This window comes from Bufo bufo, chromosome 1, assembly GCF_905171765.1.
Source record: "Bufo bufo chromosome 1, aBufBuf1.1, whole genome shotgun sequence".
In the NCBI taxonomy this organism is placed as follows: Eukaryota; Metazoa; Chordata; class Amphibia; order Anura; family Bufonidae; genus Bufo; species Bufo bufo.
Window position 1 is genome coordinate 532932617 of NC_053389.1, and position 72089 is coordinate 533004705.

General features: G+C 42.5%; 1 protein-coding gene across 1 annotated transcript; it reads right to left on the reverse strand.

Annotated features, from left to right (window-relative positions):
- Positions 1–2758: 2758 nt before the first annotated feature.
- Positions 2759–42983, reverse strand: PANX2 (pannexin 2). The gene is made up of 3 exons (XM_040415736.1): positions 42716–42983; positions 5184–6635; positions 2759–3129 (listed from the first exon to the last, which is right to left on the reverse strand). Exons 1-3 carry the CDS (start codon positions 42939–42941, stop codon positions 2759–2761), a joined length of 2049 nt encoding a protein of 682 aa, XP_040271670.1. The 5' UTR covers positions 42942–42983.
- Between the last annotated feature and the right edge of the window lie 29106 nt (positions 42984–72089).

Sequence of the window (72089 nt, forward strand, 5' to 3'; positions counted from 1 at the left end):
ATATGATTACTCTTGCCTCTTGCAGCATCCTCTGTGGACCCCTGGCAGTCACTAGCACAGTACTTTAAAGTTTTTTTTTCTGAGACTTTTATACTGATGATATACTCAGGGTAGGTCATCAGTATCTGCAACAATATGCAGCACCAGGGACCCCCGCCGATCAGTTGTTTGTCAAGGCACTGCTGCTAACCTTCTCTCAGTTCACCAATAGTGATGAGCGGCAGGGGTCATATTCGAATTTGTGATATTTCGCAAATATTTTGTAGAATATTCGTCATATATTCGCGAATTCGTATATTCGTTATATTCTACATTCTTTTTTTTTATGCGAAAATCGGCTTGGTAATGATCACGTAATATGCGAATATTACTCGCTTAATACAGGCGTGGGTCAAAAACGAATATATAGCACTATAGAATATAGTGCTATATATTCGTTTTTAAGAATATTCGTCATTTTTTCCATCTGAGTCATTGGCCCACAAGCAACTTAAGCAGGGAGGAATCATGACTTCAGATGGAAAAAAAATTACGAATATTCTAAAAAACAAATATATAGCCCTATATTGAATGACGTCATTGGCCCACAAGCAAGAAGCAGGGAGGAATCATGTGTTCAGATGGAAAAAATGATGAATATTCAATATAACGAATATATAGCACTATATTCTAAATATTAGCGAATTCTCGAAGTGCCGATATTCGCGATTAAAATTCGTTATTCAAATATTCGCGCTCAACACTACTCACCAAGCACCGTGCTGTACATTGTACAGCGGCTGTGCTTGGTATCGCTCTAAACCCCATTCACTTCGATGGGGCTGAGCTGCGCATAGGCCATGTGACCAATGAAGATGACGTCACATGACTTAGGCTAAGCATTGAGAAGGCCGCTGTGCTACTGAGAGCACTGGTGCCTTCTCAAACAGCTAATTGACGGGGGTCCCAAGTGTCGGACCTACACCGATCAGATACTGATGACCTATCCAAAAGATAGCTTATCAGTATAAAAGTCTTGGAAAAACCCTTTATAAAGAGCATCTACTATTTGCTGACAGCAACTTTCATCAGGAAGCTCTGCCATTGTCAGGCACTTGCACGTCCTGACATTTGACAAGAGACACTTCTAAATATTACATTAGCTGACACTGTTGCAGAAGAATAGGTGTGGAGTAGACCAAATGGTAAGTTTCTTTATTTAACAAAGTAGTGACTCGGGATAAAATCTCAGAACAGCTTTTAATTCATTAATTTTGCAAATCCTATTAGCGTTTGTCCACAATGTTCCCTACACATATATTATGTAAAGAGGAGTAATTGGAAGCTTCTGGGTTACAATGCCCCCTCCATGTCTGGCTTATAATACTGGTGTCTTCTTATGTGGCACAGAGGCCTTCGGCCCCGTCAGACACCAGGGATCTAGTACGGCTGCTACCTCTACATCCTCTATAGCTACATCTCTGGTTATGTATCACAGGGATAGCTAGTCATCTATATAGTATGAGAACGCTGCCAGTCAGCTTCCTAGACCTCTATCTCTGATTTTGTGGGCAGTCAACCGCGTTCACTAAGTCATTTTAAAATGATGAACTGTCACTTCTGAATGAAAATTACAATTTACCATTACATTTTTGAGTATGTAAAAGTTATACTATAGTTGTGTGAATATTATACATCGAACTACGCAACAAAAAAGTCCCCCACTCTAATAAGAGAATAATCCGTTTCATTATACAGATCAGTAATATCGCTGTAATTGTACTCAGGTTATAGAATTCCCCAACAAAAGTGATTTGATGAAAGATTTAGGAAATGGATATTGGCTCTCTATGAATGGGATCAGCAGGTACTGTTAAAATTCCAAAAAGAGAAAAAACATGGATCTCACATCTACAAGCTCTGCATTGATCGGTTGCTCCTCAGCACAACTTACATTGATTTTCAGCCTAATTACTATCATACAACACCATAGTCCACTTAATGTACACAAGGCCATTTGTATAGATTTTGATCCACATCAAGGTTGCCTCTTTTGAGTGGGACCTACTCTAATTTGGCACGAACTCTAATTTTTTTCTATTTTTGGAATTTTATCCGCAAGTACTTGTGTTGGCAGTTTTGCTTGGCATCAGTACAGGTTAGAAAATTTCACACTGAATTGTAATAACAATATTATTTTATAGTATAATATTGATCACCTGGAACTCTCGATATTTGTAGAATATATATAAAAAATGAACGAAAATATCTTCCCCTCACTTTTGTACTTATATTTATTGTAAAATATATATTGCTATTTCATTTAATTCCAACAATGTCTCTTCATATTCATATCGTAGAAAGTACTGTAAGAAATTGGCTTCCCAGTCTAATAGCAATGGTTATTACACTTCAAAGGTCCCTTAATAAATACAATTTTGACGTGTGAATCACAGTAAAATACCTTTACATGTTCCCCTTTTTTGTAAAGTAAACCCAACCAAGTAGCACACGTTTTGTCCATTTTGGGCATATATCCTGCCCAGTTTGAATTTAGCTCACTGTTTTTATACTGCCTGAGTGTCATGCTGCATTATCTAATATAATTAAATTGTGCTTGCTTTATACTGCTGACTACATGGAAGAATGTTTAGATCCCCAACAGTGGTGACTAAGATGTGTATGAAAGTTGCTGGTTGCATATTTAGAAGATAGCTCATTTGTATTTTCCATGCTCATGCAGTGAGTTTGCATGGTGGTGTAATGCAACCTGTCAAATCTAATAGTCCACCGAACTTATTATGGCCCTTGGCTCTTCATAAGGGGCTAACAAGACTTGCTTTGGTGGTATGACTGAAATGATATCTGCTGAGTCAGGAGAGGAGTGGTCCTTGTTTATCAAAGTAGTAACCTGGTCCTCGCTATCCTCATATAAAGTGCTTACATGGAGCAAAGGATGAGTTGGGTTACGGTTAAATACGCTCATTGGCTCAGGTTTCAACTGACTGAGGGTAACACTTGATACGGAAACTGCGGTGCTCACCATGTGACCGCCACAAGTAAGAAATGTCCCAGATACTGAAACATCTGTACAGCTTTCAGATAATGGCTGGTTTTCTTTCTCAATAATTTTAGTAGCCTTCGATGCATCTGTTGAAAAGGAAGAAATACACATATTTTAGAATGTCAGAATGCTCGCAATGGTTTCAACAACAATTAGAAAATATCTCTTCTGTTCCGATAAGTTCCTGTGGTACACGTGTTCAAAGCCCAATGAGGAAGTCACAGACAACATACAGTTTACTATCTACTGAATAAATAAATTGTTCTGTGTCATTTCATTCAACATTCAAGGCACTTCGACACAAACCAAGGAGACCAGTCTGCATAAGAGAGAGAGGAGCATGGGGAGCAGTCAATGTGAGAGAGGGTTGACATGGAAAGCAGTGTATGTGAAAGAGGTGGTTACTGGAAGCAGTGTGTGTGAGAAAGAGGCATAGGGAGTAGTGGGCGCAAGAAAAAAAAAAAGGCATTGGGGTAGCCTTTGAGGAATGTGGAGATGAGGGGGCATTGGGAGTAAAATGTGTGATAAAGAGGCGGCATATGTGAAAAAGAGGTAGCATTTGGAGAGGAAGGCTTAGGGAGTCGTCCATTTTAAGAAAGAGGGGGCATAGGGAGCAGACAGTCTGGAAAAGAGGAGAAATTAGGAGTTGTCTATGTGAGAAAGAGTGGCAGTATATATAAGAGGGGGGCATAGGGAGCCGTGTGTTTAATAAACAGAGGGAATGGAGAGTGATCTTTGTGAGAAAAAAATTGAAATGCCATCCATGTGTGAAAAAGAGGCAGGCATGAGAAATAGTCAGTGCGATGAAGAGAAAGCCTGGGGAGCATTTTGTGTGAGAAAAAGAGGCACGGGGAGTAGTTTGTATGAGAAATAGAGGACATGGGAGAAGCCTTTAAAAGAAAGAAGACAGCCTGGAGAACATTCTGTGTCAGATAGGGAGCAGTGGTGGCCAATTCAAGAGCAGGTTGGGGAATGCCTCAAATGACTGAAACACAGTGTGCAGAGAGTAGTCTGAGGTGGTCATTGTAGATAAATGCAGAGGGGACTGGGAAATGGTGGACTTACGGCCACCAGACATTAGCAGATGAGCTTTGGAGGGAAAGCCTACATAAGTGTTCTGTAAATAAGGATCCAAGAGAGCACTGTGAATAATTTTTTTCCCCCCACTAGATAAGTAACTTTAGCAAAAGAATAATTATGTTATATAGGAATTATTTCTTCTGAAATTTAGTAACATGATTTAAAATCAGTAGGCAAGTCATTTAAATTATAGGAATCACTTGTTGCATTTTAATATCTTGCACAAATATGCAAGATATTTATATAAAATGAAGAGTTAAAATGTAACTAGTGATTCCCGTGCATTGTGTATATACTGTATTGACTAGAGATTGACCTCTTGGATATTGCTTTTTCTTTAAAAAGATATTAAAATAGTTATGAGTGTAGCCTTCAAAATACCTTGTGTATCTTCTTGTTTACCATGATACTGGCAGTCAGACTACAGGCACAGTCTAAGAGGAGCCAAGACACAAGATGTACATGAATAGTTTTTATCATTATAATATACTTGTGTTGTCATTGGTATTTTGCACTGCAGTATAGCATATATGGTGTGAAGCCTGGTGCCAATACATGAAACTAATATAACATCTGTAGCAATGCCACTATCTTACATGTTAGATTTACATAGTATATTGAGTATTATTAATGCCACTAGGGTTACTTTTGTTGTAGTTATAAATGTGCAGTAAGTATTCTGAGGGTTTTACCACCATGCACACCAAACAAATACCCATGGCCTCGAAAAACAAGGGGCGCCCTGCTGGCTGAAAACAAACAACTAAACCTGGGACGGACATATCACCTGTGGGGTAAGTTCATCTGCACAGGAGCCCAGAGCGAGGAGGGCCTTTCCAGCTTTAGAACAGCAGCATAAGTGCCAAGGCTGCACTGCGATGATGAGAGTGGGGCTTATCGGGCTGATAGGGTGAAGCTGAACAGATATAATTTTGCTTGCAGCCCCAGAAATGTCAAATCAACCCCTATAGCAGTGTTTAATGGTGTATGTAGTTAGTGAAAATTAATTTACTGGACGTATTCCGCAAGCAATCAATATATATGACTATATAAGTCTTACCTTTGATAGAGGCTGACACCGGTGCCATCACACCTTCATTTTGGCTTAAGAAAATGTAATCTTGGCTTTCAGATGTCGCAATAGGAGCCATTTCCCGTGTCTCTGGTTTGGCCTTTTTATTGCTAAGAACATATGGTTGAACATCTAAGGAGAATTGGCGAGAATGTTTCTTTTCACTGAAGATGCTTGACATGGTGCTGGTATCACTCTTTTGACATGAAGGCTGGGGAGAAGATTTGGAAGAAGCTTCTATAAGTGGAGCAATTAAGGTATCTGTAGTAGTTTTCCTCCGCATTGGCTTTGGCTTTTCCGGCTTACTATTTTCAACCTTCATTATGGCTAATTGTTCCTTGAAGGGTTGGGGTAAAGGGTTGCTACTTGGGATCCACTTCATTTTCTTTCTAGGTCGCTTTATAACAAGCTGTTCATTGACATCAATATCTGCTGGGTCCAGACTGGGGTCTACAGTTTGCATCCCAGAATCTCGCATTGTTGGTGTAGTGTCATAATTAGACTGAGCTAATGCTGCAAGTAGTTGGCGAACCACATTGTCATACATAAGATCACTTTCATTGGTTATGAAATCAAGGCGATTTAAAGATTTTATATGGTCACGGTTTTCATTACAAAACAAGGCTAGAATATTTATATCACAAAATTGGGATTTTTGCCATTGCTTCTTAGTCTTTATGCCAACTTTATTTAATTTGTCAAAAATAAAATTGGACTTTCTTACAATGAAGAGGTGTATTAAATTTATAAGGATTATTAAGTTCATCAAACTAAGAAGAAAAATATCCACTGCAGAAATAATTCTTTGAAGCTGAACAGATGGCAACTTGCAGTTTACCCTTGTATGCAATTTTGAGTTACTGGTTTTTAGATGGGGCTCTCCTAGTACACATGTAAACTCATTCTGCTTCTGAGTAGCATAATAAATACTTAAGTAAGTAAGTGGCATGATGCTTAAAAATATAATGAGCAAATGTCTTGCTAGGTAAAGCTTAGCTAAAAAGTTACTTCGACCTCGTCTTTCTAGATATTTTTCAAATAGGTTTTGTTCAGGGCTTTTCTCCTTCTCTGCATTTTCTATAATCTCACGCTTCTCTCTTTCTGTAATACCTGGACCCTTTGATTGAATTTGTTTTTCAATTTTAGGTGCTCTTCCTTCTGCCGCTCGGTGGTAGCAATTGTCAATTTCTTGAAGTAGAAAGTTCAATTCTGAAGTCAATCTTGTAGAGGCAAGGAACTCCCATCCTAGGGCAGGAATATACATGATTCCAGCAAAGGCCAGAAGAGCATATGGCAGGAACTTGTGTTCAAACAATGAAGGCCATTGGCTGGCATTCACACCTGGAAGTGCATCTTTAAGTTCTGTCCAGCAATATCCCCTGGCATATAATGCTTGGTCACGGGTGAAGTTGTGAGGTGTATAGCAATATATAGGTTCCTCTGTATAACACAGAAAAAAGAGTCACTGTTGTAATTACCAAAAGAACCTCTGAAAAATAAATACATGTACATTGATAGAATGCGATACTCTATGTGAATAGTATGTATAGGTGACCATGAACTGAAGCATGAAAGCGCTTTTCTAGGAATTAAAGGTGTCTAGCATTAAAGAGTAGATGGAGGGTACTATCTCTCCTCGGGGAGAGAGCCTTAATCGGTGTGAGAAGACTAATAGGCCATACATGCTCCTCTGGAATTCTGGAAAGAAAAGGATGCAAATGAGCTCTTAACAAGCTCTGCCTCTAATGCCAACAGATGTAAGGCAGCTATCCTAGAAGTCAATGTTTGACTCTTTAAATAGGCCCTGAGACATGACTTGGGTATTAAATAAGCCAGCACCTCATCTGCAGACAACTGTTTCAGGGTGATTGCCCCTCATCAGTGCAGAGCAGAGAGTACTGGCTTAATTGGGTAAGAGGTCTAAGTCAGGATTTGGGGGTACTATCTCTCCTTGGGGACAGAATGCCTTTCTGGGAATGGATGCAAATGAGCTTTTAACAAGCTCTGCCTCTAATGCCACGAAATGTAAGGCGGCTATATATCCTATAAATCAATAGATGGAAATAACCTTTTAAAGGGGTTGTCTCGCTTCAGCAAGTGGCATTTATCATGTAGACAAAGTGAATACAAGACACTTACTAATGTATTGTGATTGTCCATATTGCCTCCTTTGCTGGCTGGATTAATTTTTCCATCACATTATACACTGCTCATTTCCAGGAGTTATGACCACCCTGCAATCCAGCAGCGGTGGCCATGCTTGAAGGAAAAAGTGCCGATGTGCATAGGTTGGCGCTTTTTCCTATAGTGTGCAAGCACGACCACTGCTGATGGATTGCAGGGTGGTCATAGCCATGGAAACGAGCAATGTATAAAATGGACAATCACAGTACATTAGTAAGTGGCTTGTATTAACTTTGTCTACATGATAAATGCCATTCGCTGACGTGAGAGAACGCCTTCAAGCTTGACACTTTTAAGGTTTCTTATATCACTGAAATATGAATAGTATAAAATTATCTAATGCTTGTCATCATACTAGAAATACTGTAGCTATTATTATTATTATTTATTAGTAAAGCACAATTCATTCCATGGCACTGTACATATGATAAGTGGAATACATACATAATAAAATAACAAGTACCATAAGCCTAAACAAGACAAGTTACAAACTAGTACAGAAGGAGAGAGGACCCTGACCGCAATCTAGCTGGTTACTTTTGTGTTATTATAATACACTACTAAAATCTGGATGACTAGTTCACACATGAACAGTATTTTTGCAATGTATTAAAGCATTTAATATGTGCACTACATTATGATAAAATTTTCGATGTCACCAGTGTCCAAATACCACCTTAGAGAGTCCATATGGCTTAAAACAAATGCCGTCATACTGTGCAAAACTATTACCATTGTACTAATCTAAAATAACGCTACCATGTGGTGTCCAAATAATATCTTAGAAAGCCCATTTAATATTACCTTATAGCACTCCAATAATTGTGTCATACAGGACATAAATATTATTGTCGTACATAGCCAAAATATTACTACCATGCAGTGCCCACACAACAGGTCATAAATAATACATATGAAAACAGAATTTCATGATCAGGTTTAGACAGTGTCATAATTATTACTGTACTAATAATAATTCTTACTAATACTACTAATAATAATAATGGATAATTTTATAATCATAATATTATTGTCGTACATAGCCAAAATATTACTACCATGCAGTGTCCACACAATAGGTCCTTAATAATACATATGAAAACAGAATGTCATTATCAGGTTTAGACCGTGTCATAATTATTACTAATACTAATAATAATCGCAAATTTTATAATCATGGTGTCTTACATTTTTAATTTTTATTTATTTATTTCCCTTTTTCTTCACCTAATACCACCCACTCCCAGTTCTTGACTCCCTCCTTGTGACATGATCTTACTGGCGATCACAGACAAAAAAAAGAAAAAAAAAGGGAAGAGGGGTTAAACCCCTTACCTTTCCTTCTTCCTATATTTCAGATTTATCCTAAATCTCTTAGGGTACTTGTACACGGGTGTGGGTTTAGAAACAGAATATCCGCACAGATTTTCGAGTGGATTTCTCTGCATTTTGGCACCAAAAATTGTCTTGAGTTTTTTTGTAAGGTTTCCAACTTTTTTCGTACTGTCAAAGCTTATTAGTTTTAATATACCACCATTTTTCTATTTTCCTGACTTTGTTAACAGAATAAAGCCATTCGTCCATGTGAGGTGCTCTTTCTGTGGGTTGGTGGAACCCAGTGTGACAGCAGGGGTGCTGTTGAACTGCTGGGTTACACCACGTACTGGAGCGGTGCTGTGGCAGTGCTGGCCTCCACATGGTGCTGCTCCAAATTAGAGTAGGTCCACACTCGTAGAGGCAACCTTGACATGGTAAGTGGGCTTATGCATTTTGATCAAAACATATACAAATGCCTTGTGTACAGTATGTAGATTATGGTGCTGCACACTATTAATTATGCTGAGGAGCAATGTGAACTGTGCTGAGAAGCAATAATAGGTGAATGCAGGGTAATGTGGATGTGCGACCCACAAATAGCCAGAAGACCAAGAAACCACAGTTTATATATTAATTATTTGTTCACATTTGGTCTAGTTATATCAACTACGGTACCCAAAATACATGTACATTAAATTTGAGATTTGTAAATGTCCCCATTATATGTACAGTATATATGGGAACAAATACATCTTCCGGATAAAACAGATCAAGTTGACATCAATTGATTTGTGGTTCTCAGATCTTTGAACAGGTATTACAATGAATACATATTTTTAGAGCTTCATGTATAAGCAGAGTCAGTAGTATGACCATTTTTACTCTGTACTAATCTAAGTAGATCTCTAATGTAATACAGTTATGAGGGTTGTCAACGGTGTTTCTCGGCAATATATATGTGTTATTTGGGGAGGTACTCTTACTCATTATGGAGTGCGCAGAGTATGCGTAGTACATGTGTGGAGTATTGTAGGTCAGGAAATGCCCCTCTGGGTTTCTGGGAAAGATATTCAAATGAACTTTCCTAAGAATACCTGATCCCAGCAAATGTAAGATGTGCTAATTTTCATAGATTTTTCCCATAAATCCAGAGGAACATTGCCTAGCCTACAATAATGTGCACGTATATTAACTAGTCTCTCACTTTCTCCCTATTTTTTGAAAAATTTGGCGAACCTGAAACCAACCGAATCTTAAAAGGTTTAGCTCATCTCTATGTTTTACTACTTCAATTGTAGTGTTATACAAATGTATGCATAGATAATAGATAGACATACTAGTATTTAAAGTCTTCTCCCTATAAATATGTAGTATGGCCAAAATGTAATTATAACTAGACACAGATGGTAGAGAATTCATTTGTCAAACTGTACATGACAAAGTCACAAAGGGATATGTATTTTCAACAAATAATATACACGCAATGAGAAGTATGCCATCTGTTCTACTAATGAAGGCTATTCTAGTGGAAATCAAAAGTATTTATGTCATGAAATATTATAGAATTTTCAGATGCTTTTTGAACAGACAATATATTTTAATTGCTTTTTAAATTGATGCTTATTTTTGCGAAATTTGGGGAGCCTTGCCACTTTTAGAAGTTGAGTGAAAAGTAGGTCAGGATTTCAGATTAGAACACCTTTAAATCTGAATTATGATGTGCGACTTTTAAAAAAAGTCACAAAAAAGTTGCATCTCCATGCCAGGCAACCCGCTGGTGTACTTTTACAGACACAGGCATACAACACATTGTTCTCAATAAATCCAGATAGGATACTCCCTAGAAAGTTCACTGGTGCTCAGCCTGCTATAACCACCTAGCTTTAATATAATATAACATACAAATGGCCGGCTCACACACAGTACATAAAAATACACCATTTATTTAACTATAAATATATCACTAAATTGAAAATATATAAAAGAAACAAATTAATAAATCATTTACTGTCACAGTCCCAATTATATGTGCTTGCGGAGCTCACGCAAACAAAGATTAAAAAACAATAAACAGGTTACTTTCTCAAATGCAGTAAAAATGCAGTATATGTCCAGTTCACTAATGGTGCATATTCAATTGATAATCCAGGAGTGCAAACAGAATTGCACGGAACAAGATCAGTTGAAAATTGAAGCACAGTCAATGAAAGCTCAATTTCTAAATAAAAAAAATCTAAAGAGAATAGATAGATATCTTAGAAGAGTCGAAATGTCCAAACTAGTCTTGCCATTTAACGCAGACTATAAAAAGTGTCAGCTCTTATTCATAAATACTGGCACTTACTACAGGAGTACAAACTCCTAAGGATCAATCTCCCAAAGAAACCACCCCTTGTGTATACTAGAGCACCGAGTCTGGGTCTACAGGTGGGACCCACAATTAGACGAACAAAAGAAAGGTCCTTGATAACCCAGTGGAAAACATTAAAAGGCTTTTATAGATGTGGATTATGCTGTAACTGTAGACTGACTAAATACCTCTAGTCTACAGTAATCTCAACTGTCAATGGATTCAAATGGGAAATAAATAAAAAAACTCTGTCCTGTAATAGCGAGGCAGTAATCTATCTATTAGAATGCCCATGTGCTAAACAATATATAGGCCGTACATCTAGACCCCTGAAGGTTAGAGTGGCAGAACACAGAAACAATATACTTAAAGGATATGGGAAACATACACTCTCGAATCATTTCAGAATATGTCACGCCAGTGATCCAACAGGGTTGAAATACAGGTGAAACTCGAAAAATTTGAATATCGTGCAAAAGTCCATTTATTTCAGTAATGCAAATTAAAAAGAATTGCATTAATGCAGCTTAAAATTAGAATTTTGTGAAAAGGTTCACTATTCTAGGCTCAAAGTGTCACACTCTAGTCAGCTAATTAATCCATACTCCCTGAGCAAAGGGTACCTGAGATTGTGACTTTGGGGTTTCATAAGCTATAAGCCATAATCATCCGAATTATAACAAATAAAGGCTTAAAATATCTCACTTTGCATGTAATGAGTCTATCTCATATGTTAGTTTCACCTTTTAAGTTGCATTACTGAAATAAATGAACTTTGCACGATATTCTAATTTTTCGAGTTTCACCTGTATATGGCACTACAAACAGTGAAAAAAGATTGGAGTGGGGGTGATTTCATATCTAGGATGTCAAGAAGCGAATCTAAGAAGATCTTTGAGTTTGGATCCTTGGCAGTTGGCACCTTCAGGTCTTAACACAGAACTATACATTTTTGGGTTTCCATGAATGGGTGTATGGTAGGGTCGCACAACGATTCGAGGCCAGGCTGTTAACCAGCGCCCTGACACTGTCTGCGCCCCCTCTTACTAACCCCTTTTCATTGGAAGTTTAAAGTTTCTAAGTTTCTTTTTTTGTCGTTATAATTTTTATATTGAGTGCCTTGTCTCCATCTGTATTGCTATAGGAGTGTTATAATCTCTTTACGACATAGTCTATATTTGATATTAATGCTGTTAGATCTTTTAAAAAAAACGCAGGGTCTGTGTGACCGTTAATATGCACACATGATTTTACAGTCCGATCCAGGTTTTTAAGATAGCAGAATAGCTCTATAGACTGTATAAGAGCGATCAGTCCCTTATTTCCACTACCACTGAGGAAGAAACTGTATGTTTCAAAATGCATCTGGTGAATGGTGAACTAGAGGTATTCATCTATATGGTGCAAAGTGCAATATCATCTCATTGGAAAAGAATTAAAATTGCCTTCATACCATCCCACTCACAGAATAGGTACGAGTCGGCGTTCCCGTGTTTCTACTGCGCAGACGTAAGTAAGTGTGCCAGCACACAGGAGAATAGCGAGACCGTACGCAACTGCGGGAACAGAAGTGAGCGTAAGCAACACTGTTATAACCTCTGCATGTTGAAGACAAATTACATGGGAGAACGAAACAGTGGGAGCCGCTGAGAGCCGATGTCTTCTGAGAACATAGGTAGCATATATGAATTGGACATTTATCGCAATATTGGCTACTAACATCGGCATCTAGGTTAAGGACAGTACGACGGTGGATTACAATCATCGAACATTGTGTAACACAAATTATCCTTTAGAACATATGGAAGAAAAGCGCTAATCCTACCACAATATTACTAATAACATCTAGTCACTAATAGTATAAGAACTGGCAAATGAATGTGTGATTGCACTCCTGGATTATCAATTGAAAATGCACCCTTAGGCCTCATGCACACGACAGTGTTTTTTCACTGTCAGTGATTTGGCTTCAGTGGTCCGTGTCCGATTTTTCTTCAGTTGTGTTTCCTTGTGTCTTCCTTTTTTTTGTCTGACAGGGGAAAAAAAAAGGAAGGTTAATGAAAAGTGTAATTTTATTGCACCAAGGTCTTGTAGAAAAAAACGGACACGGCCGTGGACACGGATGACATACCAGTTGTGCATCCGTTTTTTTTGACGGACCCGTTGACTTGAATGGGTCCGTCCTCCGTTTTCCACTGACAAGAATAGGACAGGTTATATTTTTTTGACGGATTGGAATCACTGATCACGGACAAAAAACAGAGAACTATCAGTTTTTTTTCACAGCTCCATAGAAATGAATGGGACCTCCTCTAAACTGTGAAAAATGACGGAACGGACGCGGATGCACACAACGGTCGTGTGCATGAGGCCTTAGTGAACTGGACATATACTGCATTTCTACTGCAATTCTGAGAAAATAACCTTATTAATATTTTTTAATCTTTGTTTGCGTGAGCTCCGCAAGCACATATAATTGAGACTGACAGTGAATGATTTATTAATTTGTTTGTTTCACGGTATATATTTTCAATTTATTTATATATTTCTAGTGAAATAAATGGTGTATTTTTATGTACTGTGAGCCGGCCATTTGTATGTTATATACAACACATTGTACATGCACCAAATATATTATTACTGTGCACCATTTCTTACATTTGGTGCAACTTCACACAGCACAGATTGACACCAAAACCACTGCAAATGACTAATCCCCCCTCTATGACTCTATTTATTACATAATTACAAATGTAGCATTTAGCATTATAAGGCTACTTTCGCACTAGCATTAATATCTTCCGATATTGAGATCTGTCATAGGGTCTCAATACCGGAAAAAATCGCTTCCGTTTTGTCCCCGTTCATTGTCAATGGGGACAAAACTGAACTGAACAGAACGGAGTGCTCCAAAATGCATTCCGTTCCGTTCTCATACCGGAGAGCAAACCACAGCATGCGGCGGTTTGCTTTCCGTCCTGGGATGCGGAGCAAGACGGATCTGTTATGACCCCCAATGCAAGTCAATGGGGAAGAATCCGTTTTCTCTGACACAATCGAAAACGGATCTGTCCCCCATTGACTTTCAATGGAGTTTATGACAGATGTTGAAGATAATACAACCGGATCCGTTTATAACGGATGCAGATGCATGTATTATCAGTAACGGAAGAGTTTTTGCTAAGCCCCGCCGGATCCAGCAAATACGCTAGTTTGAAAGTAACCTAACATCCATTTGATCAGTTAGTTTGCATGAGATTACTGTTTGTATCCCACTGTGTTTGATCAAAGTAGCTATTGATATCCACAAAAACTACATCCATTGGTTATGTTTGAAATGTGTATTTAGATGTTCAGTGTAAGGACATACTTTTGTAATGGTGAAAAGTGTTAGATGAAGGCCCTACCCTTCTATTTACTGCAAGGCTATTGAAATATGAGTGCATTTACTGAACACTTCAATACAATAACACCTATTATAATATAAAATATTCAACTGAAATGTAATTAACAAAAATAATCTGTATATGCTGAAAAATTGGTACGTGGTTGGTTGGTTAAATGAACACTATCATAGCACGTGAGTGATGGACCTTTTTAGATGAGTGGTGCTGGAGATGTCTGTCAGCTGCTCACCCCTTCTCTATTCATAGAAATAATGTACCACAGTAAATGGCAAATTTTATTCAAAACACATATGAAAACAGTGATGGAGCCCAAATGACCGCCACACAATATCTGCTGATTGGGGCTACTGCCCTGTTGGCCCCACTCAGCTGATCATCTGTGGTGCCAGATGCATCAACCAGTACCCAGTCTGCTTCCTTAGGTAGCCTTTGTTCGCCCAGCTCAATCTTCATGACTACTCAGGCCCAACCGTTCTGAGGACCAGCCGCACAGCCGCTACTGACAAGCAAACCTGCTGTTAACTCTCTGGTATGCAGGAGCCGTTTGGGATTTCAAGCTGCTCTGTTCATACAGCATTAAACTGTTAACAGGTTCCTTTTAAGGCCCCATTCACACAACCGTATTTTTGGTCTGCATCTGATCCACAATTTTCTGCGCATAGGATACGGACCCATTCATTTTTCAATGTGTCCGCACAATATGCAGACAGCACACAGTGTACTGCCGCATCCGTATATCAGCTCCGTAGCCCCACGACAGAACATGTCCTATTCTTGTCCGTTTTGCGGACAAGGATAGGCATTATTACAACGGATCCGCAAAAAAACAGAGGCAACACGGAGGTTACACAGACATCATCCGTATTTATTGCGGACCGCAAAGTACATACGGTGTGTGAATGCACCCTAAGGCTAAAATCAGGTTAACCTCAGGAAGTTCCAATAAGCAATAACTTTCCCTCTGGCATAAATCTGCTATTTATTACATTTAAATGCTACAATTGATAAATAAATATAATACGTAATTTTATTTGAACACATTTAAAAATACATGTTTACCTGAAATAGCAGAAGGAGCTTTAAAATGGGAATGTCATAAACACCAGCTGCATATGACTGAGTATGTCATCCAGTCTTATTCTGATATGTGACTATGAGATCTGACCATGTCCTAAAATGAACACTGTACATATGCTCTCTTTACTGATTTTATTCACATGCAGGAGCACAGCTTTGCTTCCTCTCCCTTCTCTGTGTTTGCAAAACCGTTCCCACACAGTGTAAGGCCTCTTTCACACTGGCGTGTGCGCCCCATTGCCGTATTGCGGACCACATTTGCGGATCTACAATACACGGGTGCCGTACCGTGGGCATTCCGCATCACGGATGCGGACCCATTTACTTGAATGGGTCCGCAAATCCGGAGATGCGGAATGGTGCGGAACGGAAACATGGAACGGAACCCTACGGAAGCACTACCAACATGTCCTATCTTTTTGTGGAACGGCCTGATCGCGGACTGATTCAAGTGAATGGGTCCGCGATCCGCTGCGGCTGCCCCACGGACTGTGGTCGTGCATTGCGGCCCGCAATACGGCAACGGGTATGTGAAAGAGTGTGAAAGAGGCCTAACACAGCATAACCTCCCTGAACAGCTACTCAGCATCTGCCCTCATACTGGCTGTGCTGGAAGCTGCCTGTGAATTGATAGCAGAATATACCTGTTTTTCATCATTGTTCATAATGCCTGGCAGTGCCACCAGTAGATATAATGCACCAAGGTAGTGCCCCCAGTATATATTATAAAACTTCTGTTTAGAGAGGCAAGCTGTGAGTACTTGCTACAAACTCATTATTCCCAGAAAACCCCTTTAAACCCCGTTTTAACTTTCACTAGCAGTCTTTTGTACCACCTGCTCCCCACCACTCTATTCTGGCTCCCGTCAGCAGTCTTCTGGTTCTCATCCTGTAAACTTCAGTATGGACATGGTCTTAAGCGCTGTGCTGCAAATCACTGGTGACATGTCCCAAAGTGGCACATGGGCCAAGAGTGACTAGCCACTTTGGAAAATGTCAGCGCTGATGCCAGTCATTTACTTGTAGTGGCGCAGGTGACACTGTCCATCTGGCAGTTTTCAGGACAGGAACCAGAAGACCTCAGAAGGGAGCCAGAAGCATGGTACAGGAGAGTATGATTTTTTTTTTAAAACAGATACAAGTTAAAAAAAAGTAGTAAAAGCCGCAGAACCCATTTAAATTTATATCTGCAATAAATTAGAATTTTTGCAGCCACTTTATCCCTGCATCTAAAGGGACCAACTCTAATAAAAAGTGTCTCATATTCATTCAGTAGACTAGTTTAGTACACAGTTCACAGCGTGAACCAACAGGTCAACAAAGTATCCATCAAGAATCATTGTCTGCATTACATACAAAGGATATTATTAATATATAAAACCGTCCATATACAATGCAGACAATATAATGCTTGAGGGATATTTTCTTGTAGTGGCTGAAATGTCTTACAGTAAAAAGTGCTGTGTTAGCTAAGGGCTTTTCAAATCTTGTGAAGGCTAAAAATGCATACTCAGTAAATTATACTGAGTACACTGCCCTTCTTCCCGCTCCCCAACCAAGCCATGCACTGCGACTGTTCTTTTTAGGGTGCCTTCACACCAGTGGCGTATCCAGAGGGGGGGGGGCAACGGGATAATTGCCCCCCCCCCCCGAGCAGGTGGCGGCGGAGCACAGGGAGATGAGCGCTTCCATTGTGGAAGTGTTCATCTCCATAGTCATCTGTATCGTTGTCCTCAGGACAGCGATACAGATGACTGTGATGAGGCAGGGGGGGAGAGGCGTTTCCCTTTCCCTTCCTCTGATAGGCTGCAGGCACTAGCCTATCAGAGGCCGGCGCAGGCGGCGCGATGACGTCATCGCGCCGCCTGAGCCATACAGCGCGGGACACAGGCCGGAAGAGGCATGCATCGCATCGCTAACATGGAGGTAAGTATGTGTTTTTTGTTTTTTTTTATATATATACAATGCTGTTAATACTGGCACAGAGGGGCTGTTATTACTGGCACAGGGGGGGGCTATTATTACTGGCACAGAGGGGGGGCTGTTATTACTGGCACAGGGGGCTGTTATTACTGGCACAGGGGGGGGGCTGTTATTGCTGGCACAGGGGGGCTTTTATTACTGGCACAGGGGGGGCTGTTATTACTGGCACAGGGGGGCTGTTATTACTGGCACAGGGGGGCTGGGCTATGATTTCTGCAAACCCCATTAAGGTGAATGGAACAGATTTCTAGTTGCAGAATTTTCTGCCACAAAATATGCCGCCTGTGAAGACACCCTTAGGCCCCTTTCACACGAGCGTGGGTGCAATGCGTGATGCAAACGCATTGCGCTTGCCTGGAATTCCGGACCTATTCATTTCAATGGGGCGGTGTACATGTGTGTTGGTTTTCACGCATCACTTGTGCATTGCGTGAAAATCGCAGCATGTTCTATATTCTGCGATTTTCACGCAACGCTGGCCCCATAAAAGTGAATGGAGCTGCGTGAAAATACTTTTAACAGGGGTGTGTAGACTTTTTATATCCACTGTTATAGTCTACAATACTTGAATTTTGGTTATCTAGGTTATAATGTTTATAGCGAACAGGCTTTCCATCTAAATATTTCTTTTTAGAACACTAATTTAAAAGGATTTGCACCCAAAAGGGCCCGTTCACATGGCGGAATTGGCCCATGGAATGTTGGTGCTGACCCTGCGTCAAAATGCTGGGGGCAGCTTTATTGTGTCTATCTTACATTGTTTTCAGAGGGAGGCAGTGCTGCAGTGTGCAGGCTGGTGGCTTAAAGCCACCACGTCCCTTCTTGGTGCAGTGTGCAAACAGCCACCGCTTGGAGTCACAGCGGGTATCCACTCGCAGTTTAGCTCCAAATGGGCCTGAGCATCCAAAGTGAACAACCATGGCAGTTTCTGATGTGGTATACACAGCAGATTTTAACAGCGTCAAAATCCGCCATGTGAACGGGCTCAAAATGTGAAAACGACCATATATTTGTAAATGTATGTTTTATAAATCAGTATTATGTTATATTTACATACAGAAAAAAATGCCAAAACTAAGTTGGGACAGACATTTTGGCAAAACTAACTACAGGGAGTGCAGCCATATTGGCTGTTAGCTTTATATAGGCCTCTTTGAAACCGATGATCAGTCATTTTGTCAGCAGGTTCCATCCATAATAAACTGACAATTTTTAAGATTTTAAAATCCACATTGCTATCCGCCACTCATTGGGGGCATCAATCAACAGCAAAGGGGTTGCCCAAAACTGAGAACCCATAAAGTGACAACGCTGCACAATATAATCACTGTGACTTTGTTAACCCCTTCCCGATCAGCACTGTATATGTACAGTACTGGACGGGACTTTACAGATGGTGCCCGCTTGTGAGTGTAGCGGGCACTATAGCTGCCGGGTAACGTTGATTGCATACTTTTAAACCCTCCGATGGTGTGGTTAAATGTGATCATGGCATCTGGGAGCACAAAAACTGGATACATGCGCTTCCCGGTGTGTACTGGCTCCCCCTAGCAAAGATCGAGGGAGCTGGAGTGTGTGTGCGGCAGCCTCTGTATTCTTGAATGATACGAGGCTGCTGCACATTAGTTCCTATGGAGTTCCTGTCTGTGGCTGGGCTCCATAGTAACAGTATAATCTTCATAGACTCCAATGCTAATTCATTAGAGTCTGTGAGAAAAGCAATCTGATGATTGCTTGTTATAGTTCCCCATGTGAAGTGAAAAGAAAATGATACATGGTTTTAAGAATTTTTAATAAATAAAAATTTGAAAAGTGTGGCATGCATTTGTATTCAGCCCCTTGTACTCCGATACCGCTATATAAACACCAATGTCATCAGTTGCCTTTAGAATTTACCTAATTAGTAAATAGAATTCACCTGTATGGAATTTATTCTTAGTATAATTACAGCTGTTCTGTGAAGGCCTCAGATGTTTGTTAGAGAACATTAATGATCAAACAGCATCATGAAAACCAAGGAACACAACAGACAGGTCAGGGATAAAGCTATGGAGAAGTGTGACGCAGGGTTAGGTTATTAAAAAAAATATACCAATCTCTGAACATCTCCCGGAGCACTGTTCAATCCATCATCCGAAAATGGAAGGAGTATGGCACAACTACAAACCTACCAAGATACGCCTGTCCACCTAAACTGCCAACCCAGGCAAGGAGAGCACTAATTAGAAAAGCAGCCAAGAGGCCCATAGTCACTCTGGAGGAGATCCACAGCTCAGGTGAGAGAATCTGTCCACAGGACAACTATTAGTTGTGGAATCCAAATATCTGGCATTCATGGAAGAGTGGCAAGAAGAAAGCCATTTTTGAAAGCAAGCCATAAGAAGTCCAGTTTGCAGTTTGCCACAAGCCATGTAGGAGACATAGCAAACATGTGGCAGAAGGTGCGTTGGCCAGATGAGTCCAAAGTTGAACTTTCTGGTCTAAATGCAAAACTCTTTGCATTTCGGAAAACTAACACTGTACATCACCCTGAACACACCATCTGTACCACGAAACATGGTGGTGGCCACATCATGCTGTGGGATGCTTTGCTTCAGTGGGGAAAGGGAAGTTGGTCAGAGTTGATAGAAAGATGTATGGAGCTAAATACAGGGCAATCCTGGAAGAAAGCCTGGTAGAGGCTGCAAAAGACTTGAGCCAGAGCTACAATGGAATGGTTTAGATCAAAGCATATTCATGTGTTAGAATGGTCCAGTCAAATTGCTGTTTACAGACGCTCTCCATCCAATCTGACTCAGCTTGAGCTATTTTGCGAAGAAGAATGGGCAATTTCAGCCTCTAGACATGCCACACTTTCCAGATTTGTATTTATTACAATTTTTGAAAACCATGTCTTATTTTCTTTTCACTTCACACATACTTACTACTTTGTGCTAGTCTATCGCATAAAATCTAATAAAATACATTTAAAAGGGTTGTCCCACAATAATATTCTACAGTTTTAAAACTAGATCCTCGATGGGAATACTTTTGTAATTACATTTAATTAGAAATTTAGCATAACCACTGAGTTATTCAATATAATGTATTTGTATAGTACTACCTACCCTTTGTACCTATTTCTTTGTCCTTCTCACTGAGATGGCCGCACATGCTCAGTTTCACCCTTCAGCTGCCTCCTGAACTGTGATAGGGAGAGCATGGACACGCCCCCTTAGCTGCAGCAGAAAAGACACTCCCCTTGAGCTTTCAGCTTGATATAAGTCTAGCAGAGCAATGAATGGAGATATCTCTGGATCCACAGGGCTAGTTCTAGCTTTGTTAGAAAGAGGGTATCATGTACTATATGATGTCTGATTTTCATTTTTATGCATTATTCATGTGATAACCCCTTTAAGTTTGTGAGCGTAGTGTGAAAAAATGTGGAAAAGTTCAAGGGGTATGAATACTTTTTCAAAGCATTGTAACTGCAAAAAAGTTATAGGGGTCAAAATATGGCGATGAAAAGAAAAAAAAATCTTTTTTTCAAGGTTTTTATTTTTTTTCAGCATTATAATGCAAGAAAAAGTATACATATGTAGTATCGCCATAATCTTACTGACCTGAAGAAACAAAGTAACAGGTCAGTTTTACCACATAGTAAACAAAACAAAAGAAACAGTTGTAGAATTGCATTTCACCCCATTTAGATTTTTTTTCCAGCTCCCCACTACATGCAATATTAAATGGTTGAATTAGAAAATGCAACTTGTCCTGCAAAAAACAAGCGCTCATGCAGCTACGTGAACAGAATAAATGATCTGTACTGTCAAAAACCTAGTAAATAATATTAATTTTTTTCAAAGCCATTAAGAGTCTGTATTAACTATCCAAATGTTCCCGTTCCCTTTCAGTGGCTTACTAAGAATGAGTGCTAATCTTTAAAAGCTAAAAAACAATAACGATCGTGATAATAATAATTATAATAATAGTAATAACCTTTTCAGGGCACTCTAAATAAATATTCTTAGCTTGTCTCTTCATCTTGACTCTCTATTTCTCCATATGCTAAAAGTAGATTTACACACAACAGTATTTGCCATTCTTTTTAAAGCCATATGCTAGTAAATGAAAACTATGGTAATTGTTGCTACACGCAACATCTATATTCATTTCTGCTGCCGATAATGATAGTTTTCACAGTCTTACTCTTTATTGTTGATGTGTCTCTACATGCACATTGGCCAATAATTGTTAAAATAGCTTAGAAACAAGTGGATTTTAACGATAATTGTCTAGTGTAAGCAGGCCTTAACTAATGTAGGCTGCTGATTCTCCTTCTTCCTGGGTGACAGATGACATTCTTATAACCGAAACATTGATAAGAAAAAGATGCTGTTAGTATAGTTGACCACATGTTGAAATTTTAGAATACATATATTATGTTACCCTGTGATACTCAAACTGGGCGTACTACCCCTAACTGAATAGCTGATAAATACTGTACACATATATATAAAAAAAATAATAATCATGATATTATAATAGAAAATGATTATTCACTGGAATAACAATAACTTCGTCACTCCCTAATAATCCTTTAGAAAATCCACATTGTAAGGCTACATGCACACGAGTCACGACCGTTGTTTTGGTCCGCATCCGAGCCACAGTTTTTGCGGCTTGGATGCGGACCCATTCACTTCAATGGGGCCGCAAAAGATGCGGACAGCACTTCGTGTTCTGTCCGCATCCGTTGCTCCGTAAAAAAAAATATAACCTGTCCTATTCTTGTCCGTTTTGCGGACAAGAATAGGCAGTTATATTAATGGCTGTCCGTGCCGTTCTGCAAATTGCGGAACGCACATGGATGCCATCCGTGTTTTGCGGATCCGCAATTTGTGGACCGCAAAACACACAACGGTCGTGTGCATGTAGCCTAAGAAGAATACATTTTTTTGTGTAACATAATTCTTGGTAATTGGCAAATAAATACTGAGTCTGCCAACAGGTGAGAAAATGGGTTAAAAATAAAGAAGAAGCATTAAACACCTCCCCCCCATGCCATTCCTTTGTAGTCCAGTCCCCACTAACCTCTTCTAAGTTCTTCCCTTGAGACACAGGAAATGCTAGCAGTGACCCGCCCCACTGATTGGTTGAGCAGGCATCTCCAGTAATTTTTTCATCAATACATTTTGAAAGCCATAACTTTTTTTTATTGTGGAAAAAGACTTTTTGTTTTCTTGCAGGACAAGTTACATACAAGTTGCAAAAAAAAGTATGTGAACCCTTTGGAATGATATGGATTTCTGCACAAATTGGTCATAAAATGTGATCTGAACTTCATCTGAGTCACAACAATAGACAATCACAGTCTGCTTAAACTAATAACACAAAATAATTTAATGTTACCATGTTTTTATTGAACACACCATGTAAACATTCACAGTGCAGGTGAAAAAAGTATGTGAACCCCTAGACTAATGACATCTCCAAGAGCTAATTGGAGTGAGGTGTCAGCCAACTGGAGTCCAATCAATGAGATGAGATTGGAGGTGTTGATTACAGCTGCCCTGCCCTATAAAAACACACACCAGTTCTGGGTTTGCATTTCACAAGAAGCATTGCCTGATGTGAATGATGCCTCTCACAAAAGAGCTCTCAGAAGACCTACGATTAAGAATTGTTGACTTGCATAAAGCTGGAAAGGGTTATAAAAGTATCTCCAAAAGTCTTGCTGTTCATCAGTCCACGGTAAGACAAATTGTCTATAAATGGAGAAAGTTCAGCACTGCTGCTACTCTCCCTAGGAGTGGCCGTCCTGTAAAGATGACTGCAAGAGCACAGCGCAGACTGCTCAATGAGGTGAAGAAGAATCCTAGAGTGTCAGCTAAAGACTTACAAAAGTCTCTGGCATATGCTAACACCCTGAAATGATAAGCTCAGAGTCCTGTCTACAAATGCTCGCAGTTTAGGTAAAAAAATCAATGAACTTGGGTCAATAATGGCATCTGAGAATGTAGATTTAGTGGCTGTTACGGAGACATGGTTTAATGAAAGAAATGACTGGGACATAACCATACCAGGGTACTCTTTATACAGAAGAGACAGAGAAGGCAAGAAAGGAGGAGGAGTGGCCCTGTATGTGAAAGATAGCATTAAATCTAACCTAATACAAGTTGGTGAGGCCAACATAGAGTCAGTTTGGGTTACGTTGCAGTTTGCTAACCATGCAGTAACTCGTGTAGGTGTGATATATAGACCACCTGGTCAAGTTAAAGAACTAGATGATCTACTAGTTGAAGAAATAGCTAAAATGACAATGAAAGGAGAAGTTATCATTATGGGAGATTTCAATCTTCCAGATATAAACTGGAAAACCAAAATAGCAAGTTCTACCAGGAGTACAGATATTCTAAATTCCCTACTGGGGTTATCTCTACAACAAGTGGTTGAGGAGCCAACCCGGAGGGAGGCCATTTTGGATTTGGTATTCACAAACGGGGATTCGGTATATGATGTCATTGTAGGCGAAACCTTGGGATCTAGTGATCACCAGTCAGTGTGGTTTAATATAAGAACTGTGAAAGAGTCCCACCACACAAAAACAAAAGTTTTAGATTTTAGAAAAACAGACTTTTCAAAAATGAAATTAGTCATAAATGAGTCCTTATCAGACTGGAACGGATTACATGGAGTCCAGGAGAAATGGGACTACTTAAAAGGTGCATTATTGAAGGCAACAGAAAATTGCATTAGACTCGTCAGTAAAAGCAAAAAAAGGAGGAGACCAATGTGGTACTCAGCAGAAGTGGCCCAAATCATTAAAAATAAAAAGCTAGCATTTTGTAATTATAAAAAAACCCAGAGCAATGAAGATAAGGAAATCTACAAGATTAGGCAGAGAGAGGCCAAGCAAGTTATAAGAACTTCTAAAGCGCAGGCAGAAGAAAAACTAGCTCAGTCTATGAAAAAAGGGGATAAGACATTCTTCAGATATATAAATGAAAAAAGGAAATTAAAACAAGGAATAAATAAATTAAAAACAAAGGACGGAAGGTATGTAGAAGAGAATAAAGGGCTAGCCGACTGCCTTAATGAATACTTCTGTTCAGTTTTTACAAAAGAAAAAGGAGAAGGACCTCCACTAGAAAGAATGACTATTAAATCGTTTGATGCATGTATCTTTACAGAGGAAGATGTTCTAAGTTTGCTGTCTAAGGTGAAGACAGATAAGTCACAGGGGCCTGATGAGATACACCCAAAATTATTAAAAGAGCTTAGTGGTGAGCTGGCAAAACCGTTAACAGATTTATTTAACCAATCATTAGTAACAGGAGTCGTCCCGGAAGATTGGAAATTGGCAAATGTCGTGCCCATTCACAAGAAAGGTAGTAGGGAGGAATCGAGCAACTATAGACCAGTGAGTCTGACATCAATAGTAGGCAAATTAATGGAAACCCTATTAAAGGATAGGATTGTGGAACATCTAAAATCCCATGGATTGCAAGATGAAAAACAACATGGGTTTACTTCAGGGAGATCATGTCAAACAAATCTTATAGATTTTTTTGACTGGGTGAATAAAATAATAGACGGTGGAGGTGCAGTAGACATCGCATATCTAGATTTTAGTAAGGCTTTTGACACTGTCCCACATAGAAGACTTATCAATAAACTGCAGTCATTGAGCATGGACTCCCATATTGTTGAGTGGATTAGGCAGTGGCTGAGTGACAGACAACAGAGGGTTGTAGTCAATGGAGAACATTCAAAACAAGGTAATGTTACCAGTGGGGTTCCACAGGGATCTGTACTGGGACCGATTTTGTTTAATATCTTCATAAGTGATATTGCAAAAGGCCTCGCTGGTAAGGTTTGTCTTTTTGCTGATGACACAAAGATATGTAACAGGGTTGATGTTCCTGGAGGGAAACGCCAAATGGAAAAGGATTTAGGAAAACTAGAAGAATGGTCAGAACTCTGGAAACTGAAATTTAATGTGGATAAGTGCAAGATAATGCACCTGGGGCGTAAAAACCCAAGGGCAGAATATAGAATATTTGGCACAGTCCTGACCTCAGTATCTGAGGAAAGGGATTTAGGAGTAATTATTTCAGAAGACTTAAAGGTGGGAAGACAATGTAATAGAGCAGCACGAAATGCCAGCAGAATGCTTGGATGTATAGGGAGAGGTATAAGCAGTAGAAAGAGTGAAGTGCTTATGCCGCTGTACAGAACACTGGTGAGACCTCACTTGGAGTATTGTGCGCAGTACTGGAGGCCATATCTCCAGAAGGATATAGATACTCTAGAGAGAGTTCAGAGAAGAGCTACTAAACTAGTACATGGATTGCAGGATAAAACTTACCAGGAAAGGTTAAAGGACCTTAATATGTATAGCTTGGAAGAAAGAAGAGACAGAGGGGATATGATAGAAACTTTTAAATACATAAAGGGAATCAACTCGGTAAAGGAAGAGAGCATATTTAAAAGAAGAAAAACTACCACAAGAGGACACAGTTTTAAATTAGAGGGGCAAAGGTTTAAAAGTAATATAAGGAAGTATTACTTTACTGAGAGAGTAGTGGATGCATGGAATAGCCTTCCTGCAGAAGTGGTAGCTGCAAATACAGTGAAGGGGTTTAAGCATGCATGGGATAGGCATAAGGCCATCCTTCATATAAGATAGGGCCGGGGGCTATCCATAGTATTCAGTATATTGGGCAGACTAGATGGGCCAAATGGTTCTTATCTGCCGACACATTCTATGTTCTATGTTTCTATGTTTCTATGATAGCGAATCTACGATACGTAAAACACTAAACAAGAATGGATTTCATGGGAGGATACCACAGAGGAAGCCACTGCTGTCCAAAAAAAACATTGCTGCACGTTTACAGTTTGCACAAGAGCACCTGGATGTTCCACAGCAGTACTGGCAAAATATTCTGTTGACAGATAAAACCAAAGTTGAGGACTTCCGGTTCCGGCGCTGGAATGCAGGATGCGGAGTGAGTGAGCTCCGGCGCTTGTCCCTCCAATATCTACTGCGCTCCGTTCACAGCGGCATTAAGGGACTCTGAAAATAATCTGAGAGATCCCACACAGCGGCGGTGTCCGTTACTTGTTACGGAGCGGCAGACGGCAAGTTACAAGCGGGGCAAGCCAGACCGCAAATACCATGCAGGGCAAGATGGAGGATTCCCGCCCTGCTTCCCCGATTAACACCATGGGAGTAGATAAAGCGGCGGTTGATGGCCGTAAGCCGAGTGAAGATCTACTCAAGATTGATTATAAAACCCTAGCCATTGAAGTGGCCAAATACTTGGCTCCAGACATTAAGGAGACGCTCGCTAAAACCCTCACACAGTCTTTGCATGAACTGCATGACACGGTAGCGAGACATGAGGGGAGCATAGAGGAGCTGGAGCAAAGGGTTGCGGCAATGGAGGAAGATGTCTCCAGATGTACCCGCGATAACCAAGATCTGTTTAAACAGAATATTGTGCTTAAGGATCGCCTGGAAGACCAAGAGAACAGGTCTAGGCGGAATAACTTGCGGATAGTGGGCTTACCAGAATCTATAAAGCAGACAGCCCTGAGAGAAATATGTGAGATGGAGATTCCACAAGCCCTGAATCTAAGTGGGAGACACAAGGTGGAGAGGGTTCTCCGTGTGGGGCCCGCCATGGACTCTCAGTCGCAAAGTAACAACAACTCTCAAAGTATGTCATTAAAACCGCGTCAAATCATCATGCGATTTCTGGACTATACTGACAAGGAGTCCATTTTGAGGGCCTTTAGAGCTCGCAAAGGGCCGCTGAAAGTGAGAGGACATATGTTACTGATGTTCACGGATTATTCAGCTATGGTGGCAAAGAGACTACGTGAATTTAGTACTGTCTGCTCGGAGCTGTACAGACAACAAGTGAGATTCCAGCTATTGTACCCGGCGATTTTAAAAGTCACCTTATCTGAGGGTGAAGTGAAAACCTTCCAAGACCCGGATGTTGCAGCGAACTTCCTTCATGTGAATATCCGAAAGGGAGAGCAGAGACAAAGAGGCAGATCCCCGGGACAACATCAGCAGGACAAAGAAAGAGCAAAGAGTCCGGAATGGAGGCGCTCACCACCTACTGACAGGCGGAGACGGGATTGGGAGCTGGTTCCGGTAGACAAGCGGACCCCTCGCTCCAGAAGAAGGGACTCATGGTCGCGGTGAAGCGGTCACTGCAGGTGGTTGCGTTAAAATTTAGTGCAGGACTCACGTGGCCTGTATAATGTTGGCGTTCTGGGAAATGTTGTTGAGCAGACCTTTATAGGCCCAGAGTTGTGCGGGGGTTAAAACATATAGAGTCGTCATTATGATTGTCTTAACAATGTTTATGCTTGGTATGCGGTTTGCAATATTATGAGGGGGGGGGGGATAGGCAGTCAGTCTTGGCAGTCCAGAAAAAAGAGAAGTCATGAGGAATTGTGAGGGGGTACTGCATAGATTGATGTGTTACAGCAGGAATTCAGTGCTGGGAGATGATTCTAGTAATCGGGGGGGGGGAGGGGGGGGGGGAGAGGGGGAACGTTTTATTTTTATTTTTACTTTTGCTGTGTTGTAAAAAATGTTCTCTATGTTCATGCATCAGCCGACACTCGCATCCAGAAACATATGATCAGGGGTTATGTACGCCCAGTTGCAATCCTAGCCATTGGAATGTCAGATATTGAAAATTGGGGGGAGTATGAAAATAGTTAGCTGGAATGTGAAGGGCTTACGCTCACCGCAAAAGAGGTGGATGATCCTACGCCACCTTAAGAAGATGAAACCTGACATAGCTCTGCTTCATGAAACTCATCTGTTAGCTAGAGATTTTGGGAGAATGAAAAAATTGTGGGTCGGAGAAGTGATTGGATCAGCTTCCTCTGAGCGAAGAGCAGGAGTCCTGATATTGTTTAACAAAGCTTTCAATTTTGTCCTGTTAGGTTCGGTAGCAGATGATGAAGGGAGGTGGGTCAAAGTATTGATACAAGTCCAAAATGTACAGTACACTATCAGGGCCGGCCTTAGGTGTTCAGGCGCCCTGTGCGAGCTAACCTTGTGGCCCCCCCCCCCCCCAAAAAAAACAAAAAACACTGCTTGTTGCTGGCATCATAGCATAGGCTGGCTGACTATCCAACCAAGTAGTTACCAGCCCACACACCCCAAAGGCCGGTGTAATGTTATACTTCCCTACTTCGTGAGATTTTCCTACCCTCGTCACTTCCGGTCGCACCGGACATGACGTGAGGAGGTGTGCAGCGCAGCGCAGGCACACAACGACAGGTTAGGGAAATTTCACAGCAGAGTGCGCATGCGCCAGGAGCCTCGCCGGCGGTTAGGGTAGGGAAAAACTATGGGCGCAGTGATCGGATGGATGTTCTCAGCTGGACACCGCCGACACTGCGCATGCACCGGGAGTGCCAGCAATGTGCGGTCCGCACATTACCGCTGTTCCGTGTTTTGTGGATCCACAAAACACACATGGATGTGTGAATGGACCCTAAATGTGAGGTAAATTAGTTTCCAATGTAGTATTAATAACTAAACAATTAAATAATAAACATATTGCATTGTCTACTTACCACCAGGACAATAAGATGATCTGGACTCTGGCTGCAGTCTGGCTCTGGGGACTCCATTGTCACTCTCTTCTCCTCCCCCCCTCCTTCCCTTGTCACTCTCTTCCCCCCCCCCCTTTCCCTTGTCGCTCTCATTATTCCCCCCCTCTCCCTTGTCACTCTCATTATTCCACCTTCCCTCCCTTGTCACTCTCATTATTCCCCCCCTCTCCCTTGTCACTCTCATTATTCCCCCCCTCTCCCTTGTCACTCTCATTATTTCCCCCCCTCCCTCCCCCTTGTCACTCTCATTATTTCCCCCCCTCCCTCCCCCTTGTCACTCTCATTATTTCCCCCCCTCCCTCCCCCTTGTCACTCTCATTATTTCCCCCCCTCCCTCCCCCTTGTCACTCTCATTATTTCCCCCCTCCCTCCCCCTTGTCACTCTCATTATTTCCCCCCTCCCTCCCCCCTTATCACTCTCATTATTTCCCCCCCTCCCTCCCCCCTTATCACTCTCATTATTTCCCCCCCTCCCTCCCCCCTTGTCACTCTCATTATTTCCCCCCCTCCCTCCCCCCTTGTCACTCTCATTATTTCCCCCCCTCCCTCCCCCCTTGTCACTCTCATTATTTCCCCCCCTCCCTCCCCCCTTGTCACTCTCATTATTTCCCCCCCTCCCTCCCCCCTTGTCACTCTCATTATTTCCCCCCCTCCCTCCACCCTTGTCACTCTCATTATTTCCCCCCCTCCCTCCCCCCTTGTCACTCTCATTATTGCCCCCCCTCCCTCCCCCCTTGTCACTCTCATTATTTCCCCCCCCCTTGTCACTCTCATTATTTCCCCTCCCCCCTCTCATTATTCCCCCCCTCCCCCCTTGTCACTCTCATTATTTCCTCCCCCCTCCCCCCTTTTCACTCTCATTATTTCCTCCCCCCTCCCCCCTTGTCACTCTCATTCTACTCCCACCTCCACCTCTAATGTAGCGTGGCCGAGCTCTGTTCGATCCGCGGTACAGGAGCATTTGTTTCCTGTACCCGGCCGGACTGACAGGAAGTGCACACTAAATGAGCACTTCCTGTCAGTCCGGCCGGGTACAGGAAACAAAAGCTCCTGTACCGCGGATCGAACAGAGCTCGGCCACGCTACATTAACAGCACACAGCAGGCGCAGGCAGGATTCTTTAGCCGCTCAGGCTGCGCAGCATGAGGGTTGCCGCCGGCTGCCCGAACTTATATAAGCAACTTTTCTTCTTTTTTTTTTTAACCGCAACGGGCGCCCCCTGCTAAAAACAGGGGAGGGGGAGATGGAGGGGGCGGGGGGTCCACCCCGAGGGAGAACACAAGTGCCGCCTCGCCTGCCGCATATTACATTGCAAGCTGTCGGCCGCCCGGCGCCCCTGTTGCTATGGCGCCCTGTGCGGCCGCACAGCCCGCACACCCCAAAGGCCGGCCCTGTACACTATCTATAATGTTTATGGTCCAAACTCCAATAACACCCAATTTTTGAGGGCACTGGAAGGTAATCTACTCACAGATAAGACCTCTAATCTAATAGTGGGGGGTGATTTCAACTCCGTAGTAGTGGAGAAGGAGGATAGGAGAACCAAATCAACGGAAGTTAGAACTAACATGGCTCAGGACGCAGTTTTGGGGCCTATGATGGAATCGGTAGGACTGGTAGATCCTTGGCGGCAATATCATCCAGATGATAGGGAGTTCACGTTTTACTCTCACGCCAGAGACTCATGGTCACGTATCGATTGTATATTCAGGTCACCTTATCTGGCTTGGTGGAACATGCTGATATAGGGGATATAGTTATATCGGATCATGCTCCAGTAACCCTGGTTATGAGGGACACGTTCTTGAAGGGGACAGATTATTTGTGGAGGTTCCCCTCAAGCTTAATAGATAATGAGGATTTTAAAAATAAGCTAGTAGGTTGGTGGGAAGAGTATAAGGAAGATAATCAGGCTCATTTAGATGAGCCGGAACTTTTCTGGCACACGTCTAAGGCGGTATTGAGAGGGCGCATTATGGGATATATATTTAACAGAAAGAAAGCGTGTCAGCAGGCGTTAGAACAAGCGAGTATTAGAGTCAGACAAACATACAGACAGTTTACGAATGCCCCCACTGCAGAAAATAAGGCTAAGTGGGTAGAGGCACGCCAGGCCTTTGAAATGAGCGAAAGGGAAAGAGAGGCTTTCAGACAAACACAATTTGAGACCAAACTGTACAGATATGGTAACAAAGCAGGTCGCATGTTAGCAAACTTGGCTAAAGGTCAGAGAACGCACCAATTTATATCCAGCATCAAAGATAACAAGGGGAAGGTGGTTATTGACCCAGCGGGTATAAATGAGATTATAGGTCAGTATTATAAGGCTTTGTATGAGGATAACTCCTCATCTCCAATAATTGATACCTTGTTAGAAAGGGTAGAATTACCCACTGTAAAAGCTGACCAACTCCAGAAACTAAATGCTGACGGAACTCCAAACGGTCATCAAAGGCCTAAAAAATGCTAAAGCCCCCGGTCCCGATGGGTTTTCGGGGGAATACTACAAAATACTAATCTCACAAATATCCCCAGTAATGCAGAAATTATACAATGACGTGCTGAAGGTCAAAATAGACCCGGACAAAGAAAATATATCCTACATCAAGCTTTTGCCCAAACCAGGGAAGGACCCCCTATTGCCCGGTTTTTACAGGCATATATCCCTAATAAATGTGGATACCAAAATCCTATCCAAAATTATAGCCGACAGGTTTGCTTCCTTTCTACCATCCCTGATTGGGTCTGAGCAAGTGGGGTTTGTTCAAGGCCGCTCGGCAGTTATGAATATCAGGACGGTTCTAGCGGTTTTGGATAGGGTACGCCATAATCCTAAAGAAGAAGAGACTCCAGCCATGCTCACCTTGGACGCTGAGAAAGCTTTTGACAATGTAAGGTGGGCATGGCTGGAGGCAGTGCTAGATAAATTAGGATTCGAGGGGGCTTTCAGAACATTTGTAGCAAATTTATATAAATACCCTAAGGCAAGGGTGTATACTCAGGGCTTTCTATCGAAACTTTTTGATTTAAAGAAAGGCACGAGGCAGGGGTGTCCGCTCTCTCCACTGCTGTTCAACCTGGCATTGGAACCTCTTGCGCGGCTTTTATGTTCATCGGATCTGTATGAGGGAATAGAGGTGGGCATGTCACAAGTGAAAGCAGCACTTTTTGCTGATGATGTGGTTTTATTTCTGGCCAAGCCGGAGAAACATATTCCAATTATCTTTCAAGCTTTGGAGGCCTTTGGAAATTACTCTGGATATAAGGTAAATATATCTAAATGTGAATACCTACCTCTATTACCCATGCGTGAGGCCCTAAAGAACAAATTAATTAGCTCGCTAGGAATTACGATGACTAAATCATATATAAGGTACCTGGGGGTAAAAATTGGGAAAGACCCTCATTCCTTATATCAACTTAATTTTCCACCATTAATATCCCGAATCAAGGCGGATTTAGATAAATGGCAGGGATTACCCCTTTCTTTAATGGGGCGGTGCTGCTTGGTGAAAATGATGGGGGTTGCAAAACTGTTATACCCCATGCAAACAATCCCACTCTTGATACGTCATGCAGATGTGGCACTATTGGAGAGTAGGTTTATTCAGTTTATATGGCAGGGCAAAAAATCAAGGATTGCTCTGAACAAGCTAAAGGTGAGGAAGGACTTAGGCGGTATCAATTTCCCAGACATTAGGGGATATAATATAGCTTGTAACAGCAGGTACATATTGGATTGGGTGAACCAGACATCTTTTTATTCCAATCTCAAACTAGAAAAACAGCTAGCGAAGCCCTGGAATTTGGTGGCATTGTTGCATACCGGTGTCTCTAAACTGCCAGGGCCAATCAAAAAATCCTTGGTGCTGAGGGACACAATTATTGTATGGAAATTGTTACGGAAGATGTACGGTTTGCCCTACCAAATATCTAAGCATCTACCAATAGTGGCCAACCCGAATTTTGAACCGGGCAGAGGTGGCAAGCTCATGATCACTTGGACACAGGCGGGGATTAGGAAAATGGGAGACTTATTTCATGAGACGGAGTCTAGGTGGATGACACAGGCGGAGTTGAAAAAGAAGTGGAATTTGAAGGAGCCAACCTTTTTCCCGTATATGCAGATCATGTCTTACGGAAAAAGTTTGTGCAAAGACCTGACTAGGGAGTGGAGAGCGAATGATTTTGACTCGCTTTTAGGAATAAAAATTAGACCGTCGATTTCACTTCTTTATCAATCTCTAAGGGACAAATGGGAGAAAGTGGATCCAAAAAAAATGTTTCAGAAATGGGAGACACTTTTGGAGGTGAAAGATATATACCTGCCTATATGTTCAGGAATAGGAGCTTTGTATAAAGCCATTCCAAACGAGCAATGGAGAGAGACCCACTTAAAGATATTGCATCATGCAATATTTGGCTTTGACATCCCTGTTTCTGACTTGAGGCAGGACAGGCTGACTGCTTGCCCAAAATGCAACCTTTCAAAATCGGACCTATTCCATGGATTGTGGAGTTGTCCGAAGTTGAAGGAATACTGGAATGAGGTGAACAATTTGATGAAAAGGTGTGGTGGGAGTGAGGAGAGCATTACTCCTGCAATGGTAATAACACATGTTCAAATTGCAAAGTCTGGGCAATCAGATGATTATGCGGTGGAGCCTATCACACCGATGGGACATAAGGTCCTGTTGGGGGCATAAAAAAGTATACTAAAAGTATGGCTTCAGCCTCAGGTCCCTTCTGTCACTATAGTTATTGCGCAACTCAAGCACATCTTTCACCTAGAATGGATTGAGGCGTTACAACAGAAAGAAGTTCTGGGGAAAAAATTGTATCGAACCTGGCGCAAATTTGTGCTGAGCTATATAGAGCCTTGTGAGTACTCAAGAATCATGTCTCCTTTCAAATTGACGGCATGGTATTTGTTAGAAGATCTGAAGGAAGCGCTGGGAACTCTAAAAGTGATATAACCTGGTGTTTTGCTTATGAGGTTTAGCGAGTTGATAAGGAGATTCGGCTGATGCAGGGGATGGATGGGGGGATGGAGGGAAAGGGGGAGGTGGGGGGTGTTATTTTGTTACCATAATATGCATTATAACGGGACAAAATGTATAATCATAATCATATTAATGTTTGACACTTGATGTCTATGATCAATGTCATATGTCTGATAATGCTATGATTGTTATTATTTTTGATTGGGAGAAAATTAATAAAAACTATATTGGAAAAAAACAAAGTTGAGTTGTTTGGAAGAAACACAAAACACTATGTGTGGAGAAAAAGAGGCACAGCACACCAACATCAAAACCTCATCCCAACTGTAAAGTATGGTGGTGGGGGCATCATGGTTTGGGGCTGCTTTGCTGCGTCAGGGCCTGGACGGATTGCTATCATCGAAGGAAAAATGAATTTCCAAGTTTATCAAGACATTTTGCAGGAGAACTTAAGGCCATTGGTCCACCAGCTGAAGCTCAACAGAAGATGGGTGTTTCAACAGGACAACGACCCAAAGTATAGAAGTAAATCAACAACAGAATGGCTTAAACAGAAGAAAATACGCTTTCTGGAGTGGCCCAGTCAGAGTCCTGACCTCAACCAGATTGAGATGCTGTGGCATGACCTCAAGAAAGCGATCCACATCAGACATCCCAAGAATATTGCTGAACTGAAACAGTTCTCTAAAGAGGAATGGTCAAGAATTACTCCTGACCGTTGTGCACGTCTGATTTGCAACTACAGGAAACGTTTAGTTGAAGTTATTGCTGCCAAAGGAGGTTCAACCAGTTATTAAATCCAAGTTTTCACATACTTTTTCCACCTACACTGTGAATGTTTACATGGTGTGTTCAATAAAAACATGGTACCATTTAATTCTATGTGTGTTATTAGTTTAACCCCTTTCCGACCTTTGACGTAATAGTTCCCGCAATTTGACGTAATAGTACATCATAGTGATCACGCGGGCACCGGAGCGGTGTGCGCGCAATCACTGCAGGGGCCAGGCAGTCCGTGGTAGCCGGGCCCCTGCTGTATCCGCCGGCATCGCTGTAAAAGCCGATGCCGGCGGATTAACCCCTTCTATGACCGCGACATAGAAGAGGTTTGTGTCGGGTGAATGATCGCATCGAGTCCCCGCGATGCCATGCAGAGGCATCGGGAACTGCCTTCTACGGGAGCCGAGGAGATCCAGCCTCAGGCTGGGTCTCCTAGGCAACCTGTTAGTGTTAGTGTCATAAACTAACAGTCAATGCATTACAATACAGATGTATTGTAATGCATTGCAGAGGGGATCAGACCCCCAAAAGTGAATGTCATAAATAAAGTGAAGTAAAAAAAGTAAAAAAAATGTGTTTTTTTCATAAAATTTATAAAGTAATAAAATTAATAGAGTAAAAAAGAAAAAAAACGCCCCTTTCACCTTATTTTATAATAAAAAACTGAAAAAACAAACAAAACCCACACATATTAGGTATTTCCACGTCCGTAATGACCGGCTCTATAAATATTTCACATGATCCACCCTGTCCGATAAGCACCATAAAAAAAATGGAAAAAAACGGTGTAAAAAAAAAAGCTATTTTTGTCACCTTACATCACAAAAAGTGCAACACCAAGCGATCAAAAAGGCGTATGCCCCCCAAAATGATATCAATAAAACCGTCACCTCATCCTGCAAAAAATGAGCCCCTACCTAAGACAATTGCCCAAAAAATTCTAAAACTATAGCTGTCAGAACATGGAGACACTAAAACATAATTTTTTTGTGTCAAAACTGCTATTATTGTGCTAAAGTAAAAAAAATACAAAAAAGTATACATATTAGGTATCGCCACGTCCGTAACAAACAGCTCTATAAAAATATCACATGACCTAACCACTCAGGTAAACACCGTAATTAAAAAAAAACAACTGTGTAGAAAAAAGCAATTTTTGTCACATTACATCACAAAAATTGCAACAGCAAGTGATCAAAAAGCCGTATGCCCACCAAATAGTACCAATCAGACCGTCACCTCATCCCGCAAAAAATTAGACCCTACCTGAAAGAATCGGTCAAAAAATAAAAAAGCTATGGCTCTCAGACTATGAGACACTAAAATATGATCATTTTTTGCTTCAAAACTGCTATTATTGTGCTAAAGTGAAAAAAAAAAAGTATACATATTAGGTATTGCCACGTGCGTAACGATCTGCTCTATAAAAAAGTCACATGACCTAATCCCTCGGGTAAACGCTGTAAAAATAAAAAATAAAAACGGTGCCAAAACATCCATTTTTTTGTTACCTTGCCTCACAAAAAACGTAATATAGAGCAATAAAAAATCATATGTACCCCAAAATAGTACCAATAAAACTGGCACCTTATCCCGTAGTTTCCAAAATGTGGTCACTTTTTTGAGTTTCTACTGTAGGGGTGCATCTGGGGGGCTTCAAATGGGACATGGCATCTAAAAACCAGTTAAGCTAAATTTGCCTTCCAAAAACCATATGGCGTTCCTTTCCTTCTGCGCCCTGCCGTGTGCCCGTACAGCAGTTTACGATCACATGTGGGGCTTTTCTGTAAACCACAGAATCAGGGTAATAAATATTGAGTTTTATTTGGCTGTTAACCCTTGCTTTGCTACTGGATAAAATGAATAAAAATGTAAAATCTGCCAAAAAATGTAAATTCTGAAATTTCATCTCCATTTTCCATCAATTCTTGTGGAACACCTAAAGAGTTAAGAAAGTTAGTAAAATCAGTTTTGTATACCTTGCTGGGTGTAGTTTCTAAAATGGGGTCATTTCTGGGTGGTTTCTATTATGTAAGCCTCACAAAGTGACTTCAGACCTGAACTGGTCCTTAAAAAGTGGGTTTTGATTTGCTTCCATACTTCTAAGCCTTCTAACGTCCCCAAAAAATAAAATGTCATTCCAAAAATGATCCAAACATGAAGTAGACATATGGGGAATGTAAAGTAATAACTATTTTTGTAGGTATTACTATGTATTATAGAAGTAGAGAAATTGAAACTTGGCAATTTGCTAATTTTTCCCAATTTTTGGCAAATTTGGTATTTTTTTATAAATAAAAATTAATTTTTTTACTCCATTTTACCAGTGTCATGAAGTACAATATGTGATGAAAAAACAATCTCAGAATGGCCTAGATAAGTCAAAGCGTTTTAAATTTATCACCACTTAAAGTGACACTGGACAGATTTGCAAAAAATGGCCTGGTCCTTAACCACCTCCCGTCCGCACGTTGGCTATAAACGTCCGGGAGGTGGTTCTCTATTTCTGAATGGACATTCCAGAACGTCCGTTCAGAAACTGCAGTTGCACGCTAATCGTGCAGCTGCTGATCTGGTTGCCCGCTGTCAGTGACAGCAGGGCAACCCAGAGAGAAGGCAGGGACAGTGCCCAGGTGTCCCTGCCTTCTGGATTGCTGAATACACAGCGCTCACCGAGTGCTGTGCATGCAGAGCAGGAAGCGCTATGCGCTTCCTGTTCCGGCCCGGCGGTCATGTGATCGCCGGGATCGGAGAGTGCAGGAGCTGTGTTAGGTCTTTCAGAGTCCTCGATCAGCCCTGTAATGAGGCTGTACAGCGCTGTATTGCGCTGTACAGCCTCTCTGGGGGGTGTATTTCTGCTGTAACTGGGGATACTATGTTAGCCCCAGTTACAGGAGAAATCAACAGTGAAAAAAAAAAGAAAAAGTGAAGTAAATGTCCCCCAGAGGTCTTGTATGACCTTATGGGGGACGAAAAGTGTAAAATAAAACATAAAAAAATAAAGTGTTAAAAAAAAAAAAAAAAAGGTTTCACATGTAAAAAAAAAAATTCCCCAAGCAAGGAATAAAAAATAAATGTTAAAAATAGAAAAAATAAAATAAAATAGACATATTTGGTATTGCCACGGTCGGCTCTATAAATATATCACATAATCGACCCAGTCCGATAAACACCATAAAAAAATATATAAATAACCATTTTTGTCACCTTACATCACAAAAAGTGCAACACCAAGTGATCAAAAAGGCGTATCAAAATGGTACCAATAAAATGGTACCAATAAAACCGTCACCTCATCCCGCAAAAAATGAGCCCCTACATAAGAAAATCTCTCAAAAAATAAAAAAACTATAGCTCTTAGAACATGGAGACACAAACATTTTTTTAGTTTAAAAAATGCTATTATTGTGTTAAAGTGAAATAAATAAAAAAAAGTATACATATTACGTATTGCCGCGTCCGTAAAAAACAGCTCTATAAAAACAAGCAATTTTTGTCACCTTACATCACAAATAGTGCAACGCCAAGTGATCAAAAAGGCGTATGTCACACAAAATGGTACCAATAAAACCGTCACCTGATCCCGCAAAAAATGAGCCCCTACATAAGAAAATCTCTCAAAAAATAAAAAAACTATAGCTCTCAGAACATGGACACATTAAAACATAATTTTTCTGTTTCAAAAATGCTATTTTTGTGTAAAACTTAAATAAATAAGAAAAAGTATACATATCAGGTATCGCCATGTCCGTAACAATCTACTCTATAAAAATGTCACTTGACCGAACCCCTCAGGTGAACGCTGTAAAAATAAATGAATAAAAACTGTGCTAAAACAACCAATTTTTTGGTCACCTTGCCCCATAAAGTGTTATATTGAATGAACAAAAAATCATATGTACCCAAAAATAGTACCAATAAAACTGACACCTTATCCCCTAGTTTCCAAAATTGGATCACTTCTTGGGAGTTTCTACTGTAAGGGTGCATCAGGGGGGCTTCAAATGGGACATGGAATCTAAAAACCATGTGGAGTTCCTTTTCTTCTGCGCCCTGCCGTGTGCCCATACAGCAGTTTATGACCACATGTGGGGTGTTTCTGTAAACCACAGAATCTGGGTAATAAATATAGAGTTTTGTTTGGCTGTTAACCATCGATGTGTTAAAGAAAAAATTGGATTAAAATGGAAAATCTGCCAAAAAAGCAAAATTTAAAAATTTGATCTCCATTTTCCTTTAATTCTTGTGGAACGCCTAAAGGGTTAACAAAGTTTGTAAAATCGTTTTTAAGTAACTTGAGGGGTGTAGTTTCTACAATGGGGTCATTTATGGGGGTATCCACTATGTAGGCCCCACAAAGTGACTTCAGACCTGAACTGGTCCTTAAAATGTGGATTTTGGCAATTTTCTTAAAAATTTAAAGAATTGCTTCTGAACTTCTAAGCCTTCTAACGTCCTAAAAAAATTAAATGACATTTCCAAAATGATGCCAACATATAGGGTATGTTAAGTAATAGCAGATAAATTGAAATTTAGAAAATTGCAAATTTTTCATTTTTTTTTGTAAATTTGGGATTTTTTCATAAATAAAGGTGAAATATATTGACTCAAATTTATGACTATCATGAAGTACAATGTGTCACGAGAAAACATTCTCTGAATGACTTGGATAAGTAAAGGCGTTCCAAAGTTATTACCGCATAAAGTGAGATATGTCAGTTTTGCAAAATTAGGCCTGGTCAGGAAGGGGGAAAATGGCCCAGATGGGAAGTGGTTAAGGTGAAAATGAACCCGGTCCATAAGGGGTTAAGCAGATTGTGATTGTCTATTGTTGTGACTTAGATGAAGATCAGATCACATTTTATGACCAATTTGTGCAGAAATCCATCATTCCAAAGGGTTCACATAATTTTTCTTGCAACTGTATTTTTATGACACCATTTTAGGTTCATATTTTGTATTTTTGTTGTTGTAGTTTTTTGGGTTTTGTTTTACTGGTGTTCACTGCACACTGCAAATGACATGATGACTAGTATGCATGTCATGATTATGGTGATACCAAATTGACATCATTTTTGTTTTTCTACTTTTGCACAATAAAAAATGTTTTTAGGAAAAAAATTGTTGCTGCATTCAAGAACCTATAACATTTTTATTTTTTCTATTGAGCTGTGTAAGGGCTTGTATTTTACACTGGTATAATCTTGGGTACATAAAAATTTGTAATCACTTTTTTATTGTTTTCTAGGTGGCGGGATGAACAAAAAAAACTGAATAAATCAAGCACTTATATTACTTTACAAGTCCTATTAGGGGACTTGAATATCTGATCTGCTAATCAATAATAATAACATTGCAAAACGTCTGAATTGCAGTGTATTTGTCACAGTAGTGTCACGGTCTCTGTGTGGTTCACTGTGACACGGGTTCCATGTTGCTTACTGTTTTGCTCTGGCGCACTGGCTGCGGTTAATGTCGTGTATGCTGGTTGCCAGGGGCGACGTGTAGTTTTGGTAGTCTGTGTGTGCACTGCTCCTTGAATGCTTGCTCCTTCCCTGTCTGGTGCTTGTGTGGTTAAGATCTTGGTCTGGGTGTGGTCTATAGGTGCTATTTAAGGCCTCATGCACACGGCCATTATGTGGCCGTTCCGTGCATTGGGGACCACAAATTGCAGCCGGGACAGATCGAGACTTATTCAACTTGAATGGGTCCGTGATCCATCTGCACAGCAGTGCTTCCGTGCCTCCGTTCCGCACCGCAGACCCATTCAAGGGAATGGGTCCGCATCCGTGATGCGGGGAGCACGCGGCCGATGCCCGCATATTGCGGATCCGCTGTTTGCGGGCCGCAATACGGCCACGGCCGGGCAACGGCCATGTGCATTAGGCCTAATCCTGTTGCTGTAGGCCAGGGTGTTAGTTGTTCTCCAGCCCTTGTTGGGTGCTGGAGCTATGCACCTTACCTGGGTTTCCTTCTACCCAGTTTGTGTGGCCACTTGTAATACATCAAGATCTTTTGGTGTGCTGGTGCTCAGTGTGTGTACTGAGTCCTATGCGGTGTTCGGGTTCCAGTACTGGTGACTGGGTTTCTGTTGTTGTTGTTTGTGTGGACTGCTGTTACCTTTTCCAGCAGTCTCTACAGGTAAGTGGCCAAGTGCACTAGGACCATCCTGGAGGTGCAACCAGTGTGCTTCGGCTAAGTTCATCCCTACCATCTGGGGCCCTGTGAAGAAGGGGGCACACTGGGTTTATGCACTCTGGGGTTGGCCCCAAGTAAAACCAGTGCTCTTGGTCCAGTGGTAACTCTTGCCACTGGTTCCTTACTTGCTGATCCAGTTTCCAACTCACTGTTATTTCTCGGTGTATTCTTTGTGGTTAGATGTTCTAGGGGTCAGTTGGACCCTCACTAGAACATGACAGTATTGTTCCTGTCAGTGTACAACTGACTGGCAAGGCATTAGAGGACCTAATGGCCTTCCATGCATGGCACACTTGGGGTCCATTCTTAGGGCCCTGGCTACCACAACATCCCATAATCATGTCTCATGGAAGGGTGCCCCTCTTTGTGCTAATACTTAAATACTGTTGTGACACAGCTGGTACCACAACTGTCCATCCTGACACATAATGGGGTACCAAGCATGAGACACCAACTCTATGACCTTCATATGCCCTAATCTGCCATATGGACAGGGACTGTGATCTTGAGACAATATCTAATTGTGTACCTCCATGCAGAGTTGGAGACATATTGAGGTAAAGTATAGGCCCATAGTGGCGTATGTTTAGGTTTGCAATGAAGATGCTAAATATGGCAGTCTGCATGAGGCCTAATTGTGGCAGCAGAAAAAATATTACATTTAATGAAACAAAGAAAAGTCAGCTGCTAACAAGCTTTTATGTCCAGACATTTGCATTTACCATAAACACGGGTACAGTGCATACGTGCTTTTTTTTTATTCTGAGCATTTGAAAGGATTTTCACATTTTTGAAGTTAAAGCATACTGTTGGAATATGTCATTACTTTCTAATCAGTTGGGGCCCATCGATCCTGATAATAAAGGAGCTTCTGATTACAATTGTGTCCCTTTCACAGTCTTTCCCTTCACAGCAGTGCCCCATTCACCTGCTACACAGGGTACTGATTCGAGGCCTCATTCACGTGAATTGGGCCAGCTGCAGTTCCTTTCACAATCTGGTTATTAGGATGCTGCTGTGCAATGAAAAATTAGAAGGGAATGAAATGCAAAACCGGTGCGATTGATGGGGGTCCGAGATAGGAATGCCCTTATAAAATGTTTATACAATGGAGTATAATAATCAGTTCTGGTGGGGAAGTGAAGCAGTTGGACCTTTTATGAAATGAGAGTTGCAACCTGATTGGTTGCTACTGGCAACTGTTCCACTTTTGCACCAGTTTTGATTAAAAGGCCCCAGTCTAGAAGGTTCATAATCCTATTGTATTTTCAAGTCAATTCACCTCTAAAGGGGTTTAAGAGTATTAGGAAGGTCATAGCATGGAACAATCCTGTAATTGTAAACCTTCCCTCCCATTCATGTGCCAATGACACATTCAGCAAGGAACACACTGATTCATCCAATCCTCATCACAAAATGTAGCAAATGACAAAAGGAGGGTGGTTGGTTTGAACTGATGAAAGGGACTGCTGCATTCAGATCACACATAGGTTAAATGAGACTAGACACACTCAAATATCAAGAAGGCTTTACAACCTTCATCCGCAGGGACAGGCTGCATCTGTCACATGACATTTGACTTACCAGCAAAGTTTTTGGTGAAGACCAAGGTTACAAGGAGTATGGGGATAAGAACTGTGCCAATAGTAACCACTCGGTCAAAGGGCAGTTCCAGTTTGAGCTGGACCATGAGAGCTGCCAAAGAACCAGCCTTATCATCCTGCGGCCCCGGCAGGATCAATTCCCTCAGTTTTTCTCCAGCTAGCAAAGCAGTAGCCATGTCAGGATGGTTATCAATGATATGTTGCATAAGCGTTTGTGATTTTGATTGGAGGCTTTTCTCCTTTGCTTCTAAGTGTTTTCACCGGCTAGTAAGGTCACGGCTGCTAGTTCAGAGAAGATGTCAAGTCTGTTTAAAAACATATGCAGTACATGTAAATTTACCCTTCCATCCATGTGGCATTTTTATTGTGCAGATGGGCGTTTCTAGTGATGTGTAAAGATACAAAGCAAAGGCAAAAAGAGGCAAATAATAAACAAACAAACATACATTGTAATTAAGACTTTAGTCATTAGAAGCAACATCTGCATTCAGCTGCAGTGCCACGGAAGTAGTTGACATAATCTTTTCTGAATATGCATTAGATTTATATTTACCTGCTGAATATCCCCTGAGTTTTGGAAAGGTGATGTGCAGGAGAGCTGCCATCTACAGATTTCAGGCGGACTGAAAACTTACATTGCATGTCCCTGCAAGCCGGCAAACGTTCAAACGAGTGAAGTGAGATTGTCATTCGCCTGGAAACCAGTCCCTAATGCTGCAATGTAGCTGGAATTTTCTGATCTGCCATCACTGTGCATCCTGATTAAATAGGGAAACCAAAATCTCATGGACGAAGGATTGGTCGCAGATAGGTATTCCTGCCATCCACATGAACTGAGAAGAACAGATATGTTGCCCATCCATTTACTGCAGGCTACAGAAAGGAGGCGGGGTCTCATGCTGGGGAAAAGCATTACAAGCTTCACTGCTCTATGCAACAATATGTGTTCTCTCTTCCTCCCAGAGACAGAAGCAGATAGGCTATTCCATTAGCATTTGACGTCGATTTTTAGCTTTTTCATTCATTCCTGATGTCTACAGCAAATCTGAAATCAGCATCCACGTTTGTGCAATGCAGCTCTGTGATTGTTATGCATGTGTGAGGGAACATATATAGGTTTGCATTTTTAATAAATATCTTCATAAAGGGAATTTGGTGACAATCATAACAATATTACTGAAATGTTACAGCTTTTGGTAATTTAGTATTTTGTCTATGTCCTCTGATATTGCACCAGTGTGTTAAACAGGAACATCTACATCATTAGGCTACATGCACACGACCGTATGTGTTTTGCGGTCCCGCAAAAATAAAGAATGGATGACGTTACGTATGGCATCCGTTTGTTTTTTTTGCAGAGACTTTTTTTTTTGCGGATCCATTGTAATAATGCCTATCCTTGTCCGCAAACTAGAAAAAAATAGGACATGAACTATTTTTTTTGCGGGGCAACGGAACGGACCTACTGATGCGGACAGCACACGGTGTGCTGTCCACGTTTTTTGCGGACCCGTTGAAATGAATGGGTCCGCATCCTATCCACACAAAAAACGGAATGGACACAGAAACAAACAACTTTCCTGTGCATGTAGCCTTAAAAAGGACTTGTCCTTAAAACGTTAGTGGAGAGAGTGGATTGGAAGCAGAACATTTAATGTCATCATGCACATAGCTTTAGACTGTTATATATAAAAAGCTGTGGAGCAGATTTATTAAGAATCTAATTTCATATGCCAGTCTTAAAGGGGTCATCCAACCCCTATAATGACCCCCCCTAATGCCTGGGCCCCTTACATAGGTTATACTTACCCCACTCCTGGTCCCCGCACTGCCGCTTCTCCCTGCACACGGATGAAAGCATCCAGTGTCATGGGGAGCAGCCAATGGCAGGTGGGGATGGGGACAAGCCTCCCTAGTGTCACCCGCGATGCTAGGGAGGCGCATCCCCGTCTTCCCTGCCATTGGCTGCTCCACCCCGACTCCGTGTGCAGGGAGAAGCAGCAGCGGCAGTGCGGGAACCAGGAGCAGCGCTGGGAGCAGGGAGTGGGGTAAGTATGTTACCGGTGAGGGGCCGGCACATGTGGGGGGGTTTTGAGAAATTAGATAACCCCTTTCATAGAATGTTTCATCTGAAAATGACCTATTTAAATAATACTTATTTTTATGTTAAACATTGTTAAAGAATTGTTTGTGGTTATTTTACAATTTTATACATTTTCCATGTCACTATATTTTAAAGTCACTCTGTACACCCTTGCATCACCTGCTTCCTTTGCCACTCTCTCTCCTTGATTGACAGGGCCATGTTCCTACATAAATCATGTTGCTTGGCCCTGTCAATCTAGGAGAGGGAGGGGATAGCAGAGGAAGTAAAAGAAGCAAGGGTGCACATAGTGACTCGAGTCCACCCTTGATGCACTTAACTGCATATTGGCATATACCGTAGATAAATCACATCCTTACCATCATACAACTTCAGTGCTGCCCATAATTATTCATACCCCTGGCAAATTTTGACTTAAAGTTACTTTTATTTAACCAGCAAGTAATTGTTTGACGGGAAATGACATAGATGTCTCCCAAAAGATAACAAGACGATGTACAAGATACATTATTGTGGAAAAAAAACAATTTCTCTGCTTTTATTTACATTTGAGCAAAAAGTGTCCAGTCCAAAATTATTCATACCCTTCTCAATAATCAATAGAAAAGCCTTTATTGGCTATTACAGCAATCAAACGCTTCCTATAATTGCAGACCAGCTTTTTGCATGTCTCCACAGGTATTTTTTGCCCATTCATCTTTAGCAATGAGCTCCAAATCTTTCAGGTTGGAGGGTCTTCTTGCCATCACCCTGATCTTTAGCTCCCTCCACAGATTCTCAATTGGATTCAAGTCTGGACTCTGGCTGGGCCACTCCAAAACGTTAATGTTGTTGTCTGCTAACCATTTCTTCACCACTTTTGCTGTGTTTTTTGTGTCATTGTCATGCTGAAATGTCCACTGGTGCCCAAGGCCAAGTTTCTCTGCAGACTGCCTGATGTTGTCGTTGAGAATCCTCATGTATTGCTCTTTTTTCATAGTGCCATTTACTGTGATTAGGTTCCCTGGTCCATTGGCCGAAAAACACCCCCAAAGCATTAGGTTCCCACCACCATGTTTGACAGTGGGGATGGTGTTCTTTGGGTTGAAGGCTTCTAATTTTTTTTACGCCAAATGAAGGAAACATCATTGTGACCAAACAATTCAATTTTAGTTTCATCTGACCATAACACAGAAGACCAGAAGTCTTCTTCTTTGTCCAAAGGCCAAGCGAGCTTTTGTGTGGCTAGTCTGCATCTGTGGAACCCAGCAGTGTCCAGTGTCCGTTAGATTGTCTGCCTTGAGACATTGCCACCAGCAGAGCCTAGATTCACCAGGATGGCCTTGGTGGTGATCCTTGGATTCTTTTTCACCTCTCTAACTATCCTCCTGGCCAGCACAGGTGTCACTTTTGGCTTCCGACCACGTCCTCTGAGATTTTCCACAGTGCGGAACATCTTGTATTTTTTGCTCAAATGTAAATAAAAGCTGAGAAATGTTTGTTTTTTTTCCACAATAATGCCTCTTGTACATCATCCTATTATCTTTTGGGAGACACCTATGTCATTTCCCGTCAAAAAATTACTTGCTGGTCGAATAAAAGTAACTAAGTCAAAATTTGCCAGGGGTATGAATAATTATGGGCAGCACTGTATTTATGGTGGAAGTAAGGTCTTTACACAGCAACTTTTACACATCTAATGTCTGTGATCAGTGATAATGCCAATCACACACCCTGTGGTCAATGTGACCACAGCATCTGAGAGTCTTTTCCCGGAAAACCCCTTTAAGGTGCTCGTACCCTCATCTGTACTGACCATCCCTTGATGGTAGATATCAGGGGAAAGAATATATGCAGACTGACAAAGATATAGGGTGCAAAAACATTTTTATACCATAATACAGCAAATGCAATAAAAAGAAAATGAACCCAAAATTGTCTATACCAATTGCCTTAAAGAAGCTCACTGGAGTTAGGTGCACCTAATTTATTTAGAGGCGTACACCTCTTAATAAATTAGTTACCTTTTTTGGCAGTCCATGCAATCGTCTGCTCACGGATGGCATGTCAATGTGTCATATCACACAGCGGCTCCTGCTTCTTCCTTGGCGGTGCTGGTCTCTATCACTGTGTGACTGAGCTGATTGGTGGTGCAGAAGTTTTCACTTACTGCTGCTCCACCAATCAGCTCAACACTTAGCACTCCAGAGCGGAGGAAAGGGAGGAGAATCACTCGTCTCTCCTCCTCTGTCTTGTGGATGCTGCAGCCAGGGCCGATTCTAGCTTTTCTGCTGCCTGGGGCAAAATTGTAATGGCACCCCTCCTTACCGTGACAAATTCTCAATCCAACCCCTCCAACCAGCCCAAATGTTAAAGACATATTTAGATGGACATTACATACAGTGCAACAAAAACCCATACAGGAAAATTCTGCACTAAATACCTCTTACATGCAGTGCTGTCCCTTCCTCTGATGTAGACATTCTCTTTCTTTCTCTTCTCCATTCAGCCCAGACCATCATGACAAATTCCTTCAGCCACATCTCATATCTGCAGAGTTTGCCACAAAGACATCTTAGATTCCTCACTTAACCCCTTAAGGACCGGGCTCATTTTCACCTTAAGGACCAGGCCATTTTTTGGAAATCTGACCAGTGTCACTTTAAGTGCTAATAACTTTAAAACGCTTTGACTTATCCAGGCCGTTCTGAGATTGTTTTTTCGTCACATATTGTACTTCATGACACTGGTAAAATGAAGTCAAAAAAATTATTTTTTTTTGCACAAAAAAATACCTAATTTACCAAAAATTTGGAAAAATTTGCAAATTTCAAAGTTTCAGTTTCTCTACTTCTGTAATACATAGTAATACCCCAAAAAATTGTGATGACTTTACATTCCCCATATGTCTACTTCATGTTTGAATTGTTTTGGGAATGATATTTTATTTTTTGGGGATGTTATAAGGCTTAGAAGTTTAGAAGCAAATCTTGAAATTTTTCAGAAATTTACAAAAACTCAATTTTTAGGGACCAGTTCAGGTCTGAAGTCGATTTGCGAGGCTTACATAATAGAAACCACCCAAAAATGACCCCATCTAAGAAACTACACCCCTCAAGGTATTCAAAACTGATTTTGCATACATTATTAACCCTTTAGGTGTTGCACAAGAGTTATTGGCAAATGGGGAGGAAATTTGAGAATTTAATTTTTTTGTCAAATTTTTCATTTTAACACATTTTTTCCACTAACAAAGCAAGGGTTAACAGCCAAACAAGATTGTATCTTTATTGCCCTGACTCTGCCGTTTACAGAAACACCCCATATGTGGCCGTAAACTACTGTACGGGCACACAGTAGGGCGTAGAGTGAAAGGTGCGCCGTTTTGTTTTTGGAGGGCTGATTTTTATGGACTGGTTTTTTGACACCATGTCCCATTTGAAGCCCCCTGATGCACCCCTAGAGGAGAAACTCCCTAAAAGTGACCCCATCTAAGAAACTACACCCCTCAAGGTATTCAAAACTGATTTTACATACATCGTTAACCCTTTAGGTGTTGCACAAGAGTTATTGGCAAATGGGGATGAAATTTGAGAATTTAATTTTTTTGCCTAATTTTCAATTTTAACCCATTTTTTCCACTAACAAAGCAAGGGTTAACAGCCAAACAAGACTGTATCTTTATTGCCCTGACTCTGCTGTTTACATAAACACCCCATATGTGGCCGTAAACTACTGTACGGCCACACAGCGGGGCGCAGAGTGAAAGGTGCGCCGTTTGGTTTTTGGAAGGCTGATTTTGCTGGACTGTTTTTTTGACACCATGTCCCATTTGAAGCCCCCCTGATGCACCCCTAGAGTAGAAACTCCATAAAAGTGACCCCATCTAAGAAACTACACCCTTCAAGGTATTCAAAACTGATTTTACAAACGTTGTTAACCCTTTAGGTGTTGCACAAGATTTAATGGAAAATAGAGACACAATTTCAAAATTTCAAATTTTTGGCAGATTTTCCATTTTAATATTTTTTTTCCAGTTACAAAGCAAGGGTTAACAGCCAAACAAAACTCATTATTTATGGCCCTGATTCTGTAGTTTACAGAAACACCCCATATGTGTTCGTAAACCGCTGTACGGGCACACGGCAGGGCGCAGAAGGAAAGGAATGCCATACGGTTTTTGGAAGGCAGGTTTTGCTGGACTGTTTTTTTGACACCATGTCCCATTTGAAGCCCCCCTGATGCACCCCTAGAGTGGAAACTCCAAAAAAGTGACTCCATTTTAGAAACTACGGGATAGGGTGGCAGTTTTGTTGGTACTAGTTTAGGGTACATATGATTTTTGGTTGCTCTATATTACACTTTTTGTGCAGCAAGGTAACAAGAAATAGCTTTTTTGGCACGTTTTTTTTTTTTGTTATTTACAACATTCATCTGACAGGTTAGATCATGTGGTAATTTTATAGAGCAGGTTGTCACGGATGCGGCGGTACCTAATATGTATAATTTTTTTTTATTTATGTAAGTTTTATACAATAACTTCATTTTTAAAACCAAAAAAATGTTTTAGTGTCTCCATAGTCTAAGAGCCATAGTTTTTTCAGTTTTTGGGCGATTATCTTGAGTAGGGTCTCATTTTTTGCGGGATGAGATGACGGTTTGATTGGCACTATTTTGGGGTGCATATGACTTTTTGATCGCTTGCTATTACACTTTTTGTGACGTAAGATGGCAAAAAATGGCTTTTTTTTACACTGTTTTTATTTTTATTTTTTTACGGTGGTCATCTGAGGGGTTAGTTCATGTGATATTTTTATAGAGCCGGTCGATACGGACGCGGCGATACCTAATATGTATACTTTTTTTTTTATTTATGTAAGTTTTACACAATGATTTCATTTTTGAAACAAAAAAAAAATCATGTTTTAGTGTTTCCATAGTCTAAGAGCCATAGTTTTTTCAGCTTTTGGGCGATTATCTTGAGTAGGGTCTCATTTTTTGCGGGATGAGATGACGGTTTGATTGGTACTATTTTGGCGTACATGCAACTTTTTTGATCACTTTTATTACCTTTTTTGGGAAGTAAGGTGGGCAAAATTTCAATTTTCTCATAGTTTTTATTTTTTTATTTTTATGGCGTTCACCGTGCGGGGAAAGTAACATGACTATTTTATAGATCAGGTCGTTACGGACGCGGCGATACCTAATATGTGTAGTTTATTTTATTTTTTTAATTTTTATTCAGTGATAAATGTTATTTTTTTTTATCTTAACTTTTTTCACTTTTTTTTTACATTTTTTTGACCCAGAACCGCTTGGTTCTTGAAGATCCAGTGGGTCTGATGTCTGTATAATACAGTACAGTACAATATATATTGTTCTGTACTGTATTTTACTTACACTGAACAGATCTATGCTTTCAGCATAGATCTGTTCAGCACCATGGACAGCAGGACGCCTGAGCAGGCGTCCTGTTGCCATGGGAACCCTCCCCGTCTGCTCAGAACTTCGCAGACGGGGAAGGGTAAGCACAGGGCTGAGGGGGGCTCTCTGGGGGCTCTCTCCCTCTCCATCGGGGGGCTGCAAAGGCACAGCAGCCCCCCGATGGAGAGGGAGGGAGCTCCCTGACCGATGACAGTTAACTTTTTCCATACAGCGGTCCGTACGGACCGCGGTATGGAAAGGGTTAAACGGCTGACATCTGCACAGAAGTCAGCCGTTTATACCAGGGTGCCAGCAATGTGCTGGCACCCTGGTATACCCACTAGAAGCCAACGATCATTCATGGGGAGGCGGGCGGGGGATCGCGATCCCGCCTGCCGCACCGCCCGCCTCCCGCAACGCCCCCACCGCATGCGACACCCCCCCCGCACCACCCGCCGGCATCAAATCATGCAGGGGTGCAGGGGGGGGTGAAAAATATAGATTTTAGCCACTCTAAAGTTTCTGATCGCCGCGGTCAGGGACCGCGGGGATCAGAAACTGCAAGAAGCGCAGCAAACCGCAGGTCTGAATTGACCTGCGGTTTGCTGCGATCGCCGACACGGGGGGGTCACATGACCCCCCCTGGCGTTGTCACAGGATGCCGGCTGAAGGATTTCAGCCGAAATCCCGTTCCGTTTAACCCCTCGGGCGCCGGAATACAGATTTTAAGTCAGGACGTACCGGTACGTCCTGTGTCCTTAAGGACTCTGGAAATAGGGCGTACCGGTACGTCCTATGTCCTTAAGGGGTTAAAATCCTTCTCTTCCTCCTGGTTCCCCAACACCGTCCCTCTGGTAATCACTCACAAGCCCTGTCGTTCTGCAATCCACTCCCATGCCCCCCTGTCCCTCAGTAACATGTCCGCTATCCCTCTGCCATTCCCTCACATGTCCCCTGTCCCTCTGGTACTAAGTAACATGCCTGCTATCTTTCTGCTATTCCCTTACATGTCCCCTGTCCCTCTGGTACTAAGTAACATGCCTGCTATCTTTCTGCTATTCCCTTACATGTCCCCTGTCCCTCTGCTACTCAGTAACATGTCCGCTATCCCTCTGCCATTCCCTCACATGTCCCCTGTCCCTCTGGTACTAAGTAACATGCCTGCTATCTTTCTGCTATTCCCTTACATGTCCCCTTTCCCTCTGCTACTCAGTAACATGTCCGCTATTCCTCTGCTATTCCCTCACATGTCCCCTGTCCCTCCATTACTCAGTAACATGTCCGCTATCCCCTTATATATCCCCTGTCCCTCTGCTACTCATAACATGTCCGCTATCCCTCTGTTATTCCCTCACATGTCCCGTCCCTCCGCTACTCAGTAACATGTCCACTATCCCCTCACATGTCCCCTGTCCCTCTGCTACTCAGTAACATGTCCGCAATCCCTCTGATTTTCCCTCACGTGTCCCCTGTCCCTCTCCTACAAAGTAAAATGTCCACTATCCCTTGCTATTCCCTCACATGTCCCCTTCAAAGAAGAATTTATGTCACATAATCTGTTTTTCTGACCTGCTTCTCCTGCACAGCTGCCAGCAACACAACAACACTGAGATTTCCAACAGAGTTGTGCCTAAAATGTATGGGCTCGACAATGTGTTATAAATGACTTTATTCTTCTCCTTGGAGGTCTTGATTATAGCATCTTCATGAATGCAGTTCACCCAGCAGCCCATACATTCTAGCCTAGTTTTTGTGTTGCCATATACGGAGAGCCATGACATGCTTTATTTGTTGGCATAGCAGTGTTTGGATTTGTTCACACATAGAAGATTTTGTGGCAATAATTTCTGTCACTGACATTCAGTTCTATTCATTTAAATGGGGCATTTAGTTATGGAACAAGAGGAGGAACAAAGCAGTATGTTATAGAGCAGGAGATGAACAGTATGTTATAGAACAGGAAGAGGAGCTGAGCAGTATGCTATAGAGCAGGAAATGAGCAGTATGTTATAGAGCAGGAGGAGCTGAGCACTATGCTATAGAGCAGGAGGAGGAGCTGAGCAGTATGTTATAGAGCAGGAGATAAGCAGAATGTTATAGAGCAGGAGCAGGATGTTATAGAATATGAGGAGGAGCTCAGCAGTATGTTATAAAGCAGGAGGAGGAGCTAAGCATTATGTGAGAGCAGAAGGAGGAGCTGAGCAGTATGTTATAGAGGAAGAGGAGGAGCTGAGCATTATGTTATAGAGCATGAGGAGGAGCTAAGCATTATGTTATAGAGCAGGAGGAGGAGCTGAGCAATAAGTTATAGAATATGAGGAGGAGCTGAGCTGCATGTTATAGAGCAGGAGGAAGAGCAGAGCAGTATGTGATAAAGCAGAAAGAGCTGAGCAGTATGTTATAGAGAAAGAGGAGGAGCTGGGCAGTATGATATAAAGCAGAAGGAGGAGCTGAGCAGTATGTTATAGAATATGAGGAGGAGCTGAGCAGTATGTTATAGAGCAGGAGGAGTAGCTGAGCAGTATGTTATAGAGCAAGAAGAGGAGCTGAGCAGTATGTTATAGAGCAGGAGGAGGAGCTGAGCAGTATGGTATAGAGCATGAAGAGGAGCTGAGCACTATGTAATAGAGCAGAAGATGAGCAGTAATTGATAGAGCAGGAGGAGAAGCTGAGCAGTATGTTATAGAGCAAGAAGAGGAGCTGAGCAGTATGCTATAGAGCAGGAGGAGCTGAGCAGTATGTTATAGAGCAGGAGGAGAAGCTGAGCAGTATGGTATAGAGCATGAGGAGGAGCTGAGCAGTATGTTATAGAGCAGGAGATGAGCAGTACTTGATAGAGCAGAAGGAGGAGCTGAGCAGTATGTTATAGAGCAAGAAGAGGAGCTGAGCAGTATGTTATAGAGCAGGAGGAGGAGCTGAGCAGTATGTTATAGAGCAAGAGGAGGAGCTGAGCAGTAGGTTATAGAGGAGGAGTAGGAGCTGAGCAATATGTTAAAGAGGAAGAGGAGGAGTTAGGCAGTATGTTATATATAAAGAAGAGGAGCTGAGCAGTATGTTATAGAGCAGGAGTTGAGCAGTATGTTATAGAGGAAGAGGAGGAGCTGATCAGTATGTTATAGAGAAGGAGGAGGAGCTGAGCAGTATGTTTTAGAGGAAGAGGAGGAGCTGACCAGTATGTTATAGAGCAGGAGGAGGAGCTGAGCAGTATGTTATAGAGGAAGAGGAGGAGCTGAGCAGTATGTTATAGATTAAGAGGAGGAGCTGAGCAGTATGTTATAGATGAAGAGGAGGGGCTGAGCAGTATGTTATAGAATATGAGGAGGAGCTTAGCAGTATGATAAATAGCAGGAGGAGGAGCTGAGCAGTATGCTAAAGAAGAAGAGGAGGAGCTGAGCAGTATGTTATAGAGCAGGAGGAGCTGAGCAATATGTTAAAGAGGAAGAGGAGTAGCTGAGCAGTATGTTATAGATGAAGAGGAGGAGCTGAGCAGTATGTTATAGAGGAAGCGGAGGAGCTAATCAGTATGTTATAGAGAAGAAGGAAGAGCTGAGCAGTATTTTATAGAGCAGGAGCCGAGTAGTATGTTATAGACCAGGTGAAGGAGCCAAGTAGTTTGTTATAGAGGAGGAGAAGGAGCTGAGCAGTATGTTATAGAGGAAGAGGCGCTGAGCAGTATGTAATAGAGCAGGAGGAGGAGCAGAGCAGTATGTTATAAAGGAAGAGGAGGAGCTGAGCAGTATGTTATAGAGGAAGAGGAGGAGCTAAGTAGTATGTTATAGAGCAGGAGGAGGAGCTGAGCAGTATGGTATAGAGCATGAAGAGGAGCTGAGCACTATGTTATAGAGCAGAAGATGAGCAGTAATTGATAGAGCAGGAGGAGAAGCTGAGCTGTCATGGTCTTACCTTCTTGCTGTTCTCCTTCGTTTGACATGTGCTGGCGGCCATCTTGGTTTCTGGGTTTCTTGTAGCCTCCCACCCTGCGGCTCCTCCTTCCCACTGGGAGGAGCTGGATGCCTAGCTCATATATATAGGAGGTCTGTGGCTTCAGTTCCTTGCTTGGTCCTCCTGTGTTCACATGCTTCTAGACTGCTGCTGCTTCTGGTTCCTGATCCTGGTTTCGTCCGACTACCCTGCTGGTTCCTGATCCTGGCTTCGTCTGACTACCCTGCTGGTTCCTGATCCTGGCTTTGTCTGACTACCCTTCTGGTTCCTGACCTCTGGCTTCGCAAAGACTCTGCTTCGGTTTCGCCATCCGTTTGGACTTTTGCTTTACAGCTTTATTTTCAATAAAGCCTTCTTATTTTCACTTATCCCTTGTTGTACGTCTGGTTCATGGTTCCGTGACATGAGCAGTATGTTATAGAGCAGGAGGAGAAGCTGAGCAGTATGGTATAGAGCATGAGGAGGAGCTGAGCAGTATGTTATAGAGCAGGAGATGAGCAGTACTTGATAGAGCAGAAGGAGGAGCTGAGCAGTATGTTATAGAGCAAGAAGAGGAGCTGAGCAGTATGTTATAGAGCAAGAGGAGGAGCTGAGCAGTATGTTATAGAGCAGGAGGAGGAGCAGAGCAGTATGTTATAGAGCAAGAGGAGGAGCTGAGCAGTATGTTATAGAACATGAGGAGGAGCTGAGCAGTATGTTATAGAACATGAGGAGGAGCTGAGCAGTATGTTATAGAACATGAGGAGGAGCTGAGCAGTATGTTATAGAATATGAGGAGGAGCTGAGCAGTATGTTATAGAGCAGGGGATGAGCAGTATTTGATAGAGCAGAAGGAGGAGCTGAGCAGTATGTTATAAAGCAAGAAGAGGAGCTGAGCAGTATGTTATAGAGCAGGAGATAAGCAGTATTTGATAGAGCAGAAGGAGGAGCTGAGCAGTATGTTATAGAGCAGGAGGAGGAGCTGAGCAGTATGTTATAGAACATGAGGAGGAGCAGAGCAGTATGTTATAGAGGAAAAGGAGGAGCTGAGCAGTATGTTATAGAGGAAGAGCTGAGTAGTATGTTATAGAGCAGAAGGAGGAGCTGAGCAGTATGTTATAGAGCAGGAGGAGGAGCTGAGCAGTAGGTTATAGAGGAGGAGAAGGAGCTGAGCACTATGTTATAGAGGAAGAGGAGGAGCTGAGCAGTATGTTATAGAGGAAGAGGAGGAGCTGAGTAGTATGTTATAGAGCAGGAGGAGGAGCTGAGCAGTAGGTTATAGAGGAGGAGTAGGAGCTGAGCAATATGTTAAAGAGGAAGAGGAGGAGTTAGGCAGTATGTTATATATAAAGAAGAGGATCTGAGCAGTATGTTATAGAGCAGGAGTTGAGCAGTATGTTATAGAGGAAGAGGAGGAGCTGATCAGTATGTTATAGAGAAGGAGGAGGAGCTGAGCAGTATGTTATAGAGGAAGAGGAGGAGCTGACCAGTATGTTATAGAGCAGGAGGAGGAGCTGAGCAGTATGTTATAGAGGAAGAGGAGGAGCTGAGCAGTATGTTATAGATTAAGAGGAGGAGCTGAGCAGTATGTTATAGATGAAGAGGAGGGGCTGAGCAGTATGTTATAGAATATGAGGAGGAGCTTAGCAGTATGATAAATAGCAGGAGGAGGAGCTGAGCAGTATGCTAAAGAAGAAGAGGAGGAGCTGAGCAGTATGTTATAGAGCAGGAGGAGCTGAGCAATATGTTAAAGAGGAAGAGGAGTAGCTGAGCAGTATGTTATAGATGAAGAGGAGGAGCTGAGCAGTATGTTATAGAGGAAGCGGAGGAGCTAATCAGTATGTTATAGAGAAGAAGGAAGAGCTGAGCAGTATTTTATAGAGCAGGAGCCGAGTAGTATGTTATAGACCAGGAGAAGGAGCCAAGTAGTTTGTTATAGAGGAGGAGAAGGAGCTGAGCAGTATGTTATAGAGGAAGAGGAGCTGAGCAGTATGTAATAGAGCAGGAGGAGGAGCAGAGCAGTATGTTATAGAGGAAGAGGAGGAGCTGAGCAGTATGTTATAGAGGAAGAGGAGGAGCTAAGTAGTATGTTATAGAGCAGAAGGAGGAGTTGAGCAGTATGTTATAGAGCAGGAGGAGGAGCTGAGCAGCAGGTTATAGAGGAGGAGAAGGAGCTGAGCAGTATGTTATAGAGGAAGAGGAGGAGCTGAGCAATATGTTATAGAGGAAGAGGAGGATCTGAGTAGTATGTTATAGAGCAGAAGGAGGAGCTGAGCAGCAGGTTATAGAGGAGGAGGAGGAGCTGATCAGCAGGTTATAGAGGAGGAGAAGGAGCTGAGCAGTATGTTATAGAGGAAGAGGAGGAGCTGAGCAATATGTTATAGAGGAAGAGGAGGATCTGAGCAGTATGTTATAGAGCAGGAGGAGGAGCTGAGCAGTAGGTTATAGAGGAGGAGTAGGAGCTGAGCAGTATGTTAAAGAGGAAGAGGAGGAGTTGAGCAGTATGTTATATATAAAGAGTAGGAGCTGAGCAGTATGTTATAGAGGAAGAAGAGGAGCTGATCAGTATGTTATAGAGCAGGAGGAGGAGCTGAGAAGTATGTTATAGAGGAAGAGGAGGAGCTGAGCAGTATGTTATAGAGCAGGAGGAGGAGCTGAGCAGTATGTTATAGAGGAAGAGGAGGAGCTGAGCAGTATGTTATAGATGAAGCGGCGGAGCTGAGCAGTATGCTAAAGAAGAAGAGGAGGCGCTGAGCAGTATGTTATAGAGCAGGAGGAGGAGCTGAGCAATATGTTATAGAGGAAGAGGAGGAGCTGAGCAGTATGTTATAGAGCTGGAGTTGAGCAGTATGTTATAGAGGAAGAGGAGGAGCTGATCAGTATGTTATAGAGCAGGAGGAGGAGCTGAGCAGTATGTTATAGAGGAAGAGGAGGAGCTGAGCAGTATGTTATAGAGCAGGAGTTGAGCAGTATGTTATAGAGGAAGAGGAGGAGCTGATCAGTATGTTATAGAGCAGGAGGAGGAGCTGAGCAGTATGTTATAGAGCAGGAGGAGCTGAGTAGTATGTTATAGAGCAGGAGGAGCTGAGTAGTATGTTATAGAGCAGGAGGAGCTGAGCAGTATGTTATAGAGGAAGAGGAGGAGCTGGGCAGTATGTTATAGAGGAAGAGGAGGAGCTGAGCATTATGTGAGAGCAGAAGGAGGAGCTGAGCAGTATGTTATAGAGGAAGAGGAGGAGCTGGGCAGTATGTTATAGAGGAAGAGGAGGAGCTGAGCATTATGTTATAGAGCATGAGGAGGAGCTAAGCATTATGTTATAGAGCAGGAGGAGGAGCTGAGGAATAAGTTATAGAATATGAGGAGGAGCTGAGCTGCATGTTATAGAGCAGGAGGAGGAGCAGAGCAGTATGTGATAGAGCAGAAAGAGCTGAGCAGTATGTTATAGAGGAAGAGGAGGAGCTGGGCAGTATGATATAAAGCAGAAGGAGGAGCTGAGCAGTATGTTATAGAATATGAGGAGGAGCTGAGCAGTATGTTATAAAGCAGGAGGAGTAGCTGAGCAGTATGTTATAGAGCAAGAAGAGGAGCTGAGCAGTATGTTATAGAGCAGGAGGAGGAGCTGAGCAGTATGTTATAGAGCATGAAGAGGAGCTGAGCACTATGTTATAGAGCAGAAGATGAGCAGTAATTGATAGAGCAGGAGGAGAAGCTGAGCAGTATGTTATAGAGCAAGAAGAGGAGCTGAGCAGTATGTTATAGAGCAGGAGGAGAAGCTGAGCAGTATGGTATAGAGCATGAGGAGGAGCTGAGCAGTATGTTATAGAGCAGGAGATGAGCAGTACTTGATAGAGCAGAAGGAGGAGCTGAGCAGTATGTTATAGAGCAAGAGGAGGAGCTGAGCAGTATGTTATAGAGCAGGAGGAGGAGCTGAGCAGTATGTTATAGAGCAAGAGGAGGAGCTGAGCAGTATGTTATAGAACATGAGGAGGAGCTGAGCAGTATGTTATAGAACATGAGGAGGAGCTGAGCAGTATGTTATAGAATATGAGGAGGAGCTGAGCAGTATGTTATAGAGCAGGGGATAAGCAGTATTTGATAGAGCAGAAGGAGGAGCTGAGCAGTATGTTATAAAGCAAGAAGAGGAGCTGAGCAGTATGTTATAGAGCAGGAGATAAGCAGTATTTGATAGAGCAGAAGGAGGAGCTGAGCAGTATGTTATAGAGCAGGAGGAGGAGCTGAGCAGTATGTTATAGAACATGAGGAGGAGCTGAGCAGTATGTTATAGAGGAAAAGAAGGAGCTGAGCAGTATGTTATAGAGGAAGAGCTGAGTAGTATGTTATAGAGCAGAAGGAGGAGCTGAGCAGTATGTTATAGAGCAGGAGGAGGAGCTGAGCAGTAGGTTAAAGAGGAAGAGGAGGAGTTAGGCAGTATGTTATATATAAAGAAGAGGAGCTGAGCAGTATGTTATAGAGCAGGAGTTGAGCAGTATGTTATAGAGGAAGTGGAGGAGCTGATCAGTATGTTATAGAGAAGGAGGAGGAGCTGAGCAGTATGTTATAGAGGAAGAGGAGGAGCTGACCAGTATGTTATAGAGCAGGAGGAGGAGCTGAGCAGTATGTTATAGAGGAAGAGGAGGAGCTGAGCAGTATGTTATAGATTAAGAGGAGCTGAGCAGTATGTTATAGATGAAGAGGAGGAGCTGAGCAGTATGTTATAGAATATGAGGAGGAGCTTAGCAGTATGTTAAATAGCAGGAGGAGGAGCTGAGCAGTATGCTAAAGAAGAAGAGGAGGAGCTGAGCAGTATGTTATAGAGCAGGAGGAGCTGAGCAATATGTTAAAGAGGAAGAGGAGTAGCTGAGCAGTATGTTATAGATGAAGAGGAGGAGCTGAGCAGTATGTTATAGAGGAAGCGGAGGAGCTCATCAGTATGTTATAGAGCAGAAGGAAGAGCTGAGCAGTATTTTATAGAGCAGGAGCCGAGTACTATGTTATAGACCAGGAGAAGGAGCCAAGTAGCTGAGCAGTATGTTATAGAGGAAGAGGAGCTGAGCAGTATGTAATAGAGCAGGAGGAGGAGCAGAGCAGTATGTTATAGAGGAAGAGGAGGAGCTGAGCAGTATGTTATAGAGGAAGAGGAGGAGCTAAGTAGTATGTTATAGAGCAGAAGGAGGAGTTGAGCAGTATGTTATAGAGCAGGAGGAGGAGCTGAGCAGCAGGTTATAGAGGAGGAGAAGGAGCTGAGCAGTATGTTATAGAGGAAGAGGAGGAGCTGAGCAATATGTTATAGAGGAAGAGGAGGATCTGAGTAGTATGTTATAGAGCAGAAGGAGGAGCTGAGCAGTATGTTATAGAGCAGGAGGAGGAGCTGAGCAGTAGGTTATAGAGGAGGAGTAGGAGCTGAGCAGTATGTTATAGAGCAGGAGGAGGAGCTGAGCAGTATGTTATATATAAAGAGTAGGAGCTGAGCAGTATGTTATAGAGCAGGAGTTGAGCAGTATGTTATAGAGGAAGAGGAGGAGCTGATCAGTATGTTATAGAGCAGGAGGAGGAGCTGAGAAGTATGTTATAGAGGAAGAGGAGGAGCTGAGCAGTATGTTATAGAGCAGGAGGAGGAGCTGAGCAGTATGTTATAGAGGAAGAGGAGGAGCTGAGCAGTATGTTATAGATGAAGCGGAGGAGCTGAGCAGTATGCTAAAGAAGAAGAGGAGGCGCTGAGCAGTATGTTATAGATCAGGAGGAGGAGCTGAGCAATATGTTATAGAGGAAGAGGAGGAGCTGAGCAGTATGTTATAGAGCAGGAGTTGAGCAGTATGTTATAGAGGAAGAGGAGGAGCTGATCAGTATGTTATAGAGCAGGAGGAGAAGCTGAGCAGTATGTTATAGAGGAAGAGGAGGAGCTGAGTAGTATGTTATAGAGCAGGAGGAGGAGCTGAGCAGTAGGTTATAGAGAAGGAGAAGGAGCTGAGCAGTATGCTATAGAGGAAGAGGAGGAGCTGATCAGTATGTTATAGAGCTGGAGGAGGAGCTGAGCAGTATGTTATAGAGGAAGAGGAGCTGATCAGTATGTTATAGAGCAGGAGGAGGAGCTGAGCAGTATGTTATAGAATATGAGGAGGAGCTGAGCAGTATGTTAAATAGCAGGAGGAGGAGCTGAACAGTATGCTAAAGAAGAAGAGGAGGAGCTGAGCAGTATGTTATAGAGCAGGAGGAGCTGAGCAATATGTTAAAGAGGGGGAGGGGCGGGGTTCTGGGCGGGGCTTAGGGGATGGGCGGGGCTGACTGATTCACGCGCATAACAAAACACAAGGTGCATATTAAAATATATAACACTATATAATGACTATATAAACTGACTATGGTCTCTGCTGCACTGGTCTCTGCTGCACTGTACCGTATTTTTTGCCCTATAAGATGCACCTAGGTTTTAGAGGAGAACAATAAGAAAAAAAAAATTCATTACACCTCAGGTCAGACCAGCAATCAGACCCCCAATGTTAATCAGACCTCAGATCAGACCCCCAATGTTAATCAGACCTCAGATCAGACCCCAAATGGCTCAGATCAACCCCCAAACCTTTAGCCATCTATCAGCCCCCAATGTCAGCCATAACCCCCCCAATGTCAGCCATAACCCCCCCAATGTCAGCCATAACCCCCCCAATGTCAGCCATAACCCCCCCCAATGTCAGCCATAACCCCCCCAATGTCAGCCATAACCCCCCCAATGTCAGCCATAACCCCCCCCAATGTCAGCCATAACCCCCCCCAATGTCAGCCATAACACCCCCCCAATGTCAGCCATAAGCCCCCCTTTGGTCAGCCATAAGCCCCCCTCTGGTCAGCCATAAGCCCCCCTCTGGTCAGCCATGAGCCCCCCTCTGGTCAGCCAAAAGCCCCCCTCTGGTCAGCCATAAGCCCCCCTCTGGTCAGCCATAAGCCCCCCTCATGTCAGCCATAATCCCCCCTCATGTCAGCCCCATGTCAGCCATCAGCCCCCCTCTGGTCAGCCATAAGCCCCCCTCATGTCAGCCATAAGCCCCCCTCATGTCAGCCATAAGCCCCCCTCATGTCAGCCATAAGCCCCCCTCATGTCAGCCCCATGTCAGCCATCAGCCCCCCTCTGGTCAGCCATAAGCCCCCCTCATGTCAGCCCCATGTCAGCCATCAGCCCCCCTCTGGCCAGCTATAAGCCCCCCTCAGGTCAGCCATAAGCCCCCCTCAGGTCAGCCATAAGCCCCCCTCAGGTCACCCATAAGCCCCCCTCATGTCAGCCATAAGCCCCCCTCATGTCAGCCCCATGTCAGCCATCAGCCCCCCTCTGGCCAGCCATAAGCCCCCCTCATGTCAGCCATCAGCCCCCAGTGCAAATAAAATAAAATAAAAAAACACTTACCTCTCCTGCTCCTGGTCACCATCGCGATCCTCTTCATTCTGCTGTCGGCTCTGGCTGTGTATAGCGGCGCACAGCGTGAGGTCACAGAGAGACCTCACGCTGTGCGCAGCCATGCACAGCCGATAGCCGAGCCGTGGACCAGGAAGCAGTGAGTACAGATCCTTCACCGCTCCCTGGTCCTTCTGTACTAATGAAGCGCTTCCCTAATGGAAGCGCTTCATTAGTACAGAGTTAAAGACTGCCCTGATCGCCGCGGCCCGGCTAACAATCCTCCACGGCCCGGTCCTGGGCCGCGGCCCGGCGGTTGGGGACCGCTGCTCTAGATGACAGGAGAAGAGGCTAGACCTTAGAAGAAAAGACCAGTAAGGCATAGGTTGGGTATTGTCGAGTTGCCAACTTTACTTCTTTTTCATTCAGGGGCAGACTGGGAACTTAAAGTGGCCCCATGTTGTACACAGGACAAATTGACAGAAGGCAGGGCCAAGGGCCAACACAAGTAGGTGGGGCCAGCATTACCATACCATATTGCGGCACATGATATCACCCCAGCAGAGCCAAATACCATTGTGCAACACAATACACTACCCCAGCAGAACCGAATACCACAGTGCATCTTAAAATAATGCTCCAGCAGCACAAAATACCTCCCAGTAACTTCCTTCCTGTGGTGGCCAGTGCCAGCTGCCATGTTCTGTCCACCTACTCCAGTTGCCTAAGGATCTTTTCCTGGCTGGCAGTCTTGATGAGGGCTCAGGTGTCCCCCTTGGGTATCGGTCTACCGTGAAGTTTCCCTGTAAGATCTATGGCCAATCCGCCCCTGTCTTCAATCACACGAACGTGAAAAAATATGGCTGTTAAAAACAGATCAATGTTTTTCCCATGGATGTATTTGGCAAAAATGGTCATTACTAACAAAAAGACCATCAAATATAGAAAATGTCCTATATTTCGATGGCCATTATTCAAGGCTGTGAGAATAACCCCATAAACTTCAATGATTCTGAAATTGGCTGTGCGATGGCCATTTTTACCATTTTTGTTAATAAGGCCTCATTCAGTGATAGGAAACCATGCCACACTGAGATACCTTGGCGGTGGTGCAAAAGGGCTCCGATGTGTTCCTGACAGGAATACATTGGCTGAAGTCTCAGTTCTTAACATCAGCTTGAGGGATTAGCCAGTGTTGTCAGTTGCATATCATTGTGGTGCATCTTTCGCAGTAATTTATGTATTTTTATATTCGCATCCACGCATTATCCCATCTTATGTAGGATGCTTTTGTGGTGCATGTGGTCGCCCCCTGCCGTGCTAAACACACGTTCAGACAATACACTGGCGGCAGGGCAGGCCAGCACCTCCAAGGCGTAAAGGGCAAGCTGAGGCCATGTGCCCAATTTGGAGACCCAGAAGCTGAAGGGGGCAGACCCATTATTCAGTACGTGTAGGCATGTGCACACATACTGCTCCACCATCCTGCTAAGACGTTCCATATCAGCTGGTGGTGCTGGTTGTTGTGGCGTGCTGACAAAGCTTTGCCACATTTCGCCATGCTAACCCTGCCTTCTGAGGTGCTGGTGGTGCCCCAGCTGCGTTGGCGACCTCTTCCTCCTGCTCTGCCTTCGCCTTGTGCTTCCACTGTGCCCCCGCTGTCAGGTGGGAATTCTACCAGCAGCGCGTCTACCAGCTTGCGCTTGTACTCGCGCATCTTACGATCACGCTCCAGTGACGGAATTAAAGACGGTAAGTTGTCCTTGTAATGGGGATCCAGCAGCGTGGCCACCCAGTAATCAGCACAAGTTAGAATGTGGGCAACTCGGCGGTCATTGCGGAGACACTGCAGCATGTAATCGCTCATGTGTGCCAGGCTGCCCAGAGGCAACGAAAAGCTGTCCTCTGTGGGAGGTGTATCGTCTGTGTCCTCTGTATCCCCCCAGCCATGCACCAGTGATGGCCATGAGCTGGTTTGGGTGCCACCCTGCTGTGAACACGGTTCCTCCTCCTCCATCTCCTCATCCTCCACCTCCTCATCCTCCAGAACTGTGCCCTGCCTGGAAAATTGTGTACCTGGCGTTTGTGGGTGCAGGAACCCACCCTCGGAGCCACTTGTGAATGACTGGCCGGAAACTCTATGAAATGATCCCTGTTCCTCCTCCTGTGCCACATCCTCTTCCATCATCGCCAGAAGCATTTTTTCAAGGAGGCATAGAAGTGGGAAAGTAAGGCTGAGAACAGCGTTATCGGCACTGGCCATGTTGGTGGAGTACTCGAAACAGCGCAACAAGGAACCCAGGTCTCGCATGGAGGCCCAGTCATTGGTGGTGAAGTGGTGCTGTTCTGCAGAGCGACTCACCCATGCGTGCTGCAGCTGAAACTCCACTATCGACTGCTGCTGCTCGCACAGTCTGGCCAGCATGTGCAAGGTGGAGTTCCACCTTGTGGGCACGTCGCATATGAGGCGGTGAGCGGGAAGGCCGAAGTTATGCTGCAGCTATGATAGGCGAGCAGCAGCAGGGTGAGAACGCCGAAAGCAAGCACAGACGACCCGCACTTTATGCAGCTGCTCTGACATATCGGGGTAATTTTTAAGGGACCTCTGCACCACCAAATTCAGCACATGCGCCAGGCAAGGGATGTGCGTCAAACCGGCTAGTCCCAGAGCTGCTACGAGATTTCGCCCATTATCGCACACCACCAGGCCGGGCTTGAGGCTCACTGGCACCAACCACTCATCGGTCTGTTGTTCAAGGCCCATCTACAGCTCCTGAGCAGTGTGGGGTTTGTCCCCCAAACAGATAAGTTTTAAAACTGCCTGCTGTCGTTTACCCCTGGCTGTGCTGAAGTTGGTGGTAAAGGTGTTACGCTGACCGGATGAGGAGCTGGTAGAGGATGAGGAAGCGGAGTAGGAGGAGGAAGCAACAGGAGGCAAACTGAAGCACCCTGCAATCCTCTGTGGTGGAAGGACATGCGCCAAACTGATATCCGCCTCAGGCCCAGCCGCCACTGCATTTACCCAGTGTGCTGTTATGGAGATATAACGTCCCTGACCGTGCTTACTGGTCCACGTATCCGTAGTTATGTGGACCTTGCCACAGATGGCATTGCGCAGTGCACACCTAATTTTTCCCCCCACTTGGTTGTGCAGGGAAGGGATGGCACGCCTGGAAAAGTAGTGGTGGCTGGGCACGATGTACTGTGGGACAGCCACCACCATAAGGCTTTTAAAACGCTCCGTCTCCACCAGACGGAATGACAGCATTTCAAAGGACAGTAATTTTGAAATGCTGGCATTCAGGGCCAGGGATTGCGGGTGGGTAGGGGGTTACTTCCTCTTCCAGTGTTTGGGAGATGGAGAGCTGAACGCTTCCATGGGACATTGTGGAGATGCTTGGTGACCCAGGTGGTGGTGTTGCTGGCAGATCCTCTGTTTGCGGGGTGGCAGGTGCCACTGTCACTCCAAAGGTGGATGAAGAGGCCGAGACTGCAGCAGAAGAGGAAGCAGGAGGAGTTTTTGAGGTGTCTACTCCACTGCAGCTCGTGCTTTACACTTAGATGCCTGGACATGCAGGTTATGCTCAGGTTGAGAACGTTTATGCCTCACTTCAGGCTCTGATTGCAGAGCGTGCAAACCACTCGTGCGACCACCGCTTCTTCCTCACTCGCATGACCTCGTGCTGCGATGGTCCTCCCATGTACTCATCTTGAAACATAAGTGGTTGGGCATCAGTGCACTCAATCTCTTCCACTTCTGGGACAGAGCTAGGTGGATGGCCCTGGGAAACCCTGCTAGCAGAGTCATCAAAAAGCAGAAAAGACTGCTGCGTGTCGAGGGCAAGAGAAATCCACTGAAGTCCTCCCGGTAAGATTGTGTTTGTTAAGAAAGCGATCGCATCATCTGAATAATACAGCGGGACGCCGCTGTCTCAGACAAGTGAGCGGGACGCCGCTCTGTATAATATCAGCGCTTGATTGCGCTTTAGACTGGAGATTACCTGGCATACTGATTCGATTTTTAGAAGACATTTGGATGCTATTTATCGTATCTGATATATTTTTCACATTTTTCACATTGTGGACAATTCTATACCCCTGTAGGTCTGGATGACCAGTATCTCATCCAGTTATTGTGTTCTATTGATGGATTATTGATAAAGGAACTTTTTTAGCAACACTGTGATGCGATATTCCACGTATTATTACTGCTGCTAAACCATTTGTATTATAAATTATTTGGATTTTACCTACTTTTTAGATATTATTAATAAATCCTACTGTTTTCAATACTATAGAGAGTGCCCCACTACAACTTTTTTATTATTCATTTCTGTCAGATTGGGTGTTATCTGTCAGTGGGAGCACCTCCAAGTGATTCCTCACCACCTTTGTGCAACATCTCTCTTATTTTATTTCAATCCTTTTTCACCCATTATGTCTGCACAGAGTGAGGAGGAGATCATGAGTATTTGGGACCATGTAGAAATAAAGAAACAAAAAGTAGACAATTTCTCTTTTATAGCTGCCGAAAACAAACATGGGAATGATACTATTTCCATGTGGGACACTTTTAAAGAACTGGAGACACTTTTAGTTAGACAACTGAAACAAAGGTGGGAGGTAAAGACACTAACTAGATATATAGAATGTAACAAAATTCCTAAAGGCCTGACATTAATTAAGACTCCAGACCAAGATTTATGTAATCAAGCGTTCAATGTAGAATGGGATAAAGTGTTATATGAACATTCTGTCTCTCTTGTCAGATTGATCATTAAAAGGAGATTGGAAATTTTAGATGAAACAACTAGTAAGATAAATGAGATGAGACCAGCGGTCGACAGATTACCGCAGAATGAAGAATTTCACTCATTTCAATCTAAACTATTTGGACAGAGTAGAACGTGAGATTATTGATAAGAAGACTAAGAAACTGAATTATGAAAATAAGACAAATAAAAGAAAGAATGACACGGAGGATACACAAAGAACCACACTAACTTGCTCAAATAGGATAATCACAACACAGGGTGAAGATACTTATAATAGGAACTCACTTGAAAATCCTAATTTCACTATACCTATACAAAATAGATTTGAAATTTTAGAAGAACGTGAACATTTTTTAGACAGGACTCCAACCCACCACAGAACCCGGACGAAACAAAAATCACCACAGGGGAGGGGACGAACACAGAACATGGAATCACCTATAGATCACCAATACAACTTGAGACACAGACCACAAACCACACAACGAACACACAGATTTCAGCACCAAAAGCAGAAAGATCACACACACAACAGGAGCACTACAACACTCAGGAGCACCGACAGAGAACGAGGGAATACGAAGAAAGAGAAAGATACGGAGAGGGGGCAGGAGGAAGAAGGAACATATACAGATAGAGAAGAAGACTGTTAACAATGACTCCATTATCAATTTGAGTACTAAAATATTGACTGATGCACAGATCACTTTATTACATAAAGGCCTTAAGTTTGCTCCCACCACAAAACTCAACAAGTTTGACACATTCATTGGAGTTGAGAAATTCATGAGACGTCTTTGTCTCAAGAAATATTTTTTAAAGAATCCTATAAGCCAAGAGATAATTAGCAATGAGTAATACAAACATACGGAACTTAATAATACCTCCAAAAAATACCCCAGAAATGAGATGAGCCAGGAAATGGCGAGTTTTAAAGAATGTGTTGAACATGACATCCGTAAAATAAAAGATAAGGTCAGATATAAACGTAACAACTTAACGAATGCTGAAGTAAAAACCCTCAGAGAATTACAAGAAGAGAAGGATATTGTTATCCGCCCTGCGGACAAAGGAGGGTCAATAGTGATACAGGATTCGGACAGTTATAACTCTGAGTGTTTACGACAGCTTTCTGACGATAGGACATATAAGAAACTTCCCAATGAACCCACGGAAAATTTAGATTAGAGTTTATTTTTTTTGTAATAGAGGTAAGGAATTAGGAATTTTAAACGAAAATGAACTAAACTTTTTAATAAATAAATACCCACGTATCCCCGTTTTTTACTGTTTACCAAAAGTCGACAAAAATAAAACTAATCCACCTGGACGTCCTATCTTGTCTGGGATTGGATCACTTACTTCAAACTTATCCAAATATATGGACGTAATGTTACAATCTAGAGTGAAAAACGTTCCATCGTACATCAAGGATACTAGGGATCGACCGATATTGATTTTTTAGGGCCGATACCGATAATTTGTGAACTTTCAGGCCGATAGCCGATAATTTATACCGATATTCTAGGAATTTTCATTTTTGAGAAAAAAAAAATTTCCTACACAAATCTGCTGAAAATTAATATGTTTATTGTTAATGTGTATTTTTTTGTTTATTGTTAATGTGTATTTTTTTCTAAATCTTTTTCATTTATACTTAATATTTTTGTGGTTTTTTTTACTAACTTTTAGCCCCCTTAGGGACTAGAACCCTTGTCCTATTCACCCTGATAGATCTCTATCAGGGTGAATAGGATCTCACACTGTCCTTGCTGCTCTGTGCTTGGTGCACACAGCAGCATGGAGCTGACTATGGCAGCCAGGGCTTCAATAGCGTCCTGGCTGCCATGGTAACCGATCGCAGCCCTAGCCTTACACTGCTGGGGCTCCGATCGGAGGAGCAGGGGAGAGGGGATCCTGTGGCCACTGCCACCAATGAGTAATACTGGGTGGGGGGGGGGGGGCGCACTGCGCCACCAATGTTTTTACTATTGGCCGGGATTGGGGTGGGGGGCGCACTGCGCCACCAATGATTAATACTGGGGGGCTTGGGGGGGGGGGGTGCACTGCGCCACCAATGAAGATAAGTCTCTCAATCATTCATATACAGGAGGCGGGAGCTGGCTGCAGAATCACATAGCCGGCTCCCGACCTCTATGAGCGGTAGCTGCGATCCGCGGCACCTGAGGAGTTAACTACCGCGGATCGCAGCTATCGCTCATAGAGGTCAGGAGCCGGCTATGTGATTCTGCAGCCAGCTCCCGCCTCCTGTATATGAATGAATGAAAGGCTTATCTTCATTGGTGGCGCAGCGGCCACAGCCCCTCCCCTCCTCTTGTCTTCTCTTCTGTCATTGGCGGCAGCGGCAGCAGCAGCACAGGGGGAGGAGACACTGCTTCCTTCTCCCCTGTGCTGCGGAGGGAACACAGAGAGCGCTGAGAGCAGCGCGTTCTGTGTTCCCAATACGTTATTGGTATATCGGCAAAATAGATGCCGATACCGATAACGTTCAAAATCCTCAATATCGGCCGATAATATCTGCCAAACCGATAATCGGTCGATCCCTAAAGGATACCACACAAATTATTAAAACCATTGAGAAATTTGAATTTAATCAAGAATGGATTATGGGCACGCTTGACGTACAATCCCTCTATACGGTCATTAGACATGAACAAGGTAAAGAGTCAGTCATGACCCAACTATTATTGGAAGGGAGACTCAACCGAACTCAAATTGAGTATGTGATTGATGCGACAGATTTCATTTTAACTCACAATTATTTTAATTTTGCAGAGGACTTTTATCTACAGACACAAGGGACAGCCATGGGCACCAGGTTCGCCCCCAGTTATGCAAACTTATTCATGGCACAATAGGAACTACAATCTATCCAACCTAGACTGGGGACGGACCTGGTGCTCTGGCAACGCTACATTGATGATGTCTTTTTTATTTGGCAGACGGGAAAAGAAAAACTAGATACATTTTTAAATGATATTAACTCTAATGAGTGGCACTTGACTTTTTCAGGCAATACTAGTCAAGAAACATTAGAATTTTTGGACATACGGATCTCAAACCAAGAAGGGAGGCTCCATTATACAACATTAATTAAAACTACTGCGTGTAACAGCTATATTTTATTTAATATCTGTCACCTTCCTAGTTGGTTAACTAATATTCCACAGGGACAACTACGTAGGATTAAACGTACATTGGAGACTGAATTCGAAAAAGAAGCAAAAGTAATGACAAAACAATTTCTTGAAAAAGAATATCCCATGGAAGTTCTTGACATAGCTCTAAATAGGGTGAAAGAAATGGATAGAAACGATTTTTTTTATTGAAAATACAAAAAGAGATACAGAGACAGGGGATACCAATCTACGTTTAGGCCTACCTTTAAATGGGGACTTTAAGAGGATCCAATTTATCATTAATAAACATTGGCATTTATTGAAGAAAGACAAAATATTGGGAACCTTGATATCCCCAAGTCCAAAAATTATGTTCAAGATAGCCCCTACCGTTCAAAAGAGAAAAGTCAACGCTTCTTCTATTCAAAACTGGGCAGGTATTCAAGGTTTCTTCCGCTGTGGTAAATGCAGCAATTGCAAGACGACCTCTTTTCCAAAAAGAACAATAAAGTTAGTCTCTACCACTAATAAATATTGTCATAAAATCAAGGAGTTCCTTACCTGCAGCTCGGAGGATGTCATATATGTAGTTGAGTGTTCATGCAAATACCAATATGTAGGCAGGACTAAGAGATCACTCAGGAAACACATCTCAGAACATATTGCAAACATTAAGAAGGGCTTTGACAATCATTCACTGTCAAGTCACTTCAAAATGGCACATAACCAAGATCCATCATGCCTAAAATTTATAGCCATTGATAGAGTACACAGAGATTGGAGAGGTGGAAACCACATTGAAAAGATGTCCCGAATAGAAACAAAGCATATTTATGAGTTGAACACACTCCTACCGTTAGGCTTAAATGCAGAGTTTGAACTCTTTGGTTTCTTGTAGATGGGCGCCATTTGTCGATGATCAACTGGATAGTTTTTTCATTCTGTCTAGTTTTTCCTCGTCAATAGGTCCCCATCTACTTTTCTCATCTGCCAACACATGTATAGGGTGGGCCATTTATATGGATACACCTTAATAAAATGGGAATGGTTGGTGATATTAACTTCCTGTTTGTGGCACATTAGTATATGTGAGGGGGGAAACTTTTCAAGATGGGTGGTGACCATGGCGGCCATTTTGAAGTCGGCCATTTTGAATCCAACTTTTGTTTTTTCAATAGGAAGAGGGTCATGTGACACATCAAACTTATTGGGGGGACACTTTTCAAGATGGATGGTGACCATGGCGGCCATTTTGAAGTCGGCCATTTTGAATCCAACTTTTGTTTTTTCAATAGGAAGAGGGTCATGTGACACATCAAACCCACAGTGCCCAAGAAAAACAATGGTGTGCTTGGTTTTAACGTAACTTTATTCTTTCATGAGTTATTTACAAGTTTCTGACCACTTATAAAATGTGTTCAATGTGCTGCCCATTGTGTTGGATTGTCAATGCAACCCTCTTCTCCCACTCTTCACACACTGATAGCAACACCGCAAGAGAAATGCTAGCACAGGCTTCCAGTATCTGTAGTTTCAGGTGCTGCACATCTCGTATCTTCACAGCATAGACGATTGCCTTCAGATGATACGAGATGTGCAGCACCTGAAACTACAGATACTGGAAGCCTGTGCTAGCATTTCTCCTGCGGTGTTGCTATCAGTGTGTGAAGAGTGGGAGAAGAGGGTTGCATTGACAATCCAACACAATGGGCAGCACATTGAACACATTTTATAAGTGGTCAGAAACTTGTAAATAACTCATGAAAGAATAAAGTTACGTTAAAACCAAGCACACCATTGTTTTTCTTGTGAAATTCCCAATAAATTTGATGTGTCACATGACTCTCTTCCTATTGAAAAAACAAAAGTTGTATTCAAAATGGCCGACTTCAAAATGGCCACCATGGTCACCACCCATCTTGTAAAGTTTCCCCCCTCACATATACTAATGTGCCACAAACAGGAAGTTAATATCATCAACCATTCCCATTTTATTAAGGTGTATCCATATAAATGGCCCACCCTGTACATTAGAAGAGCTCTCTTTAGAGATATCTTAATACAGGACTTCCGATTTAGAGAAATCATTTTATTAGAATTTTGAGAGATTTGGCCTTGTTTTTCCAACGAACACCTTGTGGATGATTATTTTTATATAACTTACATTTTAAAATGTTTTTCATGACTTTCACAAAAAAACGCACTGAAATTGCACTAAAGCCGCAGGTGGCATCAGTGCGTTTTTTATTTGATATGAATCTTGAGACAATAAATAATAATTGTATGGAAGCTTTTTAGTCTGGGGAACTGCTAACAGCTTGATTCTCATATTTAAAAAATATGACCTCTAAAGATTTTAATGTAAACAAATTTTGTTTGTGATTATTCGGTTTTATTGGATGCCCTTTTTATGCTAGATCCAACTGTTTTTATGTGACTTTGTTTGTATCATCTTGATCCTATTTTCTTTTTTGATCATATGGAAATACAGTACAGACCAAAAGTTTGGACACGCCTTCTCATTCAAAGAGTTTTCTTCATTTTCATGACTATGAAAATTGTAGATTCACACTGAAGGCATCAAAACTATGAATTAACACATGTGTAATTATATACATAACAAACA

What these genes read in the sequence shown, in the direction of transcription:
- PANX2 (XM_040415736.1), bottom strand. Translation starts at nt 42,941, where the DNA reads ATGCAACATATCATTGATAACCATCCTGACATGGCTACTGCTTTGCTA. An exon ending in CTTCACCAAAAACTTTGCTG is followed by an intron (nt 6,636 to 42,715) that starts GTAAGTCAAATG and finishes TGTGTTATACAG; the next exon opens with AGGAACCTATATATTGCTAT. An exon ending in GGTGTCAGCCTCTATCAAAG is followed by an intron (nt 3,130 to 5,183) that starts GTAAGACTTATA and finishes CCTTTTCAACAG; the next exon opens with ATGCATCGAAGGCTACTAAA.